Below are 72,089 nucleotides of genomic sequence, written 5' to 3' on the forward strand. Positions count from 1 at the left end.
AACTGCTCATCAACTGAGTAAGTTTTCACGATTTAAAGCAAACGGGAGACTCGGGTTTTGGGAGTTGGTTTCATTAGGAAATTTATTCAACTAGTTGTGGCCATTGCATAAAAAAAACGAGTTATACATAAAATATCACTAACAATATAATAATAATCCTATTAAAATTTATAAAAGTAAAACCTGATGATGATGATGATGATGATGATGATGATGATGATGATGATGATGATGATGATGATAATAAATTTATAGCTATATGAAAAAAATTATATAACACTTATATTATAGCTTAAACTTAGGATCGGGTTGTTACAAACTCCCCTCCTTATAAAAATTCCATCCTCGGAATTTGCTAATACCTCAAGCAACTTACATACTTGAACATTGCATTCTTTTCATGTTTCTATTTTAGATCTTTGATCATTTAGTTGAGCCTAACATTTCAAAATTTTTAAACCTCATTTATTCATTCCTAAATCTTGCATATTCCCTTAATCCTTTTACACGTGCACTTACTATCAATGAACACACGCTTTAGAAATACAATACAAGCCTAAAGTGTATACCTTGACAACAAAATTAATCAAAAACCTACTAATAATATCACTCAAACTAGTAACTTTCTCCAATAATAGTGAGCAACTATCTCCGCATAAAATAATAAATAAACTCTTCGCATAAAAGGATAACTAAATCTCCTCATATATTAATAATCTCAGATAAATAACAACTCTCCAAGCTCAGAGTCTCTAAATATCTCGATTCTAAAAATTCTTAAAAATGAAATATCACAATAATCATGTGCCTATGGTTATGGGCCTACATCTCCAATTATAAGCATAACAACATCAATTAAACTTCCAGATCACCTCAACATCTCGTCACATTCTCTAATAATACCGACCTAATCATTAAAACTTTAATGTGCATGTCTAAGGCATACTTATACTTGAATCATCTTCTACTCGTAAACCTTAAATTCTCATACTTAAAAAATATTGACTTCACGATTTATTTCAATAGTTTATTGCTAAATATTTCCACGATACGACATTTTTCGAAGATTTTGATCACCATTCATGCTGGGCAAGATAATCACATTACATAAGAACATTGTATACTTTCCATCAATAGTCATGAAATACCAATCACCATATGCAAATTTTCGCCATAACTCCAAAACCAACTAATTACATTTCCTAATTTCCTTAAATAAGACTCCATCACATATAAGTCATCTTCGTCCATTCTCCTAAGCTAGATATACTATCAATCTTAAAAGTAAAAGTTTCCCAACTTCACATAACCCACAGTACACGTAGTATCTATAAAATCCTAAGTATCTTTGCTATAGAAATTTTTTGGTGCTAAGTGTCATATTCTAAGTTAACCCATAACGAGTGTTTTGAAAAATTAAAAACAATAATAATAATAATAATAATAATAATAACTATGAGATAATAATAATAATAATAATAATAATAAATTCTAGATATCCATGCGACATAAAATTTCTAGAGTCGTGCCGTAATCTAAAGTAACCATTACTTAATATTTCGATACTGACATAAATAATAACTACAACGATGGTTCTAACTAGTAAAAACTATAAAGTCTTCAACCCTAAATAAAAACAAACCTTGCTTACTCATGAGCAGGCTAGGAGCATCTTAGGTAACTTAACCTTTCTCTAAAAATTTATAAAAAAGTTTTTTTTTTTTTAAAAAAAAAAAAGGTCTACAGAATCTCTCAACCTGGCTCTGATACCAAATTGTAACACCCCATTCCCTTAAGCAATGAGTGTCACGTACTTTTCAAAAAAATAAATCGGGCAAGAGATCTCAAATTTCATAAATAAAATTAGAAATTTATTTTGTAAAAAATGTCTAATAAAATATCTTCTAAAAATATTAATAATAATAATAATAATAATAAATATAATAAATTTATAGCCATATGAAAAAATTACATAACACTTATATTATAGCTTAAACTTAGGATCAGGTTGTTACATAAGTAAAGCAAAACAAGTTGGGAAGATGTGTGGGGTGGCTGTAGTAAGGGAAAATCACTCATCTACTATTTGCAGATGATTGTGTGATTTTTAATAAAGCCAACAGTGAAGACTGGAAGAGAATTCATGACATACTGAAGCTCTATGAAGAATTGTCAGGTCAAGCACTTAATAGACAAAAAATATTTATATTGTTCAACTCTAATACCAGTGGCCTAATGCAAAATCTTACAAGAAGCTGAAGCTATCACATGTGGGGATTATGGCAAGTATCTTGGTCTACCAACTATGATTGGAAGATCGAAGTACTGGACATTTAAAGGAGTCAAAGATAGGATGTGAAAGAAAATCAATGGCTGAAAAAATACATCTTTATTCACAACTGGGAAGGAGGTTCTTATCAAGGCTATGTTAGAATGAATTCCTACACATACGATGAAAGTATTTATGCTGCCAAGAAGATGGTGCAGTGAGATTAATTCTCTATTATCAAAGTTTTGGTGGAACAGTAAGAAAGAGGGAAGAGGGCTTCACTGGAAGAAGTGAGGTAGAATGGGTGAAAACAAAAGAACTGGTGGATTGGGATTTCATGATATTGAAGTCTAATAGGGTCATGTTAGCTAAGCAAGGATGGATGCTACATCAGAATCCTAATAGTTTGGCAACAAGAGTGTTTAAGAAAAAAGACTATAGCAACTCTCAATTTATTGATGTAGAATTAGGCTACAAACCATCCTTTATGTGGAGGAGTATGTTGGCAACTCAGGAATTATTAAAAGAATGAATAGTGTGAAGAGTTGGCAATGGTAGAAATATTTCTATTTGGAAGTGGAAGTGGCTCCCTCATTCTACAAGTTTCAAGGTGAGATCCCCAATGAACATCTTGGATGTTGATTCAAAAGTAAATGTTTTTGTGTTAGAAAACAATCACAAATGGAATGAGGAGCTAGTTTTCAACATTTTTAGCAAAGAGGAAGCCATCTAAATATGCAGTATACCTCTGAGCAGAAACGGGATTGAAGACAAGGTCATTTGGGGTTATACAAAGGATGGGAAGTTCTCATTTCGAAGTGCATATCATTTAGGGATAAGTAAAGAAAAAGAAATTTATGGTGAGAGCTCCAATAGACAGTCACAAAAACATGTTTGGGAAGGAATTTGGAGATTGAATATACCTAACACAGCAAGGTAATTTATGTGGAAAGTATTAAACTCTATTTTATCTATAAAAAAAAATTTGTATCAGAAGAAGATAGTGAAAGATTCTATGTCCAATATGCTGTAGGGAAGGGGAGACAATAGAACATATGTTATGGTATGGTCATGCCCAACAGCAAGTGATGTGTGGGTAGAAAAGCAAAGTTGTGTACAAAAGTGGAGCAGGGTAGAAATCGAATTTTTCCTACTATGGGAAAGAATGCAGCAATGCTTTCAGCAGACTCAATTAGAAGAATTAGCTGTCATTTTCAAATGATTATGGATTAGAAGGAGTAAAACTATATTTGAGAATAAATTTGATTATCCAAGCAAAGTAATACAAGTTGCTTTATCTAACCTTGAAGTTTTCCAAAAAATAGATAAGGCAGAAGAGGAGCAAAAGAATATGGAAAGTTTAAGGAGAATGGATACTAAATGGCAACCACTAGTTGAAGATTTCACTAAAGTTAATTTTGATATTGCTACTGATAAGGCAAATAACAGAATGGGTATGGGTATTGTTGCAAGGAATCATAAAGGTGAACTCCTAATTTCATTATGTGCCTCAATGCAATTTATAGGAAGCCCTGAACTGGTTAAAGCTACTAGAGCATGGAGGGGCCTTGGAGTTAGTCTTAGAACTGAATATCAGAAATGTAAATTTTGAAGTAGATGATGAAAAGATGATTAAATAGATCAATAAAAAAAGCTCCTATATGTGCTTGGATGTGGCAGATTGTAGAAGACATCAAAGGCATTTTAACTAAAAAATCAGATTGGGAGTTTGGCTTTATTTTCTTAGAAGGAAATAGCGCAGCTCATGAACTTTCTAAGAGAGCTTTACATACAGAGGGAGAAAGTTGCTAGATAGAAGAGGGACCTGCTGAGATTAATTCTATTGTAATAAGAAAGATGTCTTGTAATGAATAAATATCAGTTATGAATTAATGAGCAATATTTGTTGATTAAAAAAATAAAATAATATGTGCAAAGACTTCAAAAAAAAAAAAATAAACGTTACTTATGATCCTGAATTTTGTCATTATTGGTCATGTGAGACATTAAATACCTTTATAAATCTATTATTCAAGTGAAAAATTATATAAAATATGACATGTCATTGATGTCAACTAGTATTCTATAAAGTTATTATTTGTAAAGGATAAATAGTAGATTGATAAAAGTAATGAATGTGACAGTGATAATTGAAAATTTGAATTCATTTTCTACGTAAAAATATTTTACTCATCATCTCTACATACTATATATCATATATAATTTTTTATTTTTTATTATTTTATCATAATTTAAGATAAATTAAATAAATAAAAATAAATATAATATGTGATATATAAAAATGATGAGTAATTTTATTCATCTCTCTCTTAAATCTCCAACTCCATGCACCGATGATGTGGCAGTTTGATCGCACTCTGCACGCCCTTCACGTTGCAGTGACGTGGATTAAGTTTAAAATAAATAAAAAATAAAATAGAAAGCACAAAATCCATCGCAAAGACAACGAAATCAAAAACCCAAAACTTGGATCTCGAATTCATACTGCCACCAAACTCGTATCCGGTCTTCTTCAATCTTGTTTTCCTTTTGTTTATTTTTTTGCTACTCCGGCCAAATAGAATTTTGCTAAAAAGGTGAAGAAGGGTCTTCAGATTGGGGTCATCAGCGGTGGATTGTTTCGGTACTGTATCGCTAACTTCTTGTGACGATGGATTTGCATTTCAAAGGGTTTTTTGCTCATCAGATTCTGGCATAAAATGTTTTCAGCATAGGTAATAGATTTTCCATGGAAGACTTCTGAGTTTTGTTTGCAGATAATCTACTCAGACGGATTGTGACAGCAACAATTTTGCACAATGGCTCTATAAAATGTTTGGGATAAGAGTATGTTCTATTCCTGGATTAAAAATATTTTCGTCTACAAAGATTCTTACTAGTGTGTTGAAGTCAGAAAATTTTCGTATGCAAAAATATTAAAAATATGGTAGCTGAACATGAGTTTCTTTAAAGTCAAAAAATTAAGAAAAACCCACAAACTAGATCTAAAAAAAGATTTAGGTCCAATTTGTATTCACAATCCATCTTAATTTATCTCAACTCATCTCACTATTATTCAGTAATTTTAACTCATAAATTTCATTACTATTCACAACTCATCTCAACTCATCTTCGAATCTAAACGATATCTAGAAGCTTAGTCAGTGCCACAGCCTGGAGAACCAAAGAATGGGAATCATGTTGGTGATGATTTGAGTGAATCTGCTCATGCCGATTTGGTAGCCTGAGAAGGTGAAGTAGGCGAAGGAGATGGAGAGATAAGGGGTCTGCGTGAAGGAGAAGAAAATAAGTGAGTTGTGGACAAAAATGACAACTTACTTTCTCAGACCGCCATTTTTTTATAAGCCTGGACTACCACGTACGAGGGTGTGCAGTGCGAAGGAATAAACTGGCTTATGAATAGATTTCTCCGGCATGAAAACTCCATTAACGCACGATCTGTCCATCCATTTTGGAACTTTTGTGTCTCATGGCCTCATAGGCATTGGGCACACTCTGGTTGTCTCCGTCAGACCGGAAACTCTAAGGTATCGTTTGTTTTTAAGAAACATCTTATCTCATCTCATCTCATCTCACTTCATCATTACAATTTTTTTAAATTTCTATACAAAATAAAATAAATAATTTAACTTTTTTAAATTTCAAAACAAAAAAATATTAAAAAATATATTCTAACAATATTTTATTTAATTTTTTAATTTTAATCTCATCTCATCTCATATTATCTCTGAAAACAGACGAGCCTTAAGTTTGGTTATATTAAGGAGAGAAATCACATCCCTCTTTCTCTAATACCTATAATTTGGAGTGACGTAATTATACATCTTTTATAAAAAAAAATCTATCTCTTGCATCCCGAAGTACGTACTCCTCCCCATTATCTTTCTTGTAAATGATTAGAGAAACTTTATTTATAAGTTGGCGTACATAATACATAAATAAAAATTAGTAGTACAATTTACAATCAACAAAATCTTTTTTTTCATTTTTCTAAATGAAAATAACTTTATATACGACTTTCCATTTAAAAATTGGAATCAAAATTAAAAATATCATTAATAATTAATAAATATCATTGTCAAATAGATGTACTCACCATTGATATAGATATGCGAGTATATATCTTCATGTGGTCTTTAAGGATGGATCTACACCCACTGGTGGAGCCCCTAGCTAGGACATTTCAAGTTTTTTTATTTATTTATTTATATCATTTTTAATAATTTTAAATATTTAAAAAAATCATAATATTATTAAATAATACTTTATTAATTATTAAACAAAAAATAAAATAAAGTCAAAGGGAGCAATAGCTTTCAACGGATACTTAACTTTTTTCTTTCTTTAATAAAGAGAAATAAATTGTGCGCCTAAAAATTATCATAACAAATCACATGGGATTGTACCAGTCTAGAGTCAGTGGAGGGGCATTTTTTAGCATTTTTGGGGGACGTACTCTCTATCCGTCTAATAAATATTCTTTATTTCGAAGGACCACCTCCAAGAAAATCAGTAGCTATTCAACCAAATTTAATACATGGATCCATGCATTTAATAGAGATTTATGTGGAACCTCTGACTCCGAGACTTTTAAGTTTGATCGCCGACTTTTCTCTTAGATTAAACAGTTTTCTGCACGAGTCATTACCTACTCATTGTGTACTGTTCATTTATTTTTATTTTTTCTATTTCTTTCGTGTTTCCGTTTCAGTATTTTGTAATTGTTTTATTTTTCTATTTTGTTATTTTTTGTTGACCCGAGTGAGGTTTGGGCCTTTGGATCAGACGTAATCCGGGATAAGAGTCTTTCGAGAATGGTGGGCGATGCTACAGCTGGGTTGTTATGGTCCGTGCGTGAGCTGGGTGCTCGTTCCATCAGGGCTCAAGATGACAATATTTGCGGTAGGCGTGACGTCCGGGATCTCATTAGTGCTTGTGGTCTTGTAGTTGTTAATGTGTTTATTTGTAGTTGTGTGTTAGTTTAGTTTTTAATAAAATAGGAATAGGCTATTAGATTTGATGTTCATGTGTTAGTTTAGTTTTTAATAAAATAGGAATAGGCTATTGGATTTGATGTTCATACCAGTGTCTCGTACTCATCTTCACTGAGAAGATAGAGAGGGCCTTTAAGTTCTGTTTTACAGAGCGCTTTCTATGTTATGAGAGAGTTTGTTTAGAAGTTAAGATAATATCCGTCACAAAAGAATTTGTGTGTGGGGAAGCTCCAGATCTAATGCGTAGTTTGGCTTATAGACTGAATTTTTCATGTATTGGATTTTTTTTGTATTGATAAGTCACATTTGTAACTTCGGTTCATTAATGAAATGAGTATGTTTCCATAAAAAAAAAATACAAATTAAATGAAGTATATTTTCATAAGCCGGTGTAGATTTTTGGAGGTATGTTTTTTTTTTTTTTTTTTATGTATGTATGCATATTTTTATATTTTGATGCAAAAATTACAGACTTTAAGAAAATATAGAAACTGTTTTTTCATACTTTTAAAAAAAAAACTCAATAATTTCAGATGAGGTTAGAAGAGAATTTTCATATTTTTGAAACTTTTCAAGAAGTTTTTAAATTTTTTGGGGAATTATTTTTTAACAAGTTTTCTTTAATATGAGATCATAAGCTGTGTGGCAATGATAGATTAACGATAATATTTTCCGAAAAAAGAGTATAATGAGTAATGCAGCGATTAATGATAAGAGTAATGTGTAGTCAGAAGTATCCATAAATGGTGCTGTAATTATAGGTTTGGTAATTCAAGTCTCAACCACCTCCCTTAAATGCTTCTGATATTGTCAAATGCCTGGCAATAACAGATATTTCTTTTGGGTCGCGTTTATTTTTCATAATTTTTTTTAATTCATCTTATATTATTTCATCTAATTAATATAATTTTTTCAAATTTTTACATAAAATAAAATAAACAATTCAAATTTTTTAAATTTTAAAATAAAAATAATATTAAAAAATATATTTTAATAATATTTTATTCAATTTTTAATTTTAATCTCAGCTCATCTTATCTACGAAAATAAGCGATGCCTTAGATTACTTTTAGATTTTAGATTTTTCTTTTAGAAGTATTCATATAACTTTTAGATTTTTATTTAATATCCAATAATAATAATTATAATTTAATATTTTACATAATAAAATGAAAATAAAATAAGAGTGTGGTTTACCGCTTTACTTTTCATATAAAAAATTATTTTAGTTGCTTTCTATTTTTGGGTTTTAACTTCCAAGAATATTCTTCAAGCATCTTTACTTTTTTTTTTTTTTTTTGAAATCAGCATCTTTACTAAATAGAGAGTTTATAAAGATCTTATAAAAAAAAAGAGATTCTATAGAAATTTTTACTCATTTGAAATGATGCAACAATTGATAATAGAATTGGTACGAGGTCAAGATTTGACATTAAAAATTTAAAAAATAAATAAATAAATAACAACAACAACAAAAAATCAATAGTACTTTTAATTGAGAAACAGGATATGGTATTATGATTGTCCATGCGAGTTTGATCTTATCTTTTTTTTTTTTTTTTCCTCGACAAGTTAAGTATTTATAAATAAACAAACGGATATAAGATACAAATTCGGTGGAGGTGGGAGTCTCTTATAATCTTCCTAAAGCCAACACACATTACAACACGAAAATAACAAAACAAAGTGGGTGATCGAAGCTAAAAGATTGACTCTCACCCAAATCTCATGAGGGGAGACCTCTTGGTGACGGTTTTTAAATAGTCTGATAAACAGACTATAAAACTGTAGCTAGAAGCCGCAGTACATAGGGGTGTGTTGCAACGTGTTGGTCTGAATTGACTGGAAGGAACTATCACATCTACTTTTACTTGATCCTTGATTAGGAAAAGCGAGAATATAGTGTAACAACCAAAAACTCTGTCAAATCGCCAGCGAGGGGGTGTTACTGGCGGTGGCGGCCCGTGTAGGCCACGCGCCACAGTTGGAGTGAAAAGAACAGTCGAATCTGGAAGATCCGAAGTTGAAGATCTCGAAACTGCCGTGCATGATGGCAGAGTGTTCTCCAAGGCACGACGATGCGTGAGTTTGATCTTATATGTTTATACTTTATCCTCTCTCTCATTTTAAGTTGTTGAATTTTGATATATTATACGCAAAAACTAATATTTTTTGGGTATAGGGCGTGGATTTATCTCATGGTATTGTTACTTTTTTATTCTGAATTTTATTATTTCAATTGTACAATATGATATGTCATACTTTAAATTATTATTTTTGTTTAAATAATTAATTTATTAAATTACTTAAAATGTGTATCATAGTTGATGTGACTGAAGAATTGCTTTATCAAAATTAACATTAAAATGATTATATATACGTGTATATGTATATGTGTGTAAGGACTTATATGAATGGATAATCTTAAGTAGTCTGACTATTTTTTTTATTTGAGATATATTATTTTCAAGTTGATATGTAGAATGTACTATTTACATCACTTAAATGGTAAGATTTAATTTATAATATTTAAATTTTAAAATTTATATTTCAAATTAAATTATTTTATGTAAACATTTTATTAAATATACTTAAAAATAAAATTTTTAAAATTTTATAATTGAAATTCAGCAGTTTGTCCGAGTACCAACACCCTTAACTGTTCCTAAATGCATTTAAAAAAAAAAAAAAAAAAAAACTGTTCCTAAATGCGTGGTAAGGCTGGGTAGCAATGAGCCTTAAAAACCACATTAATATTTCCAACTGTCACCACACTCCCCACCAATGCAGATCAAGACTGATAGACCCTAATTAATTCTCTCTGTCGTGTGTTTTTTGTCGGACTGCATTCACAAATCGGCTCAAAATAAGACACAAAAGTCAGTTTACTGAACCAAATAATCAGACAAGAAATTACAAAAAAAAAAAAAAAAAAAGGAGTTTCCAAATTGATATCAATATTATCATGCAAAAAAAAAGATATCAATATTAAGATTGTATTTGGATATTAAATTAAGTTAAATTTTATATGAATAATAATAAGTTAAGATGATAGAGTAAGTTTTATGGTATCCATCTAATATGAATTTAAATATATTTTGATATTAAAATAAATTTAGATATATTTATGAAAAATTGAAAAAAATTATAAGTTTCACATGTAAAAAGATTTTAAATTAAGATGAGTTTAATAATTTGAGAATTGAATATTTAGATATTAAAATTAATTTAAAATTAGATAAAATTGAGTTAAACTCGTATGAATTTAACAACCAAACGAGATCTAAAAAAAGAAAAATCACCACTTTCTCTCTACTGGGAAATTCACAACTTAGCAGGTAAATGAAGTCCCACAATAGCCTGTTCGGATTTTAGAGTTAAATAATCCCATCTCATCTATTTTATTTAATTTTAACTAAAAATTTTAATATTATTTACAAATTATGTCAACTAATCCAAACGGGCTTAAAGCGTACTTCATGCGTCTAAACAAAGCCAAATCCTCGGTTAGATTCTTCCCAACCCTGTTCATTTTCTGGATTTACCACTCCATCCAGCAGTGTGTAATTACCCACACAAAAATAATAATAATTATTAGATAATTTCAAGTATGGGTACGTAATATTTCTATGTTTTGTACGAATGATTTTAATAATATTCCATTTTGAGAATCATAGCAGGTTGTTATTAGTTTGGAGTTTATAATTTTTTTCTTCTCGCAATAATTATATTAAAATAAAAAGAATTAGAATTTTCTGGACTATTCCCTTTGCTTATTTATAGGTAAGCTCAGTGCCATCTCGACAGTATTGAGAGAATGGCAAAATCGCCAGAAGAAGAACACCCACAAAAGGTTTTTGGTTGGGCTGCCAGAGATTCTTCTGGGGTTCTTTCTCCTTTTCATTTCTCCAGAAGGTTAAAGGCTTTCTTCTTCTTCTTCTTCTTCTTCTTCTTCGTTATTATTTCATTTTTCATTTCTCGTTCGTTTACCAATGAAGCGTAAAAGAAAAGGAAAAACAAGTGGATATTTCATCTTCGGCCATAAGATATTCTAGCTTTCCTGGAACTCTAACCATTTGCCATTCATGACATGTTCATGCGTGTCTACGTACGTATTTGGATTTGGGTATATATTATTTTGCGGGAAATGCCCTTTGCATGCCTTTGATTTGTCATAAAAAAAAATATTAATAGAATAAGGTGATATATCTGCCTCACCATCAAAAGAATGGGTTACACAGTATTATATTATTGATTTGCTAAAGTGTATGACCTTTTGCTGATTCTGTGCTATTGTTGGCGGATAACTTAGTTTTTGGCATATTTATCTTTCGATCTGGTCCCAAACATGAATTAGGTAGGAGCTGTATTGTAATTTGTGGTCCAACGGCTTCGAAGAAATAAATAAATAAAGTACAGAGCGAATAAAACAAATGAAAAAATTTAATTACGTGAATAACCCTTGTTTTTTTGAAAAATGACAAGCTCCTCTCTGAATAATCGATGTTCTTGGGAATAGTGAGATTTTTTTTTTTTTTTTTTTTTCCTATGATCTTACAAACGGATCAGGATTCTGGGCTTCTACCCGAAAATCGTGGTAACAAAATCTCTCTACTAACGCTTCTTAGTAGTTTTGTGATGGATAAGATCAGATGGACTGAGTGGTAATGCTTGTATTACTATTTACTTAAGCTGTTGCTTATTATACTTTGGCAGGGAAAATGGTGAAGAGGATGTCACGATAAAGATACTTTACTGCGGGGTTTGCCACTCTGACTTGCATACTGTGAAGAATGATTGGGGGTTCACAAGGTTTCCTGTTGTTCCCGGGTATGATTCTTATCTCACGAAAAGCTGTGAATTTTGTAAAGATATTTGCGAATTAACAATGCGGGGGACGCGGTGTATGTTACTTTCCAGTATGCTTGACCATGGTAGAAAAGAGTTATGCTATATACAGTCATTATTGATGTGACTGTTATGGTATGTGTGACAAAATTTTCAGGATAAATATACTTTCAAATCTCAAATTATAAGAAATTTGTACTTTGCACAAATACTAGCACTACTGACACATTGTGAGAGCACATTGGCTTAGCCAAATGCCAGTGCATCCAAATTTATGGTTTTTTTATCTCTTAAATTTGCTGCTTTGGAGTAGTCATAACTTACTAGCTCGACATTTGAGCTACAGTATATGTAAACGCATCTCCATCTTTGAAGTAATACTATTCATAGCTATTCCAATAATTTAGGTTGAGGAAAAATAATAGTTAGGAAACAATAATTTAAGTAAAAATTTAATTATTAATTAACATATGGTTAGTGGAGTTACAAAAAATGAAAAAAAATAAAAAAATTATTATTAAAAAAATAATATTTTATTGATATTATGACTAATCTAATATGGAGTTATGGCTTGAATGGTATTGGATTTATGGAAAACATGTACTTTTAGCTAAATTTTAGAGATGACTTTGATGAAACCAATGCTATTGCTCTCCGAATTACCAAAACCAATTCTGACCGTCAAAATTGTGTCACTGTCACATATTTTTCTCTCATCACAATGGCCTTAATTCAATTAGGGTGCAAGGTACCATTTCTTCTTTTTTATAGTTTAAAGGTGCAATGTCTCTGTTTTGGTTATTTGGTGTGTAAAGTGTACAACTCCTAATAGTTTGAATGTTTCCAAATTTTTAGTACCACCAATATGTCTTAGAAAAGGGTAAATCAGCTAGTACCATAAAGATGTTCAAGTCCTCTTGTTGTAATGCTCCAACAGAGGCCCTTGCTACAATTGAGACATACTCTGAAAGGATTAGCAAATGGTACAATTGGAGTCCCTTGGATTCATTATAAAGAATAAGAATTTCTCCCTCCCAGGCAATGTGGAATCTCATTCACCACATATACTCACTCATCATGGGCATCACGCATGTAATAGTAAATTTCCCTTCGGTATAGGTTGGTATCCTTTTTTTTTATAGGTAGAAGGTAACAAAGAGTGTTGGCGTCTGGAAACAACCTTGTCTATGTGCTTGTACTTTTTCTTTGTCTAGGCTTCCTTCCCCCCACTCAAAAAAAAAAAAAAAAAAAAAAAAGAGTATGTTGCATTCAGTTGCAACTCTTTTAATCATGTAATAATGCCACTTCCCATATTGGGATGCTAGGCAGAACACCTGGCATTACTCCAGGCGTTATGCCTGAAGTTATGACCGTAACGTAGGCTGGCCTTTAAGGCCAGCCAACGGTTTCCATTCCTGCCATAGCTATCCTTGAATCTTTTGAGTCTCTCCATATTGTTCTGTTAGTAAAACTCTTACGCCGTGGGCATCTTGAGTGTGTCTCTAGATTTATCTACGTAGCACACACACCGGGTGAAGGTGAACTCTGAGGTTTTAACACTAGATTCACTTGTGGAACAACTACACAAATTATCCTTGAGGTATTTCTTCTGCTGTGTTTATTTACATAAAATCTAACAAATCCAAAAAATTCTTGTGTTACAATCCAACCTATTGTCTATTAGCAGAATAATAGATGTGTACTAATCAATAGTTGCTTAGATTCAATGCTAATATCGTAAAGTTTTAAAACCCCCTCCCAGAAATGTCTACATGGTTTCTGTTAAGGAAATTTGTTGGAAGTTACATTTTCAAATCGTGATTAGCCAACCTATCTATCATTTTCTTGTAAGCCACTTGTAAATCGCTTGATTAGAGTTCTTATTGTTGTCAAGGCCTCCTTCAAACAGAGCATAAGAGACTTTTGATATCTCACAAGAGTAAAACCCAGAACCTTATTCTTTTGCTGAAATGAAATGTTCCTGGAAAGTAGCACTAGGCTAATGCCCATTTTATGCAGAACGCAATGTGATTCTTGCCATCAACTTCCACTATCATGCATCAACCAATCCAGAAAAGCAAAACTTTAAGTTATTTCTCTTGGATTGCCTGCTGAAACCCTTTCTTCAGTTGTCTAACTGTGTCTTGGTCTGTTTAGTTCCTTATGATTTGCTGGAATATATATGCTTCACTGCTTGGAAGTATATCTTTGAGGTCTGTATGTATAACCCTGAGCTGGTTTGAAGGTAGAAAACACATTTAAAAAACCGTTTTGACCGTATATCAAATTGCCTAAGCCCCTTTTGTGCACTAGTAGCACTATTGCTTGTGGATATTTAAGTTCTTAATGCTCTAGACTTGAGACTCTGGTACTTGATAGAACTGCTGTAAGGTCTATATAGGTGTCTGCAGACTCTTGTTTTGAATAAGCTAGTGGTACTGCTTGCATGTGTTGCTCTATGCATCTGGAAATTTTTTCATTTGGAAAATTATTGGAACATGTTCTCTGCTACTTGAGAAATCCTGTAGACGCTTTGGAGGTTAGAGTGCTAAGGTTTGAGGTTGGATATTTGTCAACCTGTGTATTTGACAATTTGATTCAAAGCTTGACAACTGACAGCATTTGAGAGGTAGTTCTTTTTGCTCAAGGATTTCGTGTGGAGGATATTCCCTGATCATCAATATATATATATATATATATATATATCTGTGTATAAATGTATGTATGTCAATAGTTGTCTGTGATTAAATGTTACCATTGGCTACTTAGGTTATATTTACTGTGATTTGTTACAGTTTTGCACCCGAGTTATTTCAGTTTTACCTTCAGTTTCTTTTTTAGTTGTCAATCCCTTGCATGAAACCGTCTTCAGTATCACTATTTTTCATTTCCTTTATCTCCAAATAACTGGAACCCATCAGGTATCATATACCAGACGATGTTTTCCCCTGATTTTTGTACTAAGCCAACTATAACTGAGGGAATGTTCTATGTATATGCATAGATAAAAAATGGAAAAGATTCTTTTTCGACCCTATTGTTTGATGGACATGTATGATCTATTGTTCTTCCCAAATAGTTAATTTAAACTAGGAATGGATCACATACTTTCCCATTATTTCAGTCAAAATATCATTTGGATGCCATATGTCCTACTCAATTCAACCCAAAAAAGCTATTACTCTACTTAATTGGATTTGGCATATTTATCCAGTACCCATTATATGGCTCTCTTGAATGCGAAGTCTTGAAAGTGAATCAGTTGCTTTTGCTCCATGGTGTTGCTGTTTTTTTTAGAGTTGGCTAAGCTATCTGATTGAACATTTGTATCTTTGGAATTATGTTTTGTTTGCTATTGAGAGCCATCTTGATGGAGTTAATAGAAGAAACATGTTGGAACTTATATAGATGATGTAGGTGATTGTTATTTTGCAGGCATGAAATTGTTGGTGTTGTGACCAAAACTGGGAAGAATGTGAAGAAATTCAAAGTGGGTGACCGAGTTGGAGTTGGGGTCCTAGTGGGCTCCTGCAAGAAATGTGACAGTTGCCAACAGGACTTGGAAAATTACTGTCCTCAAGTGATATTTACCTATAACTCCCTTTATCATGATGGGACAAGAACTTATGGTGGTTATTCTGATGCTGTGGTTGTTGAGGAACGCTATGTGCTCCGCTTTCCTGATAATTTACCCCCTGATGCTGGTGCTCCACTTCTGTGTGCTGGGATCACAGTATACAGCCCTATGAAATATTATGGAATGACTGAGCCTGGCAAGCATTTGGGTGTTGCAGGACTTGGTGGGCTTGGTCATGTTGCGGTGAAATTTGGTAAGGCCTTTGGGTTGAGAGTTACTGTCATTAGTACTTCCCCAAAAAAAGAGGATGAAGCAATCAACAGACTTGGGGCTGATGCTTTTCTTGTTTCTACTGACCCTGCAAAACTGAAGGTACATGTAGCTTGAAGACAGTTATGGAAATGAAAATATATCTAGGTTCTTTTAAATTTGGATCAAGAGGAACGGCTACCCCCTTGATTGAGAGTAACGGCTACACAAGGGGGTAGCCCAACATTGATGGAGGTGGTGAATGATCCCAGTTTTCACGTATTTAGATCAAGTGTTGCTATAACTTAGGGCGGCTTTTAAAATTAGTCTGCAAATTGATGTGAACATGATAATCTCATTGTTCCACAATAATCGGCGTATCAGAAACAAGTTTCATGGAAATCAGTTAGTCTAAGACTCTAAATACCCTGATATTTTGTGCTTCCACTTTGCAGGCGGCTATGGGTACTATGGATTACATCATTGACACTGTGTCTGCAGTTCACCCTCTGGCTCCGCTTCTTGGTCTACTGAAGGTGAATGGGAAGCTAGTCACTCTCGGTTTGCCTGAGAAGCCCCTAGAGCTGCCTATCTTTCCTTTAGTTTTGGGTAAGCCACAATAAGCCTTCTTTGCAGAGCACTAATGGGTCTAAAAAAAAAACAATGAGAATCCAAATGCGCACTGGGTCCTGGTTTTAGATTAAAAAAAAAAAAAACCATTTTTAGATGCTATCTAGTAAAGAGAAAATAAAAGTGACGTTGGATTTCTAGATCTACACATATATACCTGTGTCATTTGATTTTGATTTAGTCCTTACTATTTCAATTCCTCTTAATTTAATGAATTAGAGTCTTTTTTTAAGATATGATTGATCATAGATAGTGCATGTAGTCATTCAAGGGGAAGCCTTTTGTAGGAGTTTGGTGGGTCCTCTTCACCAATGACGACTTCAAAATGGATCATTCCTTATTTTGGATTAACCCTACCTTAGTTCAATACAATTTCTAACTATGTTATACTTACAGGGCGTAAACTTGTTGGAGGAAGTGATGTAGGGGGGATGAAAGAGACACAAGAGATGCTAGATTTCTGTGCAGAGCATGGTATTGCTTCAGACATTGAGCTGATCAGAATGGAAGATGTCAACAAGGCGATGGAAAGGCTTGCCAAATCTGATGTGAGGTACCGATTTGTTATTGATGTGGCAAACTCCTTGTCGCAGTAGATTAGTCGGTGTGCCTTGGCTGCTAGACACCCTTGAACTGAGGTGTGAATATCAGAATAAGTTTCGGATCTGTGATCTAATGGTACTTTGAGGGCAAAACATATAGAATACTATTGAGTTGGACATGTAGCATCCGCCGTTGAACTTTTTCTATGCTATATGGCATCTATTCCCCTTTCCGCATTAACATTCTATGTTTTGCTGTTAATCTACAACGTTTACCATAACTGCTAGTGGCCTGCTTTGATCTTTCATATTTTATAGCCACTGTCTAACAGCTGAGTGTTGTTAACCACCGTTCCATACTCAAAACATCTGATGCCATTAATTTAATGCACTGGCTTTTGATCATCGCATATCCTGATGATTGGTAACCAAGGTGGCAAAAGCGTAGTGGTTGTAGGAGGGAATGACGCTGATGGTAGATACTCTTGACTGCTAATATTCTCGATTGTAGCTGGGGGGGGAAAGGGAGGGGACATGCTTTCATAAATGCTTGAAGTGAAAATTCGAAACATCTCGATCCTGGAAAACCTTGTATCTCCAACCTCAATTTTCCTCTGGATTGTAAGAGTCGGGTATTGGGAAAATTTATAGTGCTTTCCGGCCAGATAATACTTCTATTTTGTTGGATGACAAGCAGTACTCGTGGTTGCATATATTTTCATGTCTGATGGTACGACTGTAAATTTGTAACACGCCCCATTTCCGTAAGAGAACTAATGCAAGCGATGGACAATTAGGTTGTTTTGGTTTCTAAACTTTAGTTCAGTCTAATTTTAAATTGAATTTAATATAAAAATATCTAATTCTTAAATTATTAAATTCATCTTAATTCAAAATATTTTTACGCATGAGATCTGTAATTCTTTTCAACTTAAAATATTTTTATACGTGAAATTTATAATTTTTTTTTTTCAATTTTTTATAAAAGTATTAAATTCATTTTAAAATTTAAACACATTTTAAATTTAGTTTAGATGAGTTTTACATAACTTTTTCTATTACTCAACTTAATATTATTCATAAAGAACTGAGCTCAATTATGTGAGATTATTTAAACTAAATTTAAAATGTGTTTTAATGTTAAGATGAGTTTAGTACTTTTTATGAAAATTTAAAAAAAAGTTGTGAGTCTTACATATAAAGATGTGTTAAGTTGAAAAAAGTTATGAATCTTACGTGTAATGAGGTTTTGAGTTAAAATGAGTTTATTAATTTGAGAATTAGATATTTAGATGTTAGACTCAACTTAAAATTAGATTGAATTCAGTTGAGCTTAGCTAAGCTCAACAATCAAACGAAGTCTTAGGCTTTGACTACTAGAAGATGTCGAGGCATTATCAATTTTGAAGATTAGGTCTTTTGGTTATGCAATTCAAATAAGATAAGATAAGATGTTTTATTGAAAGTTAAATAAAATATTATTATAATATTATTTTTATTTTTTAATTTAAAAAAAATTAAATTATTTATTATATTTTACGTGAAAGTTTAAAAAAATTATAATAATTATATAAAATGTGATAAGATAATTTAATTTTACGTAATTAAACCTGTACTAATTTTCTCATTTAGCTTAACGAGCACTTCTTCCCAGTCGCAAAGGGAGCCGGACTAGCACTTTTAAGATTTTAGAATAATTTCTAAGAAACAGTCAATATATATATATATATATATATATATACACATACTAGTAAAGGGTAAACACGTGCATTGCACCCGTGCCCTGTAGTAAAAATATGAAAAATATTTTTAAAAATAAGAATTTGCTATAAAAATATGTAATAATAAAAAATAGATTAATATATATAATTATGAAATGTAATAGTTTTGTCTATATTTTAAGATTTTCTCATTTATCATATAAATATCATATATATTATCTGTACAATATCCATAACTATAACATAAGAATTCTTTTAAACACATTTACAGCTATACAATTTTTTACTACAGATCCAAAAGTGACTATTGGAATTGATGTGCAATCGTCATACGTTTCTAAATAAACTTGATATCTAAAAATAGTAAATAAATTATTATTTATTGATATTAGCAATTAATATATTCTAATTATAATGTAAAAAATTTTAACTCTAGAATATGAGAAAAAATATTTACTTTGATTGTGAAGTCTATTTTTTTGCAATTATAACATAAAACGTTCTCTTTTTTTTCATATTTAGTTGTTTTGTTGCAATCTTTATGACATGTAATAAAATGGTTGATGTAATAAAATTTAAGTATATGCACAGTCTAAAATCTAAAACACAAATACGGGATTTATCAAAATATTGTTCGAAAGTAAGTACGACAAAATATCTTAAGTTTTGAGCTTTAGGGGCTGTTTGAATTCAAAGCCCACATCAACTCATCTCAACTCATATCATCTTCATCATCACAACTTTTTCAAATTCTCACACAAATATAATAAATAATTCAACTTTTTCAAATCTCAAAACAACTTTCTCAAATTTTCACACAAAATATAATAAATAATTCAATTTTTTCAAATTCAAAAACAATAATAATATTAAAAAATAATATTCTAAAAATATTTTATTCTACTATTCACAAATCATATCAACTCATCTCTGAATCCAAACCACTCCTTACACTTTTCTCTAGATTCCAATTTTTATTTCAATTGTGACAACGCTTGAAATTCTCTATATTGTCGAGAATCTCTTTGATAGCTTGGTTAATTGTCTCAAGGCGTTCCAAGATGGAGGGCTTGGGCGAGTTTAAAACCATTTTAGACACAATTCTTTCTAGAGAAGTTACTGTCATTTTGTATTTTTCCATTGAAATTTTCTAATCCTGTTATAACTTTTACCATTCCGGATGAGGAATGGTAGTGAAAACTATCACATTGAGATTTCGAGAAATTTTAATAAGTAAAAAAATAATATACCACAAATATCATATAGTCATATAAAAGTAAACACAAATAAATGTATGGACACATGCATGACATAAAACTTTGAGTGTATGCACTATGGACTTTTCTTATAAAAATAATATTTCTCATCTTCTTTTTAAACCACTTTTTTTGCAACTATAAATGGGTAGATTTATGTCTATATTTTTAGAATTTTTTTTATTGTTTACAATACATATTATACACATGATGTGCATAATATTTATAACTATAATACAACGACTTACAAGAACCAAATGACAACTTTAAGATGTATGCGATCGACTTTTATAATTTTTTAGTATCATAACCTCGATATCAAAGTAGCTATATATATATATATATATAAAGTAGGAAAAGAAATCAATTAATTCCAAATAAGAATTTCATATAGATTATATTCAATGAACCAAATGAGATATTACACTTTAGAATAGAACAAACTTATTAAAAGAAATTAAAACGATGAGAGAAGAAGATATTCATACAACAAATATATAATGTTAACAATTTATTTTAGTTATAGTTGTATTTATATAAATACAAAAAAAATTGAATAATATTTTCTCAGATGATATAAAAGAGAACATACTAGAAAGTAAAAGACAAGTAAAAGAGCAATGGAAATTGAGGAGATTGACAAGAACCAGCTTGAAGAACAGTAAATGAAGAACAAAAGTAGCAAATGTGTAAAAAAAAAAAAATAGAAAAATAAACAAGAAAAATGTATGGTTATAATTCTTAAATAGAACATATGTTATTATTATTAATAGTCATGCTGTTTTGTTTTATTATTGTCATGCTCGATGTGGATTCCATTTTATTTTATTTAAACCTTTGTGGTGTAGTGGATTGTGTGCAGTGGATTGAGAAGAAGAAGAGATGAAGAAAATGTAAAATGTATTAATAATTCTGAATAGCTTTCCATTACCAAGTAGTGGGTGCCACGCTACTTGGATGTGCTAACAGAACAACCGAAATAATAAGTAAATGAAGATGAAATGAAATGTAAAGTAAATGCAATTACAATGAAATGAAATGTGTCTTCCAGAGGACCAGAAGCTTTAGCACTTTAAAGTGTTGGCGTGATCGTGTCCTTTGATTTCATCAACGGTGTATGACTTCTTTTGACTTGTTCCTTCTCACTTGTCGCCCTTTAGGTTTCTGTGTTCATTCATTTGTCTCAATCTTTCCTCTCTTCTAACATTTTCTTCTGGACTCTTCTTCTCCACCCTCTCTTTTTCTTGTTCTCTCTTCTCCATCGTAGCACTACAGAGCTCTAATTCATCCTCTCAGGCAGATCAACAGCAAGAAAACCTCACCATTTTGCCTATCATCAGTTCATTTCTTTCATCTCTCTCTTTCTACCTCTCTAGAACAGAAGATATTTATTTCGTCTTCATGTCTTTATCTTTACTTTTTCGTTAGTCTATAGGGTTTTCTTTTTGAAATTGTTTTATTTTTCTGCTTTTTGTACATTGTTGGTGTTTTGTACATACGGATAGCAATCGATGTAAAATTTTTTTGAAGTTGGTCCATCTCTGATTTCTTTTTTTCTATAGTTCTGAATAGATCTTTATATATTTGAAGACTTGGTATTCAGATCTGGGTGGGTTTTTTTTCCCCCTTACAGATCTTCAGATCCAACTCAATGCTCATTTTTTTTCCTCTTAATTTTTTTTTCTTCATACAGATCCCAGTTGGTGTAACTTTTTAATGAAGTCCATTAAATATTCTTTTCCTTTTATAAATCTGAACAAGTCTTCATATACTTGAAGTCATCGTGTTCAGATCTGAGTGATGTCAATTTTTTTTTCACTTATTCCTTCATCTAGGAATTTTTTTCTTCCATCGTGTATTTGTAGGTAAATCAATGCGAAAGTGATTTTTTTTTCTCTGATTGTCGAAGTTTTTATATTTAAGTTTAACTCGGAGCCCCTTTTTTTCTTTGTTTTCTTTGTTGTATGTTTTTCTGTAAGTGAAGTTTTTTTTTTCAAGTGGGTTTATTTCTGTGATTTATGTTTTGTGTTTTCTGGTTCTCTGTCTCTTTAATCTCTGTTTCTCTCCGAACAGATGCTCACAAATTTGAAGAGATCATTTTCAGATCTATTTTTTATTTATTTTTTCCAGAAGGCAGTGGAAAACAGAAGAAAAACAAAAAATAAAGATAGAATGGGAAAAAAAATATAAGAACAGGGGCAATTCTGGTAAAAAAATATTGGATGACCGAAATTGAAAGATAGAATGGAAAAATAAATATAAAAACAGGGGCAATCCTGAAAAAGAAAAGTATTTGACGATTGAAATTGAAAGACAGAAATGGAAAATGAATAGAAAAGTAAAGGTAAAATTGGAACAAATAGTGGACAACAGCTGCTTATTGACACTTATTATATATAAGATATATTTCTTATTGCATGTAAGAAATTGTTAATAATTTTAATACATGAATTTTGCATGACTTGAAAGAGTCTAACCGGCCGGAGCGCCAACTTAGTCAATGTCAACACTTTCATCGTATTTGAGATTATTTTTACTACCACTTATCAATCGTCATTCAAAAAACAGGTTTCAGATTTTTCCTTTTTTTTTTTTTTTTTAAAATGAGCGTACGAGATTTATACATTTTAAATCTATATATAATTTTCTAATTAAATGTGTATACATTCTTTTGCATTTAAGAATAGTTTAGATTCAGAGATAAATTAAGATGAATTAAGATGGTTTGTTAATAGTAGAATAAAAGTTAAATTATTTATTATATTTTATATGAAAATTTGAAAAAGTTATTTTAAGATTTGAAAAAATTGAATTATTTATTATATTTTATGTGAAAATTTAAAAAAAATTATAATGATGAGATGAAATAAATTAAAATGAGTTGAGGTGAATTTCTAATACAAACGAAATCTTATTTTATAATTTTGGAAGGAGGAAAACAAGCAACTTTTGAGTTTATACGCGGATATGATCGTGGTGTGTGGCCTGCAATTAATGACTAATTAAGCAGATGCCCCAGCCTCACACAAGTGTGAGAATGACAGGCACAGAGAGAAACAATGCAACTCTCCTTTACAAATTCATTGCTCCATGGTTTGAGGGACACGTACGACCGGATCATATATATATATATATATATATATATATATATTAGTGGTGTTTGTTCTTCTTTAAATACGAACTTCTTTGCAGGATATTCCAGCTTAAAGCTGGCTAGTGCACATGCTTCAAAAAATTTATATATACATCCCATAACAACACATCCCTATACTCACCTGCTCCCGTCTCTTTATTTCCTTTGATCTTCTTCGCTCGAAAGAATGACTTCTTCCTTCCAATGTCTAGCCTATCTCTACTTGAGCTTTCTTTCCTTCATTCTTATACCCAAAACCTTTGCTTGGGATTGGGGACCTGTGGATACCACGGAAGGCTTCGTTTCTCTCCCTCTAGATCAATCTCACTATCACATTCAGAGACCCTATGATGTGCCTGAAGACCAGCGTTATAGCTTCATCAATGGAATTCACAAGTGTTGGGTTTACTCTACAGACAAGCCTCACACTCGTACGAGTCAAACCAAACCCCGAACAGAGATTGCCATACACGTAAGTACTCATGATCATACCAAATCCTATCTTTAATGAGTAATGATACCCAGGCCACTCTCTCTTTTACTATCATCTTGATTCTATCATCCCATCATATTGTTGTGATGATGAATTATTCATCTATAACATCAATTTACATTAAAAAAAATATATATATATTGGTATTTGAACTCTTAATTTGATGAATATAATGGGTTCCACAATAAGTAATAAGTACTTACAAATCAAGTTTATAAATATATAGCATGTATAGCTCCTAATATTATGCAAACTATTTTCTCAGGACTACGGTTATTCATCAGGAGTTTGGCAGTTTGAAGGATATGGATATGTGCCAAACGGGACATCAGGCGTGTGCATCATGCAAGTATTTGGAGCAAGTCCCCCTCACGCCACGACGCTAATGATTAGAGTGTATAATGGTTCGCTCATGTACTATAAGGGTCCAGTCCTTGTACCAAACATTTATGATAGGTGGTTTCGACTGAATGTCATCCACAATGTTGATGCCGCAAAAGTGAAAGTTTATGTTGATGGGCATCTCAAATTGGTGGCAGAAGGCCGTGGAGGAAACTCTCATGCCTTCAAATGTGGTGTCTACGCGCAAAATGACGACTCCCTTTGTATGGAGTCTCGTTGGAAAGGCATCAAAGTATTAAGAAAATGTGACTGATCATGAGTTTGGTGTACGTGAGACTCTTGTATTTGAACCGATTATTAATGAGTTGTCTTAAGGAGCAAGACTAAATTATTAACTCATTAAATATTAGGTCCTTGCTGCCAATACATATAATTTCATGCCCCTACTCTCTCTCTCTCTCTCTCTCTCTCTCACATTTACAAGCATATAATGTTAACGACTCAACCATTGATCCAAAAACTCTAAAACTATTGGATACTAATTTGGTTAAACATTTAACCAACCTCATGATCATAATATTCCACCACGCTTCCGAATCCGACGTCCATGACGACCCACTCTATCGATACTAATCTGGAGATAACTCTTTTCTTTTTGGTGATTTCACTTATCTATTAGTATTTAATGACTTAACACCATACATATACATAGCACCAAGACATTTTAATCCAACTTATAGGTTGCCCCCTCCGTGACTTGAACTTGTGACGTGGTCCCTGCTCTGATACCAATTGTTAAATACTCAATCATTGATCCAAAAGTCCTAAGACTATTGGATACTAATTTGATTAAACGTTTAACCCTCAGGATCATAATATATAATATACTATATATATATATATATATATATATATATGTATGGCGTTGCAAATTAGCCTTCTAGAACTTGATGTCGTTCCCGTGATGCATGTAACCTATTCGTGTGAAAATTAGATTATCGCATTAATTAAGAGATGAGGTTGTCGAATTATCAATCACAAGTGTAAGGGGATTTTCCCCCCTCTATCCCAGCAGGCCTAAGAATGGCAATTAAGGAAACTAGTTGCAAAAGCCAAACCTAGAACAAGCAGAGTCTCCCACCCAGCCCATGGGTAGGCTCCTCTAAACGCAATCTACATGAAGGAACGTGCTGCAAGGGATGGGACTCACCGACCTGGAGACCTCTCGAATAGTGTCCAGCTTTTGAGTGATTGTCCTTGTAATGGGCGTAATGTACGAGAGGACCCTCAATCCTCTGACAGGAAGGGGGCATCAATGGACCACCAAGGACGCTAGCAGGGTGGGAAAAATTGGAGAACCACGCTGCATAATGGCATCACTACCCGAACTACACGCCACATTAATGACGCTATCGCAAAGTCACGCCGCATTAAATGACTCTGAGGAACAATACAAAAGACACGGACTCTATGGGAGCAGACATGATCTGTCCCCCCAGACTTATGATATAAATAGCAAGTCTCAGATACGAAAAAATTCTCTGATTCCTAGATTCTCTCACTTATTTACAAACTTTCAAGATAATTTACTGACTTTAGTATCGGAAACTTTTTGGCCCCAAGGCTGCCCTCTCTCAGTTGCCTTCTTTCCTATCTTTTGCAAACCCAAGTTATGAAAACCTGGATTGTCGAAAAATGACCTAAAGACATGCGAAATGCGACGCTAACAAGAAATATGCCAATAGATTAATTAATACTAGAATATAGATTTGGTCACGATAAATTAGGACGAGGCTCCGTGACCATAATTGATCCAAGAACCTACGTACATTAAGAAATGCGAAAACACATCTAATATTATAGTGTACCCAAAAAATGGATGATGACAAAATAGTTGTTAGGTGGTTATAAATATATAGATAATGCTGGTCGGCGAATTGCTAGTGTAAAATTTTTTTATTTTTTATTTTAAATTTTTTTAACATCTTCAATTATTAAAATATATATACACATCATTTTCTTAACTATTAAGAAATATAAAATAATAAAATAAAACATTCATTGTCATTTTCATATATATATAATTATTTTCTTGTCGTTTAATGCCACTTGGTATGAGAAAGTACACCAACCTTTTCTTTTATTCATTTGATTATTTTTATTTTATAATTTCTCATTTAAGTGTGATTTAGATAATGAATTAAAATGAGATGAGTTGATATAAAAATTAAATAAAATGTTATTATAATATTATTTTTTAATATTATTATTATTTAAAAATTTAAAAATATTGAATTATTTATTATATTTTATATAAACATTTAAAAATATTATAATGATGATATAAAACTCTATCACTATTATTACTATTAGCTGTTAATTACTTTATTAACCTGACGTACGAGCATGACTGTATGGACGAAGTATGAGGAATTGATTTTTTTCAGATAAAAAAATCTACATTCTAGCTCTAGGCCGGCCCAGAGTAGTTTAGACAAACAAAAGGTAAAAAGAAATGGCCCATGCAGGTCTCGAACCTGCGACCTTCGCGTTATTAGCACGACGCTCTAACCAGCTGAGCTAATAGGCCCGTTGACAACAAGCTGCTTAAAATAAATTTTAATCATAAATTTGGCGGAATGGCAGCCATCAATGAGATTTGGAAGTTCGAGACGGCAGTCAATACATTGTGCGCGTGTGTCCTATATATACAGCATTGTCGTTGAAAATATAAGATGAGTAATACTATTGCAACTATAGATCATACCGTGTATAGGAAAACTTGAACATACGAGAGGGAAAACATCATATTCATGGCATGCAGACCTACGAACGGTGGATAAGCTTATAAGTTCATCATGCTTCCCAAACACTTCCCATGCAAGTAATACGTACGTATAAGTTTATCATGCTTTATTTGACTTATGCACATGAGTCCATGACTTCTGCAATGGTGGCAAATTAAAGTTGTCTCAGACGGTAGTGTCATATTTGAGTTTTAGGAAGTTGATGGGTGGTAGGCTCCATGTTTCATTGCTTAGGATTTTTTGGGTTTGAGATCAAGCTTGTGCATGTTCTTGTGTTGTTCGGGTGATTTGGGTGGCTAGTCCTATATAATGATGATGAGATTGTTTGGTTCTTGTTGGCTTAATTACAAAATACTCACATGCATGCAGTGTCAATGGTTACGATTGTAAAGATTTAGAATGAGTATATTTAGTTTCGAGAGAGAAAAAGAAGAGAGAACTCTTACCGTTGTAACTTGAAATAAAAGTATAAAATAAAAAAACATATGATTGAGCTACAGTAACAGATCATATATAAATTATAATCTAAGGAGGCGAAGCACTGTAACTCAAAGTTAAATTTATTTAGACTTACCTAATCTTTTTTTTGACTTTGAGCTAGGATGCGTAATCCAATGCTCTAGTGGGTTAGAAGAAAACGAAAACGACACCGTCGTTTGCTTGCTCCAGAAATCAGGGAACTCGGGCCCCGAAGTCCAAATAGCTTCAACGATATGGTATAGGATTCCCCGCGGCGCACGATAGCAGAGTCAGAAAAGGAAGAATGAGCGCGATTGATGTTCTGCCAGGGAAGGAGGCAAACGTGCTGAGGGGGCACGAGGGTGCAGTTTTAGCGGCCAGGTTCAACAGCGACGGCAACTACTGCCTCAGTTGCGGCAAAGATCGCACCATTCGCCTCTGGAACCCCCACCGTGGGATCCACATCAAGACCTACAAATCCCACGGTCGTGAAGTCCGCGACGTCCATGTCACCCCGTACCATTTTCCTCTCTCTCTCTATTTCTCTCTTTGTATTAGAGATTATTGCTTGCTTTCGCACTTGTGCTTGCAATTTTATTTCATTTCGAGGAATTGGGGGTTTTAGTGATGTTTCTTAGACTTTACTTTTGATACTAGGGAAGAGTACCTTGATTATTTCATCACTGCCTTTGCTACCAGCCTTTTACCCTTTAATTTGTCTTTAAGTTTGATACAAACACGAACTTTTGAAACTCCAAGTCCCATTTCTGTCTCTGTAATAAACCAGCTTTACCTCACATGCTCCTTGATTAAAACATTCTTTGGTCATGAGATTCACTTGTGCTTTTTTTTATGTTATGTGAAAAAAAAGTACTTGGTGTTTTAGTTCTATTTTTCAACTTAATATAAGGTGATAACATGGTATAGAAGAAGTTTCAAGTTCTCCCTTGATACAAGGAATATCTTGTAAGGTAAAGTTTTCAAATTTTTATCTACTGTCGAACAAAAATCATAATTAGCTTGTATATTTGTATACGTCCTGTACCATAAGAATCTTTGATCTGATGAACATCCAACTTATAATGCTGCACGCAGATAGTTATTTGGAACTTTAATTGAAAAGACTAACTCTGGTAAAAAAATTAGGTGAATTGGGATCAGTTAGGTAATTTTTGACTTGTGACTCTTTTTACCTATCCAAGAAAAAAAAATTTTGACTTGTGATCCTTAAGTCATTGCAAACTGGGAACTGAGTTAAATCTAGGAAAAGAATATACCGGGTGGGCTAAAAACCAAAGACTATCATTTGAAACATAAGCCTTGGTAGCTGTGTCTTTATGGCATTTCTTTTCCTTCTCGGAACAGTTAGTTTGAGGGCCTGATAGCTTTCACCTCATTTGGCTAATAATGGGTTATTATATTAGGGACAATTCGAAGCTTTGTTCTTGTGGTGGTGACCGACAAATCTTTTATTGGGATGTATCAACAGGCCGTGTAATTCGAAAATTCCGTGGCCATGATGGAGAGGTATGGTTTCTTTACAGATGGAAATTTCATTTCTTATCATTGTCTGTTTATGAATTGAATTCTTAATTCTTAGGTGAGGTTATGGATCTTGTCAAACCAACATTGTTATCTAGACCTGGCAATGACATATACATTGACAATATCTCATGTGAAGATGCTGGAAGATGTTTTTTCTTTGTTCAAATGTCTTCCTTTGTTTCCTATTTTTGTCGTCCTTGCAAATCATATAATTTTTTGGAATTTATTTAACTATCTGTCCTTTCTTTTTCTTTTTTTCTTTTGTCAGGTCAATGCTGTAAAGTTCAATGAGTATTCTTCTGTCGTAGTCTCAGCAGGGTATGATCGATCATTGCGTGCTTGGGACTGTAGATCGCACAGCAACGAGCCAATTCAGGTTTACTCTATTTTTTGTTAATCAAGTACATCTCTGTGGGTACCCTTTTATCAGTTTATAATAGCTTATCTTTTCAAAAATGCTGTTTTGTTTGCAGATTATTGACACATTTTTAGACAGCGTAATGTCTGTTTGTTTAACAAAAACTGAAATTATTGGAGGAAGTGTTGATGGGACTGTTCGAACATTTGACATGCGCATTGGTAGGTATGTAGTACTCTAGTGGAAAGCTTGTAAAATCCACATGTCGATGTTATAGAAATATCTTAGACATTCAAGAGATTGTTCGTATTTCTTACCTTTTTTCTGTGAACAAATTGAGTTATACCTTTTGTTTTACCCTTTTGTGACCTTTTGTGCTACATTGAATTCTCTCTTTTTTTCTCTAACTTTCCTAAAGGTTGGTACGCATTACTTGCTGGAAAGTATCCCATTTTAGATCATCCACTTCTTCTAATGATGATGTTCTTTTTCTGCCTTATAATATAGAGAATTATCAGACAACTTGGGTCAACCAGTCAACTGTATTGCAATGTCAAATGATGGTAACTGCATATTAGCCAGTTGCTTAGATTCTACATTCCGTCTTCTGGACAGGTAAATTCTTCTACTTTTATTGATATTTACTATAGTTCTCTGCCCTTACTAGCTTTCTTATGGCAGATCTACTGGTGAACTCTTGCAAGAATATAAAGGCCATACTTGTAAGGTTAGCCTGTAGATTCTTTGTTCTTGTGTTTTCTACGTAGTGTCTCTCTGAAATTATATAATTCAGAAATGTAGTCATCTTTATAAGATTACTGTTATCAATGATGGTTACATACAAGTTATATATTATTTGCTTACTTTTATGTGCGCCAACAAGAAACAAGTCTATTTAATTCTCACACATGTTGAAGCATCTTCTACCTATGTTTGAAATCTGTAACAAGCTTTGCAAGTCTATATTTTTCATTCTCATATCAGTCCTACAAACTGGACTGCTGCCTCACCAACAATGATGCCCATATAACTGGTGGATCTGAGGATGGCTTCATTTATTTCTGGGATCTGGTGGATGCATCAGTGGTTTCAAGTTTCCAAGCGCATTCGTCAGTGGTAAACTCCTCCTGGATGTGTACTTGGGCTATGCCTTCTCTTCTTATGAATAAAACGTCTTGATTACCTATCAAAGAAAAAAGATCCTCCTGGATGTGCTTATAGTATATAGATGTGCTTATAGTATATATTGTTATGTCTGTGATGTTTAATGTGTTGAAGTATTAGTCTAATGTTAAACATGATTCAAAAATTTAAATCTTGTATGGTAGCATAAAAAACTCACAATAATGAACGAATCTTTTGTAAATCATGTCAGATAAGACACCAAAATGTGTCATAATCACTAGTTTCCACAATGTTGAATTTTTTGCTTTGAGTATTGTTGTCTTTAGTCATGTTTGCAGTTGGCTTAAATATCATTGAGACTCTTATCCATAGGCATTTTCCCAAAAGGAGTACCCAGCTCCCTGGATAGCTTGTCAATTCTTTGCTTATATCAAAATTGAGAAATCAGATGCAGTTTTTTGGAATACCAGGACCAAGTATAATCACTGGTGTATGCGAAAAACAAATGATGTGCTCATCTCTATTTCCCATTTGTTGTAGCAATTTTTTTTTTCTGGAGTTCTTAGGTGCATCCTTTGACTGGAACTAAAAACACACTAATGTTGTCTAGGAAGACACTTTCACAAAAACAAAATGAATCTCATAAATATAGGGAGATTTGCTTCAAGTATCTCCTGTTTTGTAGTTCTCAATGGCTCATATCGTTTTTTCGCCTGAATTTGGTTGTGTTATTGTTGATAAACTAGATTTTAGTTTGACAACACCTTAGGAAAACCTCCTTCAAAACTGTTAGCTGTATTGTGCTTTATGATTGGTTCTATGTCAACCTCCATGGGAACAAAATGATGCAGGGTGCAATTATGTTTTATTAGCCAATAGTCATGCAGAAGGTCAACACTAGATTTGTTTGATTTGTGGGTCGAAAGCAGTTTGTCGTGTATGATATCTCCCTTGAATAATATACTTTTTGGGGATTATATTGGCAACTTAATGCATATGGATTTCACTATGCAGGTGACAAGTGTGAGTTACCATCCAAAGGACAACTGTATGATAACTGCCTCTGTTGACGGCACCATTCGTGTTTGGAAGACATGAGAACGAAAGCGATTAAACTCCCTCCATCCTCAGCTTGCGCCAGCCATTTGAGTTTGACAACTTTCACCTGCAAATTAGTTTTCCAGAAAAAAGTCTCCATATCAGAGTGATTTGTTGAAGTTCCATTACAGGCTCCCAACATTCCGAAATCCCCTGGCTACAAGTCATCAATTAATGATAAATTTTAATTCTTATGGCCGGAATGAATTCTCTGCTTTGCGTTTTATGTCGTGTGCTGTGTGAAATCTTAGTAAATCCATTGATGTAAGCAGAGATGGCAGGTTTTTTTTTAGAGAATTTTTATTTATAAACGTTGTAATTTAATTAACACCTACAATTCATATATATATTTATTTTATAACTCATTTTACATTCAACTAATATAATTGAGCTGCTTCATTAAAATTAATTTCAACAGGTATTAATTGAATTTGCCCGATCGATCTGCAAATAATAATAACTTAATAGACTGATTTTACATACAGTTCCGGGAGATATTTTGTTCTCCCCAATAAATGGGTAAGAGCACTGGCATTGGCTTGAACTTTGAGCTACAGTAATTTCATCTGGTTTTTATATTTTGCAAATATATTTCATATATTTTAATAATATTTGATAAAAAAATATTAACACATCAACTTTACTCAGGCTGTTATGCTGCATTGGCACAAATTAGACGTTTTTCTTTCTCTGATGCCAATAACTAGGGGTGAGCACCGACTGACCCGATTAGTGTTTAGGACTGTCCCGACCCATCACCAAGAACAAATAAGATGGCCTGACCCAATCCGACTCGAGTTTGATGAGTAATAACACATTTATTCTCAAGAGATCGAGATACAAACGAAATTGATATGAGATCGAGTTTGAAAGAGATACAAGGACACAAACGTAGAGAGAGCGAAAGTGAGAGGAACTAATAGAGGAAGTCGAAACGAAACAGTAACCTCAACCGTAACAGAGTGGGAGAGCTCGCCATGGTTGTAGCTGCATTCAACGACATCGCTGTGTGGATCCTACTGGCTATAGTTGTGGCACTCGCGGGTGACGGTGATAGTGGTGGCCACAAGAGCCCCTAATATCAATTTGGGTTCTCCACTCAGGTGCTGCGTTTGTTGCTTTCATGTTGGTTTTCATCAGACCCGCAATGAAATAGGCATTTTTTGCAAAGCATCCGATATGGGTTTTATGGGGATTCCTAGATGGTGCTTGGACCGAGCTCCTCACGGTTGATGCAAGCAAGCTCTGCTTTTCTTCTTCAATTTAATCATTGGTTTGTTCATGTAGTTTATAAGGTTTGGTTTTTTCTGTGATGAGATGCTCTATTTTGTTCTTTTTGCTTTTTCAAATTGGCATAAGACTAAGGATTTTCCTTGTGGTTGAACAATGGATCAAGTATAACATGCTCCAACTCGTGCTTTAAATCGACTGCAAGTGGTTATGACGACAAAGAGAAATGGAGAGGGATTGCAGCTAGGGTTTGAGATCAATTGTGAAAACGTGTAGTTAGTTTCAGCGGGTTTGACCCGCAATCTATTTCAAACCGCTATTTTGGGTCGGGTCGGGTCGGGTCGGGTCTTACATACGGGCGGACGGACGAACGAACGAACCGAGTTACGTACTTTTTTGCACAGCCCTACCAATAACCCTTCACTACATTGGCATAAACATAATATATGTTGTTTACTCACGTTTTTCACTACATCTCCTTCACTCCATGTTTTTCATTAATGTTCAAGAACTTGTGCAAAAAGAGCACTTCATGTTTAATTTATTTTGAAAAAAAAAAAAACCGCATCTCCTTCACTCCAAATTCACTTCATGTTTAATGCTCAAGAACTGAATTCATATAAAGGAATTCACAAGATTCTAGCACATTCAAGTCCAAATTCACAAGACATGGCAACAACAGTCCATATAAATACCTCTTTATATATCAAAAGAGTCAAAAAAGTTACCAAAACAGTCCACAAATTACCAACACAAATTATCAAAACAGTCCAAAATAGTCCATATAAATACCAAAAGAGAATTTACAATACAGTTTCTAGTACAAAAGATAATATCCAATTCACAAATTACCAAAATAGTCAACAATCCACACATTTAGTTGCTACCCAGCCACATATTTATCCAGCCCACTTATGGCTGGGCAGCCACTAAATTCTCAAAAAATTTAATACTACCAACATTAGAAGTTAGACACCTCCATAAGGTGTCAAAGGAGATATAGATGTACCTCCGGAATGGGATTTCGATTCCTCAAAAATTGCTAGTTGAATATTACGGAAATATTCTTGCAGCATAGCATTCATGCCACGTAGATCTAGCATCATCATCTTTGCCTCGAACTTCTTCTTCTTTAGTTTAAATACTGCATTGCTTTTTTGGTCTACCTTTAATGCAGCATTTCTCCGTTTTCCCATGATCGTCGCTCTATCATCAATCATTTTAGCTAACGCAATCTTGATCTCTACCTCTTTGTCTTCCATCAACTTTTGCTTCCTCTCTCTTTCTTTCTCAGATTTTTAGCTTGGATGTCTCTCAGCAAGAACTTCTAGGTCCTCCTCGGCTATATCACCATCAACTTCACCGCACACATTTTCTTGTGGTATTCTCTTCTTACCAAAAGTGGATATGTGTTGCTGCCATTTTGGTTGGAGTGCTCCATTGTGAAATTAGACACTACCATCTCTTTCTACAACATATTTGTCTTCTCAATCTACAAAGGTGAATAAATATTTGTTAATTCATAAATAAGTCCAACATAATTGCATAATTAAAGGAGAATGGTACATACCTTATCTTACTCTGTTGTATCACTCGAGTGAAATGACTCTACCTATGCTATATATGCACAAAACTTATTTGTCCATTTTTTTAATCGTAGACTACCGATTCATCAAAGAGTCATCAGAACAGTTGGCAATGTTTGATTTTTTATATTCATGATAAAATATGGTAATTCTTTCTCACATTTGAGTAGACTTTTTATCAGTACCCCTTATCGAATCGATGCTAATGTTGAGCCAAGCTGAGACGAGGAGGTTATCTTCCTCTACAATGAAAGATGCACCTCTTTGAACTTTTTTTTAATGATGTCTCTTTTCACTATCATTTGGGGTTACTTAGACCACAACATAAGAATATTGCATTAGAGTGCTATTACAGCCTCCTCCTCCGCTTTGTAAGAGAGTGGTGAAGAATGGGTCATCATCAAAATGTGTGTCCATACTTGAAAAATGTTAAATTTTCAAGGAATCAGAAAAGTTATCCAATATTGAATTCCAAATTCACAAGATTCCAGCACATTTTGGAGATTTCAGCACATTCACAAGATTCCAGCTTCATTTGCCTTGATTTTTAAAAGTAATTTATTTTTAAAAATAAAGTGAGAGGACAAATGCAAAGCAAATACAAGTGCATACCAGTTGCCTAATTGCCTTACAAACCAAAACACTCTACTGTTATATTCTGACACCAACAAAATCATGATATTTGCATGCAATAATAACACAAAAAAAAATATTACTGGTAAAAAAAAGAAAGAAAAAGGCAACCAAGAAGTCAAGAATGTAGATGTAAATGGTTTATCTAATTATTTGCTTTTTATAGGGTCGAAAATCTGTGAATGCTAGTGATGTTTTGATGGTGTAAGAATGGTTATGTTGATCTCGCATTGAAATTAGATATTTGTTACCTGCCAAACCTTTCATTCCAGGGAAGGCAATGTAACTAACACAGAGCCTGTAAGATCAACAGAACCATCCTCCCAAACCTCTCATTACAGGCTCTGTGTTAGTGAATTGGAACTGTAAGTTGTATTTTTTGTGGTCTTTTTTACTGTAATTCTCAAATTTCACATTAACGAGCATTTGTACATGCCAACAAAGAAGGCGAGTATTGACAAATAAGAATATGAATGAAGAAAGAAATAATTAAAAACTAGAAATTCAAAGAAGTGTCCACATCATGATTCACAATGGTTTACACATTGACCTTCATCTTATAAATTCAAGTTATTTCAAAATTTTACATTTTACTAATATCATTAAACCAAGAAAAAAGGAAATATGCCAGCAAACTTGCATAGAAGTATCATTACAAGTAGAAACTTAGGCATGGAATAGCCCCTGGCGTGGACTAGAGAGGAGGCTTGAAGTTCCATTTAGATTTTCAAATGGGATAAGCCTTACATAGTTCCTTTTTAACTCCCAGATCCTAAAGTACCAGAGGGTTTAAAAGAAGGTAGAAGACGACTACATCTATCCAGTGTCTAATGTGTATCAAGTAAATCAAAATAGTCGAAAGAAAATATTATATTTTTTGCCCAATTTCTCCTAAAATTAGAGTACATGCACTGCGTCTAGAAAAGTATAATATGCTATTGTCAATGGGGGAATCGAATAATGTAAAGCCATGATATGTAACAGACCAAAATATCCAAATCGCAAATCAGTTTTTCAAGAAACTAAGAAAATCTAAACGCAAAAAACTAAGAAAATCTAAATCCAAAAAACTAAGAAAATCTAAGCAAATCACAGAGAAAAAAAGGGAATGCTTCTTGATAACACACTACGCATGACCACAAAGAAATATCCAAATCGCAAACCAAAATACCAAAATCGCAAACAGTTACATGGAAATACCCAAATCGTGATTTTTTTGGGATAGATTTGTGGAGAAAATGTACACTTTCTGGACGACGATTCACCGGCAAGGCAACCTTGTGACAGACTGGTCCTTGCAAAGCATAACACACAGTGATTCAATCACTTGATGAAGAGGAAATGAGAGAAAATAGAAAGAGAAGAGGGACAAGAAAGCCTACACAGAGAAGAGCGAGAGAGGAGTGAGGAAGAGACATTACCGTTTAGGCTGGAAGACGATGGCAGCTTGGACTCACGACAGAGCGAAGGGTTGTAAAAGCCCGCTAGAAATTCACTGGTGGAGTTTCTATTGATTTTAGGAATCTTATGAAAACCTCATAAGCTTTTAAGAATCGACCAATCACACAGGTTTTAGTCTGTCAACATAATCAATGTTGGCACTCACTATAGTGCTAGAAATATGAGTTTAATTATTTGAGATAGTTAGAAGTTTCAAAATGCGTTATGGTCTACGCCATTATACTCAGTTAATTATTTAGGATGTAATGGCGCAATAATCCATTTTCATAATGTCTGTTCAAAATTGTGAAATTATTTTTAAAGGTACTTTAGGGTTAAATTTAGCAAACGATTTTTACTATAGGTTAATATGATTATTTAGGATTTTTCAATACTCAGTTTATTATGCATTTTTCAGAGTGAATAGTAATATCGATAAGCGTACCCAGTGCAGTGTTTTCAAAATCACAGTGTGGAATGTCCAAATTAGATTAGAGTAGTTTTATTTAGACATTTAGCAAGACTTTAGCCACACATAGTGAATAGTATTAGACACTTGACACCATGAGGAACCATTGGATAGATTTGTGAAGTAAGTCAAGTTGTGAGATCATGTCATTTAAGCAAAACTTTGTTCCATTTGCTCAATCAAATTGTGTCAGACCAAAGAGGGTTTCAATCCTAGCGAAACCCTAGATGGTTCGGATCCAATTGAAATCCCAAAATGTTGGTTGAAACCGAAACCCTAAACGGTTTCCCAAACTCTAAAGTTGGCCTCCAAACCCTTTTTAATCTTATTTCTAGTATTGTGTTTAATCACTTAATTAAACCACTTTCACATACTATTAATTAATCAAATCCTTGTTATGACATCATTATGCAACTTTTTAAACTTTGAAAATTTTATTCGACCAAAAAAAATTGGATTTAGGCTTGTTAGCATTCCAAACCCAAACCAAATCCTATTTAAACCCCAAATTGAAACTCACTTGGTAGAGGTCCACCAAGGCCCAAGAATTTAGCCACTTTGGCAAAATTTCTTGAAGAAGTTTCCTCCTCCACATGACAAACCATTCATTGTCATTGGCTGCACTCAATAGTGCATTGATATGAAGGAGCAATCCACCCCATCAACCTCCATATCTCACAGCTGTTGCAAGCAGTCCTTGCCCCTCACTATTCTCCAATTTATGTCACATAGCCAACTCTAATAAAGAGTTATTCAAGCCCATAACTTCCCCCTCCAGGAGTCTAAAGTCGTGCAAGACACATTTCACTCCCTTTTATCACTTCTTCATCACGTTCTTAGAGAGATTCAAAAGAGCTCTTCCGAGAATATTTCTGAGAATTTTTGCATGGAGATTTTCAACCCATTGCAAGTATTTTCGCATGATAACTCCTACATAAAAGTTGTTCATATATAAGTATAGTTTCCGTGGATATCTTATTAGTCTCATTTCATACTCATTTGATTGGTCAAAAGTATTTTTAACCATAAAAATGTCATTCTAGGAGTGAAACTAGAAAATATGTTATGTTTTGGAATTTTTGACCAAGCTAATAGACATATCTTGGTCCAAAAATTTTATGCAATGTTGTTAGCATGTGTTTACGAAAGTTTTGTGGTTTTTTTGCATGAATAAAGCTTTTGATGATAGATTTCTTTAGACCTAGAAACTTGAAAACTGGAAGTAGAAAAACGTTTTCTATTTTGTGAAAGTTTGAATATCTCGTAGTTTAATCTTATTCCAAAGGCTTTGATATTTGTATTTGATGATCCTAAGTCTCTTATATACATGTTAGGATATTATTTTGAAGATATTTAATATTATTTTTAAAGATATGATTTTGATATGCACAAGGATTTCGGTTAGACCTAAGATTTGATATTTTTGGGTTAGATCCATGTTTTATTGAGTTTTGGCCATGTGATTTTAAGATTGATGGTTGGATATTCTTTAGCATACATATTTAAACCATGTGATGTTTTAGTTTGAAGATCACATGTCTTTAAGTCATGGATCAAGAGATTGATCAAAATTAGTTGAGAGAAAAGTTTTTGTTTTTGGACTAAGTGTAAAACCAAAAATTTCAAGTGCTGTTTTGTGATTTTTGGTGACTTTTCTAAAACATGATTGATCTTAGGATGATATGAATATGTTAGAAGTAAGATTTAATTTTTTAGAATTCTTGGAGATGTTTTTATTAAGGCCAAACTTGTAATTTAAGAGTTTACTTTTTGTTAAAAAGTTTGAGTCTTCTTACAAAAAGTTTAATGTTGATGATTAACTTTTTCTTAATGGATATTTTAAGTGCATTTAACTTAGGATACGAAGATCTTTGTTACAAAATTTTGATTTAATCATGAGTTTCGAATATGGAAGAAATTGTAACCAAAATCAAGATAAATGGCCTATGAATGTTTCGGCCATAGTGAGTTTTTCTTAGTTGTGAATGGTTTTAAATTTTTCTGAATTGATATTTGAGTTTAGGACAAAATTTACATGAGAAATATAAACTTTGGTAATTTTTAGAGTTAGGATGTAAAATCTTTAAGTTATGGGTAAAATGATTATTTTTTCACATATAAAAGGTAAAATGATAATTTTACTCTAAGTTGTCTCTTTTCACATTTTTAATTATTAGTAATTAAATTTCTAATTTTTGGAATACCATATTACAGTTTTTCGTATTTCACATGTTATGTTCGTATGTTGTTATATATGACATGTCATGCCATGTCATCACATGTTTATCTATTACATAAATTATTCTGTCATGAAAAACTTATTTGTTACATAATATATTATGTCTCATGTTACTATATGTTGCAAGTTTGCCACATTACGTAGGTCATCTGTTACATGTATTTCATGTCACTTAATATTCACTGTCAAATGTTACAAAATATTGTTTGTTATATGGTATGTCATGTTAGAAAATATTGTTTGTTACATATATGTTATGTTATGAAATATTATCTATTACATTTATGTCTCAAAGTATGTCATGTCTGTTATCTTACGTTCATGTCATGTTACGCTATGTCAGGACTTTTGTCTTTTCGTATTCATGTCATCTCGTTTTAAATACAGTTTGTGTATCTCGAGAACAGTCTTATTAACTTATTCATGTTAATCACAACCCTAAGCGCTAGGATGAGATAGTATCCTAGTGAAACTCTTTTGTTTACACTGGAGCATCTAAATAGATATGAAATTCCTTAGGATGACGAAGTACAGTCAACAGGTTGCAAATGAGGCCTAATTAGTTGGTCACCAGAGAGCACTAGACACTAACGCCGATTGAGCCACACTTTATTTTACGTGTGTCCACAGCAAATGTGGCACAACCAATTCATGGGGCCACAACAACTGTGTAGCATACACTATGTGAGACACAACGATTGTGACACGTAGAATACGTGAAGCCATAGTAACTGTGGAGTATGTATTAACGCACTCACAGCTGATATAGATACATGTGTTGTGATGAAATAATCGGCAATGACACATGGCTCAAAGGGGCTTGTATATCACCCGATGGTCACTGTTATTAATTAAGTTTATTGAATAAGATTCTAAATTCATGTATTTCACATTCAAGTCATGTTTCACGTTATGTTATGTTCAAGTTCACGTTCATGTTAAATCTTTGGATAGTATTCTGGCATCGTTAGTCAAGTTACGTGAGTTACTCAATGAACTAACCCAATGGTATATTTTGGTAATGTAATTATGGGGCCAGGTCTCTATTGTTTTGAGATTATAGTCTTCTGAGACCGTGCTATAATTATGGATGTTTATTTCGTTAAGTATGCATGAGTTATGTTTTAACTATTTGAGATATTATAAATTTGGTGCTTAGTATTGCTAAAAAAAAAAAAATTATCCGCTGTGAATATTGCATAATGCTAGATGCATGTTAGGAACATTACATCTTATATGTCATGAATGGAGGCAGGTAACATCATAATGTATATCCTGACGTTTCGAATGTCTATTCGACCCCAAGCAGAATTTGGGGGTCTCACAAGGGTACTTGCGGTTGAAGAAGACGCAGGACTCACGATAGAAAGAACGGTTTGTTTGAACGTTTTGGGATGAAAAAAGGGAAAGTGAGATAAATGAGATGAAGAAAGAGAAAAGAACAAGGGAAAGAGAGAGGGAAGGTAGATGAAATAATAAAATATACATTTCAAGGGTGAATAGTAGCTCGCTATGTTTGGAGAGGAGCCCAAATTTACTGTAACTCAAGTCTTGAGCTTTTGGACTTTTGGCTAGTCCAATGTAGATGTTTTTTTCTCACATATAGTCAAATTATGAACTTACCTTGGTATTTGGCTAGACCGTTGCCAATGCTCTAGTAGAGTTTTCCACAACTATATTTTTGTATTCTTGAAAGGGTAGGTGTTGATGCATTTTTCGGTTCAAGCCTGGAAGGAAAAAGAGTTAATGTTGCAATTGACGGCTTATGATAGTGGTTTAAGCAGGACCAAACATTATTTTATTGTGTAAAATTGGTTCCAACATACATAGCTCGGCTGATAATGAAAATTGTTGACTTTGGGATGTTGATATTGAAATGTTGCTGATTAAAATTCTTTCATTATAAATTGTTTTTTAATGAAAGTCATTTCATTATAAATTATTTTTTAATTAATCCGATTTTTCAAACTAATGTCAATTTAAGATATATTAATGTTGGGAAACAATAATTTTATTTATTACTTAATATATAGAGTGTATTTGTAAAATATTAAAAAAACAAAATAATTTATTATTTCAATATATAATATTATATTTTTATTTGACTTTGAGATGAGTGGCACTATCTCTATTGGTTTGGACTTTAGCTAAAAGTTCTAGTTTTAATCAAAATTTGAACTTGACAATGACAATGCTCTAAGATGAGAGAGTTTGAGCATTGGCATTGAATTGATCATTTTAATTTTTAAAATTTGAAGAATATGTAACTTTTTAATTTTTAGCTAATCTAAGACACTTAAAATCTACATTAGATTAGTCATCACATTCTCTATAATGATAAGATATTATTATTTTCTATTATTTATATTTCTTTAATTATTTTTTATTTTTTAATTATTTTTTTATTTTATTTTCATAATATTCAATAATCTCTAACAATCATATTCATTTTCATTTTCACAATCTAAAAATCTATAATATAATAATTTCACATGTACATATTTGTGCATTATCTCATATGTAAACAAAAATCTCATATGTACAATCTATAAAAATCCTATATCTATAATATAATAATATCAAAATATAACAAAATAACATATGAAAAAATCACATGAAAAGAATGTGGATGATAGAACTGCTACAATACATATTTCAAAAGAATGAAAAGAATGTGGATGATAATCTCAAAATATAATTAAAAAAATACATTAAAACTTGCTACAGTAAATTTTCATATTTGAAAAGAATTATAAAATTATTGTAGCTCATATTTTAGATGAAATCAGTTTGATTAATTTAATGTGGGCTAAATGTAGATGATATTAACTAAATTTGAAAATGAAAAAATATTTGGCTAAACCAATACCCTTAGGACCCGTTTGAGAACACAATTATTTTTAAGTATTTCAATTATTTTCCAATTCAATATTTTTTTTTAATTTTAAAAATTTAATAAAATATTTTAATTTAAATTATTTTACTATTATTTATAAATATTTTTAATATCCAAACGAGAGCTATCTTAGAAGATGTCGCTGCTCTCAATCTGGGTGTAATCCCAGCCCGGTCCTTAATTGAAAATTTCTAAAGGGAGTTCAAAACAGGCCCATCGAGGGAGTAATGGAATATATGTATCTAATTTGGACATGATTATAATAATATTTTTCTAGTTGAGAATTAGACATAAAGGAGATTAGACAAGAGAAAGTCGTACAAACTCTTTCTAATCGAATTTGATTCATTACTTAGACCATTAATACTAATATATAAAGTAAATTAATATTGGACTTCGAATCCAAGATTTTAGCATCTACTAAATTTTTTGTTAGTAATATAAAGACCATTAACGACAAATGAAATTCCGACATAACTAATGTGTTATTAATTTTCATATTACAATAGAAATATTAGAAATAAATTCGATTTTTTTTTTTTAAATTCACTTATACTTGTTTGTGAAAAATTCTCATAGTAGATGTTTGAAAATAATTTTTATCTTTTTCTATCTTATCTTATTTTAAAATATTATTTAAATACAAATATTTTTAAATTAATCATTACAATTTTTTCAAATTTTTAAATTTTTAAATACTTCAAAATTTTTAATTTTCGGAATAAAAAGAACATATATTATAATAATATTTTAACTTTATAATATTTTTTATTTAATATTTTATCTCTCATTTTTTAAAATTTAATAAATATTAAATTTAAATTATCTCATTATTTTTTTTTATAAATTATCTTATTATTATTGATAAAATTCTCAGGAGAGGAATTATTTTTCATCTGACCTGATCTCAGCCCGCCATAAACCCTTGGAGGGACAGGACGAAAGACAATAAAAAAACAAAAATGAAAAAAAAAAAAAATGAAAAAGGACGATTTATAAGTTTGGAAGCCAACTCAGAGCAAACTGTCTACTGTGCAAAAGACTTTTAAGGCGTCCGTACAAAGCAACACAGATTTCATTGCGTGAACTGGCGCTAGCTAGGTTGTAACTTGAAAGCGTACAGCACCTGTCCACCTTCCCAGGTACCTGTCCCTCTTCAATTTTTTTTTTATTATTTTTTCTTGTGGTTTCCAGTTCACTTTCCATCGAAGCAAACGAAGGGCGCCAGCTGTGTCCTGTCTGAGCTCTGTCGTATGGGTTTATCTTCAAAACAATCATCAAACAAAAGTTGTGCTCCAATGAAATCTGGACCCATACGGATTGAAACTCGCTCGATGGTATCTGGACCCCACTTCACATGGTTTACCAAGCTGCTTGTCTTTTGGATTTGGGAGTCTTCCTTAAGTAATAATTAGCTCCTAGTTTGGTGATAATCATCCACATTATTACTGGATCATATCACCCAAATTATTATAAATAAATAAATTAGAAAATAATTCCCATCATGAGAGTCCTATATATCCAGGTTGTACCTGGTTCCGAGTCAAACTTTGACCCATTAATTAGACGTACTTGTTTACCAATCTATTTATTGACCCATTAAATACAAAAATACATTAACACCATATTAATTACTATAAACATATTTATATTTAAAGTTATTTTTATGATTCTTTTAATTTCACAAGGTTTTTATAAAATATTAAAATCATTCGTCTCACCGCTAATGTAAAATTCTTCTACGTTAAAAAATTATTTGTGTTTTGAATATTATACATTAGATATTATTCACTTTCATATTTTATATTTATAATTTTTTTATAAAATAGATGGATATTTTTTTATAAAATATAAGATATAAAATAATAAATAGTGACTGATAAAAATAATTTTTTATAAAATATTTACGAGGATTGACATGAATGTCTTTATATATATATATATTATAAATATGCTTTTTCATTTATAAAATCTTAAAACTTGGAGGTGGGTACACCAGAAAGTGTGTTGTGAAATGCAATTCACATGCATTATGGCTGTCTAGTTAAGAGTTCACCTTGTGGAAAAGCAGAGAGAGTGACATGAAAGAGTCGTCAAATTAAAGAATGTGGTAGAAAACCTATAACACTTGAACACGTATCTGAGTCGATAATCATTGATTGCCAGGTTTAAAAGTTAACAAAAGTTTATTATATATGATCGATTTGGCGATTTGTATTCAATATTGTAATCGTGCAAGTTAACCAACCCCAAGCCAAAATTCAAAAGGTCAGCTTTTCATCAACTTTTGCTACTCACGAGAAAGGAGAAAGAAAATTCTATTTTATAGTAACCACTCATTTGATCCACCGACAAGTGATCTACATGTGGAAGAGTTTAATTACTTTTAAAAAAATAACATCTAAAAAAAATTAAAAATGAATAAAATTAAATACAGTATGTTGTGTATAAAGATGATAAGTAATAAAATTCTAAAAAAATTAATGTTAGATATGAGATGAGTAAGTTTTGTATATTCTTTTATAAAAAACAGTGTCTATTTTTAAAAATTTTTCGTGAATTTCATATTTATTTATTTTATTTTTTAATATTATATAAATTATTTCCCTTAAGAAAAAAAAAATATTTGCTCAACGATTTTGTTTTATTTTATCCAAGAAAAACATCATTTCTACATACATTCTTAAAATAAATAAACAATATATTTATACTCATGGAAACGTACCTCGGGGGTTCTTAAATGGGAGAATGGAGAACACGTAGGATTTGGGTAAGGGTATTTAAAAAGAGTAATTTTAGATATAATTATAAAATGTGTAAATGTTGTATAATCATTTTGAAAAGAAAAAATTAATTTTTTCTTTTATATAAATCTCATATTTTATTCACTATTTTTAAAATAATTACGTGACGATTATATAATTTATAATTATAGATGTTTTTTCTCATTTAAAAACATATTCAATTTCACGCTGCATGGTTAGACCTTTCATGCTAAGAGTCGTTTATATGAAATGGTCGAGTGGGGTTTAAGAATTAAGATACTTGAATGTTTTTTCCGGTACAGACTGTACAGTACCCTGATTTGAAGAATCGGGCGTGGTTTGCGGACATGTTTTATATAACTCCCAATCGTGAAATTATGAAATTTGGATTGAGTTAGACTTTTGAAGAGTCATTATTATAATTTTTTTTAAATTTTTATATAAAATATAATAAATAATTTAATTTTTTTAAATTTTAAAATAATAATAATATAAAAAAATAATATTATAACAATATTTATTTTTTTTTACTTTTATCTTTTATTTAAAACTATTTTATCTCATTTCTAAATCTAAACTAGACCTTAAAAGATAATGTATTCTAATTTATTATCCCTTTATAAATGACTGCACTATATTTATATATTTGAAATTGTTATAAAATATTATTTTAATTAAAAATTAAATATGCAGAGAAAAAATAAATAAAAAATAAAAGTCGAATCCGAGATACTAGAATACTATGGGTGCATTGATGAACCACATTCTCATTAATGTAATAATTATGCTGCGTGTTATTCTCAATATCTTAAAGATCACAATTACAAAATAATAATAATAATAATAATAAAAAAATTAATTGTTTGGTGACCAAAGAATAAGAAGGTTAGTTAATTTGTCGATAAATTTTATTTCAATTTATTTCATCTTATTTTATTTATAAAAATAAACGAAATTTAAGTAGTATAAATAATCGTTAAAACACTTGGCTTTTCTATCATTGGCAATTTTATTTTTTATTTTTTTGAAAACATCATTGGCAATTAAGTTTATGTTAAATGAATAATATTGATTGATAATCTATTGTCTCGAAACAAAGATGAACGCAATGGCATGATATATCCATTTTTGGTGAAAATAGAAACAAACGATTTAAAAATCTGAAACTCATCGCGGGATATCATAATCTATGATTAATATCTTTACATTCCAAATTAATAAAAATAAATTTTTTTTACAGATATTAGACTAGAGTGAGATATTAAAATCCACAGCTATGAAACGGACAAAGACCAGTCATCACGCTAAATAGTAAATACCAGTCAACACTTTATTAAAGTCAACAAATACGAACAAATTCCACACAGAGAGAAAGAGTTTGTGTGCGCGCGCACGGTAAAAAGGAAGAAAACGCGTTCGAAGTAACAAGGAAAGAGCAGAAGTAGAGCTTAAAAACAAGAAAGACAGCGATAAAAGACACCAACTATGCAGCGTGCGTGAGCAGTGCAGACTCTTGCAGAGATCCTACTTCTTAGGTTTCTCTCTCTACACTCTCTCTCTCTCTCGTACACACTTTTTTCCTTTGCACCAAAACCGTGAGGGAAAAGGGACATAAAAAAAAGTTGCCTACAGGGAACCACCAAAAATCCTTACTCCGAAAACAACCTCATTTAAGAAGACGACACAGATCACCATTTACAAAATCTAAAACACATGCTGTGTATTATCAATTAACAATTTTTCTTTTTTTCATTTTGCTTATATTCTATATATACAAAGTTACAAACTGGGCACAACCCAGAGCCACCACCACCATCTGGGTCCTACTTTTCATTATCGATCCCCTTTTCATTTTTCTTTTTCTTCGTTACACATTTTCTCGATCACTCCCTTCTCTCTTACGCGTCTGCTTTTCCAGACATACACACTCTACTCTCTCTCTCTCCTCCCTAGGACTTCCCCTCTCTATAAACCCTTCATTGAGTTCCAAGATTCAAGACCAGCCGGGTACAGAGCAGACTTGGCTTGTCGAGGAATCAAGATCAAAGACTTTTTTTTTCCCCCTTCAAATTAGAAGAAACAACCTTTATTATTCTTGGCAATTCCCTCCTTTTTCCCCTGCCCTTTTCTTTTGACCATTCTGTATGCGAGGTTTGCTTTTCCCGTGGTGGGTGCTCACCGGAGTCGTGTGGAGCGCAAAGTTGGATCTTTTGGGCGAGTTAGAGCGACAGAAACGGTGCCAGATCGGTTTCCCCGTTGAGGTTTGGGATATGATAAGCTGTGCTTTGTGGGTTTGAAGTGTTTCAGATTTGCTTGGCCTTGTTGTGTGCATGATGGACACGAGGGGTCGGCTCATTGCTGGTTCTCATAATCGAAATGAGTTCATTCTGATCAATGCAGATGAGAATGAAAGGGTAAGATTATAAGAGTACTCCTTATTTTGATTTTTCTTTTGATTTGGGGGATACCATTCTTTCAATTTTTTTATTCAATTTGGGGATTGTTGGAAATGGGAAAAAAGGCGGGGTATTTTGATGCAATTTGGATATCTTTGCTTCTGACTTGCTTGATGTGCTTGTTAATGGATAATTGATTTTGTGCCTTTTGCTTTTCTTGCTCACATTTTGATATGATTTAGGTATGCTCAGTCCAGTGTATGTCTCTGTCTAACGTGGACTCAGCTTCACTTATAATAAATAATATAGACTCGACTCCTACAAGAATTTTATCTTTAGATGAGATTCTTGGCCTATGATGTTGATTTACTGTTTGTATCCAAAAGGGAGTCCCTAGTCTTGAGTAATAACAACTTTCTGTTGTTAAATCAGTTAGTTTCTTGACATGGGCCAGGATAAATCTGTGAACTTTAAGGTTCCTGTCCTTCAAGTTAATTATTTGAATTTGGTGGGGTTTTTTTTGGTGTTTCACCCTTCCCGACTGTCAAGTTTTATTGGTATCTCTAAAATCTTTGCAACTGTTGGATAAGTCGTGTACTATCGATTGTGAAATAATTGGGAATGCCGTGGGAAATACTGATTTACATATTTCAAATAAGATACGTTGAGTCATTTGTTATTCCGGATTCATAACATACTGATCAAAAGTCAAGGATAAAAATGATAATCTTATAAAAACTAGGAAAGGAGGCTGGCGTTCTTGGTCTAATTGGACTTATGAATCTTATTTGGGAAGCATTTAGTCTAATTCAGGAACATGTTAATTTAATAAGATTCAGCAAAGTGAACTCTCTCTTTTGTATTTTGTTATTTGATTTGGTAAGCGACAAGTTAAACTTCCAGTACCTTTAATTATCTACGTTATCCTGCCGAAGCTGCACCCTCCTGTAATCAGGTGCCTGTCACACTGATTTTTTGGTTTCTGGGTCATTGCAGATAAGGTCTGTGAAAGAATTTAGTGGACAAATATGTCAGATTTGTGGGGATGAGGTGGAGATTACTGTAGAAGGAGAGCTCTTTGTTGCCTGCAACGAGTGTGCATTCCCTGTGTGCAGGCCTTGCTATGAATATGAGAGAAGAGAGGGCAATCAGGCTTGTCCTCAGTGTAAAACTAGGTACAAGCGCATCAAAGGTGAGATTATTTCTGCATTTTTTTGTTTAGTTATCTATTGAACACTTAATGTTTAGAATTTCTCTAATTAGTGATGTGAATTGCAGGTAGTGCTAGGGTTGAAGGCGACGAGGAAGAAGATGGCATTGATGATTTGGACAATGAGTTTGATTATGGAAACCTCAACGGTCTTGGTTCACAAGAAGTTTCAGAGGCAATGCTCTCTGCACGCCTTAACACTGGCCGTGGCTATCACTCTAATGCATCTAGAATACCTACACACTCAGAACATGAGACCTCTCCCCTTAGTTCTGATATCCCTCTACTGACCTATGGCGAAGAGGTAAATCAGTATGAATTCAAATCTTATTCCTCGCCCTTGTGTCAGTAAATGTTTATTTTCATGTATACGTGGGTGCAGATATGCGTGATGTGATGAGCGCCTTGTAATGATGCTTTTTTCTGTTTTAGGATTCTGAGATTTCTGCTGATCAGCATGCACTTATTGTACCCCCATTCATGGGTCATGGAAACAGAATCCATTCAGTGCCTTATACTGAACCATATGTACCATGTAATTTTCACTGAAGTAGTTGCATCCTTTTTTCCATTTTTTTTTTCCTATTGGTTTAGATTTCAGTTTTACTTAGATGGTGAGCTTAGAGCTTTTTAACGTCTGTGTCACAGTGCAACCCAGACCAATGGTTCCTAAAAAAGATCTTGCAGTATATGGGTATGGGAGTGTGGCTTGGAAGGACCGAATGGAGGACTGGAAGAAAAGGCAGAATGATAAGCTTCAGGTGGTAGAGCACCAAGGAGTCAATGATGGTGGAAATTTTGGTGGAAATGAACTAGATGATGATCCTGACTTGCCCATGTAAGTGACTCCTCACTTTGTCCCCCTTTCATGGCATGTTTTTATCCTTTGACCAAAAACCAAAAATGCTGTCTCAATTATGAGTACTTTTCCTCTTCTTGATTACCTATCAAAAAAAAAAAAAAAAAAAATTTACGAGTACTTTTCCTCAAGAATAAAGTTGATTCACGTTATGAGAAGGAGCATTCTTTTATCTGAAATTCCCATAAACATGTACATGGTAAGAAAGGATCTTGCTACGACTTCCTTCACACATGAGAGCCCATGAAATGCATTCTGTTTACTGTAGATCTCGATTGTTGATATATTTGGGTGAATTCAGACCTTTCGTAGTCCTTCCATTCCTTTTCAAACAGAGAATGGAAATAAAGGGGAGATAAAAAGTATTTCTGTTAACTAAGTTGCTTGCTTTTAATTATACCTTTTTTTTTTTTATAAGTAAAAATTTTATTCATCAAAATGTAATAGGCGAAACCCATGTATACAGAAAGTATACAAAAGAAACACCTAGTTACATTCTAAAACTAAAAAAGCAACGACAAAAACTCATTGACAGCCCCTCCATTGAGTACAATAGTAGAAAACCAACTAAGAACTTATAAAAAATTTTCAGAGTTCATCTGCATTGCGTTCCCTATTATTAAAACACCTCTCATTTCTTTCCAACCAAATGCACCCATAATACACATAGGAATCATCTTCCATGAGGCTGCCACTTGGGAGCAAGTATGAAGACTGGTCCAGCATCCTAGTAAATCGACCACTGCTTTAATTATACCTAGTATTGTTTTTCATAAGTAGCATTTATTTGTACCTAGTTGAGTGCTAGAATGCCTTGGCGGCAGCTGATTGTCTTAAATTAATTGCATTCTGTACATTCTCCTCACAAAAATGCTCCCATTGACCCGTGATATACTTACCTAGGTGCCCAGGTGTGTGCTATTAGAACTACCTTGGTGCATATATGGGTTTTCTTGTGATAAGCTTTGACACTCTACATGCCTCGGCTTTGGGGCTGGATCTGTGGTTATCAGTGAGAAATATAACATTTGTTATGGAATCCTATGTACTTGCATGAGTTGTGATCACTCTCCATCCACACTCTTTATATATCTACATTTCTAGGTTAATATAAACATCTTGGGTTGTTACTGTGCATGAATTTTCTATCTGATATGTAGTACTCAGTGCATATGCATTTCGTGGAAGTGTTAATATACTATATTATGGTGGTATGAAATTAGCTTGAAAGTGTTATTTTTTCCAACTTCTGTACTGTGCCTTTCTTGGCTTATTGATTTACTTTTTGGACTATTTACTAACTTTCTTGATATATGTGTATATAAAAATCAGGATGGATGAAGGCAGGCAGCCCCTTTCGAGGAAATTACCCATCCCTTCAAGCAAGATAAATCCGTACAGAATGATTATAATACTACGCCTTGTAATCCTTGGCTTATTTTTTCATTATAGACTTCTTCATCCAGTTAACGATGCATATGGCTTGTGGCTGACATCAGTTATCTGTGAAATATGGTTTGCTGTATCATGGATTCTGGATCAGTTCCCAAAGTGGTACCCAATAGAACGAGAAACATACCTTGACAGGCTATCATTGAGGTAAATAGGACTTGTTTAAAAATTTATCTAGTGCCTTGTTTCATATGCCCTAATCATCATCAGTCTTGTGGTTTCAACTTTTCATATCGAGTTTTACAATTGAACATTACTTTTTCTCTCAGGTATGAAAAAGAAGGGAAGCCATCTGAGTTGGCCAGTGTAGATGTCTTTGTGAGTACAGTTGATCCTATGAAAGAGCCTCCTTTAATTACTGCAAACACGGTTCTTTCCATTCTTGCGGTTGATTATCCAGTAGATAAGGTTGCTTGCTATGTCTCGGATGATGGTGCTGCAATGCTTACTTTTGAAGCGCTTTCTGAGACATCTGAATTTGCAAGGAAATGGGTTCCTTTCTGTAAAAAATTTAATATTGAGCCAAGAGCCCCCGAGTGGTATTTTTCACAGAAGATGGACTATCTGAAGAATAAAGTTCATCCAGCATTTGTTAGAGAAAGGCGGGCAATGAAGGTATTGGCTTCTCTACCTGTAGTTTCTTATATTGAAAACCTTTTAGTTCAAAATAATATTGAGATTACCAAATCATTTTAAGACCTTATATAATTTTTTAAATAATTTTCTTGTCTTAATTTCATGGTTTAAAGGTTAGATATGATTAGCGTCTGATGAATGATGTTATTTGACTTTTCCATTTTGTTGGTACAGAGAGAATATGAAGAGTTTAAAGTTAAAATAAATGCGTTGGTAGCCACAGCACAAAAGGCTCCTGAGGATGGCTGGACAATGCAGGATGGGACTCCATGGCCTGGAAACAATGTACGGGACCATCCTGGCATGATTCAGGTGAGGCTTCTACAAAAATTGTTGGCTATATTGTAAAGTATCTATGTTAAACATAAATGGGCCCTTGATGAAATGTCCTTACCAACATGTTTTCTCTCTGGGGACTTGGTTTGACCATTTTGCTTGAATTATCCAGCTGCTTATAGGTGATTTATAATCTGAATTCTCAAAATTGCCACTTATGGTGATATTATCCCTCTTATGCACATATATTCCCTTTAAAAGAGATTAACACACTTGGAAGATTTATCTGGGGTACTATTAGGTGCTAATTATGTGCATAGATTTTGCATCCAAGATGCATGCTCCTTGTGCCACATTGACAGTGTTCCTTGGGCTTTCATAGACTGGCAAATTGGCAATTGGTTAGTCTAAGGGTAGTTGCAGGCTTCCCAAGTAAAAATACTAATAAGAGGTTACCTTGGGTAACGGGATGGGATGAGGTGTGATTTGGGGTTCTGATGTTTATGTATTCCACTTAATATGAAATCTCATTTCTGCAGGTGTTCCTCGGCCATAGTGATGTTTGTGATGTGGAAGGAAATGAGTTACCTCGTCTGATTTATGTTTCCCGGGAAAAGAGACCTGGGTTTGAACACCACAAGAAGGCTGGGGCCATGAATGCTCTGGTAAGGCTGATGTCTATGATAATGCTTCTAGGTTATTCTTCTTGTTTCTCCTTCATGTACATTCTAATAAATAAATAGTGCATGATCCACAATTTTGACATTAGTTTATTCATGATAATCTTTGAAGGTACGGGTCTCAGCAGTTATCTCAAATGCTCCTTATCTTCTGAACGTTGACTGTGATCATTATATTAACAATAGCAAGGCACTTAGAGAAGCCATGTGTTTCATGATGGACCCCACATTGGGAAAGAAGGTTTGCTATGTGCAGTTTCCTCAAAGATTTGACGGGATTGATCGTCATGATAGATACTCTAACCGGAATGTTGTATTCTTTGATGTATGTGTACTCTTCTTATTTGTGTGTTGTATCCATCCATCATCTATTTGTTTAACTATATATTTTTATGCACTTCTTTGTTATTGCAAAGTCTAACTTCTCCACTGAAAGCAGATCAACATGAAAGGCTTAGATGGTTTACAAGGACCCATATATGTTGGGACTGGATGTGTTTTCAGAAGGCAAGCACTTTATGGATTTGATGCACCTGCCAAGAAGAAGCCCCCTAGCAAAACCTGCAACTGTTTGCCAAAATGGTGCTGCCTATGTTGTGGCTTTAGAAAGAACAAGAATGTGAAGACAAAGGTGAAAAAGAAGAAACCTAAGCACAGGGAAGCATCAAAGCAGATACATGCACTTGAAAATATTGAAGAGGGAATGAATGGTAAGGATTCATTAGGGACTAAGAACTATATGCCAGCTTGAGTCTGAAGGAAAATCTCTGTGACAACTGTTATGTAATAAAGGAAAATCTCAGGAGAGTAAGACTAAACCATGTTTCAATTGCAGAATCAAGCACTGAAAAGTCATCCATTATGTCGCAAATGAAATTGGAGAAGAAGTTTGGGCAGTCTCCAGTTTTCATAGCCTCCACGCTTCTGGAAAATGGTGGAGTTCCTCAGAATGTCAGTCCTGCATCACTCTTGAAAGAAGCCATCCAAGTCATCAGCTGTGGATTTGAGGATAAATCAGAATGGGGAAAGGAGGTAAGAAAAAAGAACTCTAAAGGTCATTCAGGACTTACACTCTAGATTCTCCCTTAATCACCAAATTGCCCTCTAAATTTTTTAACATATAAACTAGGTTGGCTGGATATATGGTTCTGTAACTGAGGATATCCTGACTGGATTTAAGATGCACTGCCATGGCTGGCGGTCTGTGTACTGCATACCCAAGAGGCCAGCATTCAAGGGGTCAGCTCCTATCAACCTCTCAGATCGTTTACACCAGGTTCTTCGGTGGGCCCTTGGATCCGTGGAAATTTTCTTAAGCAGACATTGTCCAATCTGGTATGGCTATGGCGGCGGGTTGAAATGGTTGGAACGATTTTCATATATAAACTCTGTTGTTTATCCTTGGACATCCATTCCCTTGATTGTTTACTGTACTCTACCAGCCATCTGTCTTCTCACTGGGAAATTCATCGTTCCTGAGGTAACGCCCCTCTGCTCATTTTTGTTGCTCTATTTGTCGTAATTTGTAATTCATCTACTGTTAACAGCATGTTGAAAAAACCAGCAATTATGAAATGAGGTGTGGAAGTTGGGTTGGACTTAAATTCTCTACAATTATCTACCCCAAACATTTTCTGCAATTTGATGAGAAAAACACAGCATGCGGACCCACAGTTTTTGGTGTTTCTCATGGGCAGTGCTTGGACCTCAATATTAAATATTGTGGGGTCTACATGTGGTGTTTATCCTAACTGCAGAAAATGTTTTTGACTGAGAATTGTATAGGATCTCGATCCAGTTGGAGAATTGTATAGGATCAATCCAGTTGGGTTACATAAATGCTCAACTTCTTGTTTTTTTTTTTTTTTTTGGGAGGGGAATATTTGTGTTTCCTATGTTCGGTGCTACTGAGATTTACTAATCAATGAAAAGTATTTTATTGATTAACTGAAAATTGCATCTAAAGGGATGAAGCATCGATTTTCTGAAATGCGGCCTTCTATTTTATCTCCTCTCTCCAAGATCTCTCCCTCATTCCTCTACACTGGTACCACCACCTTGCCCTCCTGGTTCTCATCCTTTTGCACCATTACCTCTGTTCCCCCTCTCCTTCATTACTCCTTACTGCCACTGCCACCGCCACCTCCGCTCTCCCCCCTCCACACTCTAAACTGCCACCAGCTCCAACTTGCCCCTTCCCCCCATTTCTCTTCACCTCGACATCACCTCCCTCTCTTCCCTCTCCTTGGTCCTACCCATTGCTACCACCACCATCCCCCCCTGGGTTCCTGTGGTTGTAGTCTCATTAAAATGATTGGAAAGTGTGCTTCTGGTTTGGTTAAGGCTGACTAGATTTGTTTGTCATGTCATTTGAGCCCCCTTGAGTATATACTTTAATCAAACATTAAGTTCTTCACATGGCCTGATTTAACTGCTGGTTTTCTACCCAGTTTTGTGCTAACTGAGGGCCGTTTACTTCAATGTACAGATAAGCAACTATGCAAGCCTAGTATTCATGGCTCTCTTCATATCTATAGCTGCAACTGGAATCCTCGAGATGCAGTGGGGTGGTGTTGGGATAGATGACTGGTGGAGAAATGAGCAGTTCTGGGTTATTGGGGGTGTTTCATCGCATCTTTTTGCCCTCATCCAGGGTCTACTCAAGGTGTTGGCCGGTGTCAGCACAAACTTCACGGTTACCTCAAAAGCAGCAGATGATGGAGAATTTTCAGAACTCTACATCTTCAAGTGGACATCATTGTTAATCCCGCCCACAACTTTGTTGATTATAAATATAGTTGGGGTGGTGGTTGGGATCTCGGATGCCATCAATAACGGGTACGATTCTTGGGGTCCACTTTTTGGTAGGCTATTTTTTGCCTTATGGGTCATTCTCCACCTCTACCCCTTCCTCAAGGGATTACTCGGGAAACAAGATCGGATGCCAACCATTGTTTTGGTCTGGTCTATTCTGCTGGCCTCAATCTTAACTCTTATGTGGGTTCGAATCAATCCATTTGTGTCAAGAGATGGTCCTGTTTTAGAAGTTTGTGGGTTGAATTGTGATTAGGATACGTGAATAAAGCTTTAGTTTCTTCGCAGCTGCTACAATTTTCCAGGATAGTTACGGTGTTGCAGAAGAGATCATTTGTTCTTTGGATAGAGACATTTCATCTAATTGCACGAACTTGTTGGGTCTGTAAGAAAAAAAAGGGGGTTGCTCAGAGGCGGACATTATATGTTTGATAGGGTTTCATCGATTCTTTTATTACATTCATGTGGCTTCTTTGAGGGTTAAATTCTTCAGTATCTGTATTAGAAAAGAGTACTGAATCATAATTTATTCCCTTAAGTGGGAATGTCTCTTATATATATAGGTGTCGTAAAGATTAGTTCAAATGTCTGTATGGTTGTTATCATACTCAGTAAACTGTCATCATGTATGTTCATTTGGAGTTCCCAAGTATAGTGGATTTTGTTCACCTGTTTTCTTCCTTCTATGCCTATAAAGCCAGACTTCTACTTGCTAAATTCATCTCAATGGAGGCATTGAATAAATTAATTCCAATTGTTCACATCAGCAGAAAGTCTCTGTATGTGTGAATGGGATTTTACTTGAGCATAAAACTTGTTCATCATGGATGAACAATTACTTGAACTATCAACCTTTTAAGAGTTAAATTTCAACTAAGGTTGTGTTGGGCTAGTGAGGTGTTCGAGATATTATGTGAATATGTGAATAGTAGTAAAAAAATAATGATAGAATATTGAATAGTAGGGGAAAAGTAATAAAAAATAATAATGAATAGTAGTGAAATATTTTCAAAAGAAAAATGCTGTGGACAATCGGGTTCGTGTCCTTGTCATGGCCTTGCATCCGACGCGGCAAAAAATCAAAACGGCGTCGTCTTTGTTTTGGGTCTTCGAAGGGTTCCCGTCTAATGTTTTGAATACCGTACCAGACGCCGTACCGGTACCGTTTCGGAATAGCGTTTCGAGATAACGTTTCGGAATAGTTGATATATAAATAAATTATATATATAAAAATTATATTCCAAAATAATAGTCTATATATAAATAAATTATATATAAATACATATATATATAAATTATAAATAGTCTAGTCTGAATTGGGGGTTAAAAAATAAGCTTGTAGTTTGAAAAAATGAAAAAAAAAAAAAACACAGGTCGAAATATCGGCCGATACCGGCCGAAATATAGACCGGTACAGGCCGAAAATAAGGCCGGTACGGAACAGGTATAGTACCTATACCGGCCGAAACAAAAAATTTCGATTGTACCGGCCGGTACAGTACGAAATTTAAAACAGTGTTCCCGTCTCCATCCCCATTTCATTTCCCACAAAACACACTTCTCTTCTTCCCCACGCTTCCATCTTCTTCGAATTGCTGTCCTCTTCTTCTCTGAATCCCTATCTTCTTCTCCAAGCCACAAACGGACCTCTCTTCTCTTCTCACCCCGAAACGCACCCCATGATTACAAGTAATCTTCTCCGAATCGCTCTATCTTCTTCTTCTCAATCCCTATATTTCTTCTTCTCCAAGCCGCAAACTGACCTCTCTTCTCTTATTCGAAACGCACCCCACGATTACCTTTCATCTTCTCCGAATTGCTCTGTCTTCTTCTTCTCCAGAAAGTAGATTTCTTCTTCTCCAAGCCGCAAACAGACTTCTCTTCTCTTCTCCGACACAAGCCATGGGGTTAGTGTTTCGGGGCTTTCCTCTCCATCATATTCATCGATCTTTCTCCATGAAGCCACTGAGCCACACCCATGATTCCACGAAGCCACTGGTCTGAAATCCCCTTCCCACAAAGTCCCGAAACCCTAACCCTTTCAAAGTTCAAAACTTTAAATACACTCCATACCTGCACTGCCACCAGCGACACAGTCGTGGGAGAGAACAGAGGAGCTAACACAGTGTTTGGCTCCTAGGTAAGGTTCCATTTTCCAATTTTGATAGCTGCAATTTTATTTTGAAGTTCTGCTATTTTTTTATTTGGGAGTTTCTCAGATTTGGTACTGTATTGTGACTTTTTCAGATTTTGTGAGTCGTGGTTTTCTAATTTATTTGAGGTTTTTGTTTAGCGACAATATTGTTTATATGGTTTCTGAATTTCGTGGGTATGGATATTCTGGAAGTGGTTGCTGGGGATTGATGGTGTTGTTTTTAATTTAATTTTATAATTAAAGGTTGTTGGTGTTATTGTTGTATTGGTTTATAGTTTCATCATCTGTGATATATATTATATTAAGTTTCCATATTAGCTCGACTCAGAAATTAGGTTGATGGTGTTGGTTTATGAATTTTGTGGGTATGGATATTCTGGAAGTGGTTGTTGGAGATTGGTGGTGTTGTTTTTAATTTAATTTTATAAGTAGAGGTTGATGGTGTTATTGATGGTTGTTGGAAATAATCAACAATCTGCTTCCTACGCCGCATGCGTTGAAAGTATTGCTATGTGATACTGTTTTTTAATCTCAGTATTTCTACCACGGCCCGCAATACGTGTCGGCTATTTTGGATGGCTGCAAATTTATGCTCTTCATGTTTAGATTCCAGGATTTTCTTGACCTATTTCCCTTATTCTAGATGGTTGTATCTTTTCGTATACTCCAGTACTTGGGGTAGCAGCCTTTTTGATTATCAAGACAATTATTGACTTATAATAATAAGTGCATGATACTTTGGTGAATCTTTTGTTTTCACAGAGATCTGGATGAAAATTAAATTTTGTGATTGTTTAACATATTCCTGGTTGAAATGCTACTTTGGATTCATTATCATTCTCAATCTGCATGAGTCTTATCGCAAGTTGATAGTTGGGCATATGCTTTGTTCGATGAAACATGCTTACATGTCTCATTTTGTCTTTGTGAAACATGCTTTGTTATTGATGGTGTTATTGTCACTATCATGCGAATTAAAAACAACATTTCTGCATTTCTATGTCACAACCAATCTATGTATGTGCACAAATGTCTGTGTTTCTATTATTTTTGTATATGCACCATGATCAAACCATTAATAGTGATAAGAGTTAAATATAGAAATTGTATATTATATTTAGATGAGAATGTGAGTACTTTGCAGATTTAATTACATGTGACTCTTCTGAGTTATTGTGTCTTTTTCAACCCAAAATGCATACCTATGGCCAGAGTATCTACCCACAAGTTTCAATCTGATGCAGTTCATCAGAATTAGTCATGAACCCAATTTAATCCATGTAGTTTTTTGGATTTCGCGTGTAACAATTTATAAAACATCATGTTAGAATGTCGTTATCATCATCATCAATGTCTTCTTCATCGTTTACAAAAGGTACTTTGGGACAAGCACACTGCTTCTGTAAGGTTGATACCACATTGAGATATTCAAGTACTACAAGAAATCTAGGACGACCCTTCTTAGGGTGTCCAAAGTACAATACAAAGACAACTACATTATTTGTACATCTATCATTTGTAAATTATAATGATGAATATGTTGTACATCTAATATTTTTGTTATATGTATAAAATGATTAGGGATTACCATACTGTACATTTTTCAAGTGGGCAGATAGTAATGAAGAGATTGAGTTCCATCTTCAAGAAAGAAACAATGAACTGTTAAGGAAGGAGAATGAGCTCGAGAAGATGCTGGACGAGGTGGAAAAGACAAAGACTGAGCTCCGTAAAAGAGTGGATGCAATCGAGAAGAGAGAGCTGGTGGTATCCAATAGAGAGAAGGTGCTTCTGGAACAAGAAACTGAAATGAGGCGTCGACGCATACTACTGAAAGTGTCGTGGACTTTTTTATTTGTAGTTGCATGTTACTTGGTAGTATCTAAATAATTGCTCTAGTGTTAGTACCTAAGTATTGGACTTTGTACTTGATGTAAATATATTAAGTTCAACATTGCATACTATGTTATGCTTATTGGTTCGATCATGGGTATGGATATGACAAACTTTTACTTTTGTGTTATTTCTTGGTAAGATAGAGGATGTAATGCTTGACTAATGCATTTGTATGTATTTCCTCCTTACAAATGTTTATGTTTAGCCATAGGGAATAGTGAATAGATATCAATGCTTATTTGTAATGCTTGACTAATGCATTTCACAGTTTGTATTTTACCAATTCAATGAAGAGAAACGCTGCAGTTAATTGCAAGAACTGACATGGAATACAACACACACGTTTGTCACTTAATTGCAAGAATTGACATGTAGTTTTCAGGCTATGTTTTCAATATGGGCATTTGAAAAGTTACAGATCCTTGTGTGCCGTATAATACAAACTAAAAGTGTCCTAGTTTTATAAGCAAAAAGTCCCATGCCTGCGTGATACAATTGTCCTGAAAAGTAAATCCAAGTGTCATATAATACAAACTGTCCACGCAACCATCAAATTCATCCATTCATCCATAAGCTCATCATGTAAACAAACTGTCCACATAACCATCAAATTCATCCATTATAGAATGTCCCAGTAATCAAATGAATGTAAAAATGTCCTAATACCAATAAATGGTGTCATAATGCTCTTTAAGACAAAGTCCAATACAATTATTAAACAAAAGTACATTAAATGCATAAGACAAATATGAACAATACATAATACTAAAAGCTAGACATTTTTGTATATTTAATCATATTATTGCAGCGGTTGTGATCCATCCAAGCCAAAGTCCATCGGCTGTGATCCATCTAACCCAACATGCATCTGTAAACAATAAAAATATATATTAATGTAGAGTCATTATAACCAGGAATGAGTTCTGGTGTAAGATTTACCACTATTTATGAAGACAATAAAAGCCATCACCTCTTATTCTATGAAAAATGGACATAAATTTCTCAAAAATTAAATTTTGTAGTTACTTTTGTTTGGAAGCATACAAACATGTACATATTTGATTAGATATAAAAGACTTTGATATAAGATTTAAAGCAGAAACCTTTTGTTTTTTTTGTTTTTTTGTATATTATCCAAGACAAACATCAAACCCCAACAGACTATACCATGCCTTGAGTGGGAAGATAAGTCTAACAAAGAATATACCTAGTTGAACCATTACCTCATTCATGATAAAGATGAATCTTTGTAAAACTTCTTCCCTACAATCCAAAACTGTTGGTTCCCTACAAAAACTGTTGCTCCTTGTTTTTGTGGTCCAAACTCTGTAACATCATTTGTTAGAATATGAAGTTGAAGTGGCTACTGATAATTCCCCAATTGCTGACCTATTTGCTCCAATAATTAGGTGAATTAATTACAGCATAGATACATATATATATTATATTTTTTTTAATATAATTTTTTCTTTTAGGAGCTTTAGTAATTTTTGTTCTAGATGTGCCAACGTAAGTGCACAAACTACACTAAAGAAAAATAAATGAAAATCTAAAATAAAATTGCTACCTTCAAAGCCAACAACTTTTCTAAGCTTCTTGAATTTGTGAGCAATGTACAATCTCTATGCAAACTGACAGCAAACAAACGTGAGAATTGGAAGAGAAACTCTCCTCTCACTGGAACAAATGAAAATTTCAGTTCAATGTATAGTCATTTGTGAGATTTTAGCAGATATAGCTGCTGAACCTAGCTACTTCAGAGGATAATATACCTGTCGATCAGTCGCTATCTCCCCCATGAGGATGAACGCGACCACTCACTCTCTCACCCACGACGACTACCATGACTCAGAGCCAATTCTCTTTACTTTTTTTTTTTCGATCTTTATTCAATGGCTTCCCCCGATTCTGAATACCAAGAAATGGAATCGAACACCCAAGACGAATCAAATCAAGGCAGACACAAGAGAGAGAGGGAGAAAGGGAGAAACATGAGAAGTTGAAGTATCTATTCGTACAGCAATTCGTACGCTGTGCTGTAGAGCAGCCTCCTCAGGCTAGAAGAATATAGAGCTTAGTACATAAATCGAACAACGGCGATAAAACACCCATATTGATCATATCTATATGGAGAGGAGAAGCTCGGGATGGGGAGAGGCTCAGAAGAAAATGGAGAGGAGACCCATTTCATTTTCATTTCCCGCTTTCTTCGCATGTTTTCGCTTTTTTTTTTAAATTAAAAAAGTTGACGTGGCAGGCAAGGCCGCGACAGGGGTGCAACCCCGCTTGCCCCTAGAAGAACTGTTTTCAAAATAGCTGAGTAACCAAACTTGGCCAATGGAAAGGTACGAACCCAATTTATGGACTCGCATTATTAAATGAAGTTCATGAATAGTGTGGGAAAAAGTAGCCACCCTCTCTCTAAAGTCTCTCTTCACTCCCTAGTGTTCTTCTCTACTTCCTCCCACGTGGTTTTTTCCTTTCAGTTTCCTTCTTCTGATATCAAACTGTTAAACTCACTCCCAAATCCCTCTTAGTAAACCTTCTCCACTACTACTTTCTCTTTTACAACATCAGACAACAACTACCAACATTCTCAATGGACCAGAATAGGCACGAGTTGGACTCTCTGATAACACAAATCGAAGGCATCATCATGGCAAGATCTAAATCTCATACCAGCATTTGAAGCAGCACAGAAAACATCCAACCTTGCCTTGGTTGGTCGTCTAATAGCTGCTCGTCCTTTAAACAAATTTGCAATGCATGTTAGTATCAAAGCAGCATGGAATTTCACCCAAAATTTTCTAATAGACGATCTGGAGCCAAACACCTTCTTGTTTACAGAAAAGTGAAGAAGAACACATCCACAAGCCAAAGCCCATAAAGTCATTCCTAATAAATCTTACAAATTTCCTACTTGTGTCCAAACCAACAACACCTCAAACACTTAACCAACCCACAAAGAGGCAGAATTTCTCATTGTCACTAGAGAACAATAAACCTCTCAAGAAAAAAAAATTCTTTCAACACTTTTCCCAACTGTCGACTGTAGTAAAAATTGCACTTGAAGATGAACCTATGCAAGCTGTTGATCCAAACATGCATCCCTCTGAGGATTCAACACTAGCCAGCCATGCTCCTTGAAATAAAGTTAAGTTCCTCGGGCAAGGTTAAGAAAACAATAGTTCAAAATCGACCAACTCCATACCACAAGGTACCACCTCCAACAACCACCACTAAACAATCCAAAAAAGCTAAAGAGGCGACCTCCACTCAACCTCCACCCTCAATATGAAAGCACTTGTATGGAATTGCAGGAGCTTAGCTCGACCCAAGGCAATTTGTAGTATAAGGGTAAATATTAGGAAATATAGTCCGGATTTAATCTTTTTATCGTAAACCATGGTGCCCAATGAATGCACCATATCTATAGTGAATAGTCTTGGTTTCCACCATTTTGTACATTTGTCAGTCTCTAAGTACAAAGGAGGTCTTCTGTTTTTGTGGCGTCTTGGTGTAGAAGTTGAACATGTAAATATTAATTTCAACTCTATGGCTTTAATGGTTTACTCGGATCCTCCACACCATCCTTGGCTTATTACAATCGTTTATGCTCCTGCTCAATGGCACCAAAAAGAAAATTTTTGGATTCACCTGAATTTAATATATCAAGCATTTTCGGGTCCATGGCTCTACATAGGCTACTTCAACTCCCTCCTAAGTCAATCGGAAAGATTCGAAAGCCGTCCAGTTCTGTCCTCATCTGTAGGAGCGGACTAATTGATATTGGGTTCTTAGGTCCCTCATTCATATGGTCCAACAACAGCAAGAAAGTGCACTCGTTAGAAAAAGACTAGATAGAGGAATAACCAATCACCAATGGAGGATATTATATCCGGATGCAAAGCTGCAGCATCTGGTTTCCTCAACATTTGATCATCACCCGTTGCTTTTAGATACAGTTACTCAACAACAAAAACCATGCTCTTTTAAATTTGAAGAATTATGGACCCAGGAACCACTTAGCAATATCATAATTCAGGAAGCATGGAGTAAGCACTACAGTGGTTCCCTTGCATATATTTTTTGTAGGAAGATCAAAGCTACCAAAGAAGCTCTCAAATATTGGAACAAAATCCACTTTGGAGAAGCTCAAACTAATATCCAAAAAATTGAAAAGGAGCTGTTGGAATTCCAATGTCTCATTCCATCTCCTTAGAATAAAAAAAGAGAAAAAAAAAATCCTTCAAAACTATCTTCAGCAGCAATTTAGAAATGAGGAAGCACTTTAGCGGCAAAATTCAAGGGTCTCCAGGCTTATAAAAGGGGATCTCAAAACAAACTTTTACCATCTCTCAACAACAATACGAAGGCACATGAATGATATAGACACCCTCAAACAGGGACCAGGTAACTGGACTATGGACCAATATATTATTGAATCAGCTTTTATAAATAATTTTCAGTCCATATATACTACAACAAACCCGTCTATTCCTGAAAACCATGAAGATCAGTTTGAGAGACAAATAACTGATGAAGTCAATGACCAACTCTATGTTGTACCAAATGAAGGTGAGATTGTAGAAGCACTAAATAAATTCCATCTCACAAAGCCTAGGTCCGGATGGAATGATTGCTCTTTTTTCAAACATTATTGGAATATCATAAAATAAAGAGGTCATAGCCGCAGTGCATAATTTTTTTCTTCGGGGGAAAACTCTTGATCCCAAAATTTCCAATCCAAGTGCTCCCCATCATTACCACCCAATAAGTCTTAGAAATGTTGCATACAAAATCATATAAAAAATCCTAGCAATTCGTTTGAAATCTACTCTCCACAATATCATCTCCCTGCTTCAAACAATGTTTATTCTAGGGCTCATCATCAAAGAAAACACAATGATTACCTATGAAATTTTTCATCATTTGAAAAAACAAAATAAGGGAAAAAGGACTCATGGTAATCAAAATTGACATGGAAAAGCCTTCAACAACATTGAGTGAGATTTTCTATTTTCGATGATGAAGAATTTGGGCTTCAATAATGTTTGGATGAACTTGGTAAAGGAATGTGTGACCAATGCCTCATTCTCAATTCTTATAAATGGATCACCTCGAGGCTTTTTCACGGCACAGAGAGGACTTAGACAAGGAGACCCCTTGTCACATATTCTCTTCATATTATGCACGGAAGCCTTTTCTAGAATGATAGCATGGGTTGAACTGAGAGGTACCTTTGAAAGGATTCGTCTACATAGAAATGGCCCCCAAATCTCACATTTTTTATTTATAGATGATCTAATTATTTTTGAGAAAGCTAACAAAAGGAATGCAAAAGAAATTTGGGATTGTATAAGAAAGTAACAGGAATGGTCAAGTCAAAAGATTAACCAAAATAAGTCATCTATCTTCATCACTCGAAACACCAATCAGGCGGTAAGAGTGGAATCTCATGGATCATTCCATACAAATCATCATCCTCCATAATGAAGTACCTTGGACTCCCAACATCATTTGGTTGAAGAAAAAAAGATTCATTCAAAGAATTACAAGAAAAAATTTAAAAGAAACTAAAGGGCTGGAAATCAAAGTTACTCTCGCAAGCGGATCGTGGAATGCTAATCAAAATTGTGGTAAGCACCATCCCCTCTTGTCAAATGTCATCCTTTTTTCTACCAAAATCAATTTGCAAGTCTCTAGACACTAGTTTCAAAAATTTAAGGTGGGGGCTTCTCCAAAGACCGAAAGAAAAACTTGACTTTGAGATCCTAGAAATCCATCTATCAACCAAAAAGTTCAGGTGGTATTGGTTTAAGAAGGATGCAAAGTATAAATAAAGCATTATTGGCAAATACTGGTTGGGAATTGAGTCATACAACCAGTAGCATCTGGCACACATTACTCTCCTCAAAATACCTCAACTCCACAAGCTTTTGGACAAGCCAACCAAAAACACAGGATTCTGGGCTATGGAAAGGGATTCTAAAGACTAGAGATTTACTTTAAAAGGTAAATGCTACCAAATCTTTAATGGTTTATTGGTCAATATTTGATCTGATCCTTGGATTTCCACACTGAATAATTTTAAACCAAGACCGACCCAGCAAATGAATGAGACATTCCATTGCCTAAAGGTAGTCGATTTAATCATACAATTACAAAGAAAATGGGATACCCAAAAACTGCAATCCCTGTTTGAACCAAAGAGCATTTCCGAAATTCCAAACTACTCTGAGAAATTCTTTGTTAAAACAAATCATTTAGAAACAAAAAGTTTTTCAACCCCGTTGCAAAACTTTCCAAGCCAAGTATTGAAAAAATGTGGAAGTTAAAAATCCTCAACCGTCACGAATTATTTATCTGGAAAATCATTTGAAAAATCCTTCCAACCAGAGAGAGGATAAGGAATATTCTCTCTAATCTCCAAGATGAAGAAGTGCTCTGCCCTCTTTGTTTGTGAAGAAGAATCTCTGTTTCATCTCTTCAACCAAAGTTCATTTTGAAGGATTTTATGGAGTCGAAGCAGTTGACTTTTGAACTTGGATGCACTGCCAATCAACTTTATTTCTGATTGGATACTAATGATAATTGATCCTATACCAATTTTGAGATTAATAGGTCAAGACATATACAATTTCCAGATGTTTGCAATAGTAATTCTTGATCTTACCTAGAAGCATAGAAATAAAATACTCTATGATCATATAGAACCTTCTTTGTGGACTACTTGTGCCTAATTGGAAAACTCTTATCAGGCCTATAAACAAGTATAGGGACAAAAGCTTCAAGCTCATCTTATCATAGTTTGGACTCCATCACCCCCATACAAATCGAGCATCTCGTTTGATGCAATAGTCAGGGACTCGTTTTCCATATCCTCAGTAGTTTGCTGTAATTCAGAAGGCTTGATAACCAACATATGGATATAAAAAATCTAGACCACAATACCCATAATTGCTAAAGCACAGCTGCACTCTTGGTTGTTGGGGTATATGTGGAGACTGGTTTTGGAGCTAAAAATGTGTTTGCTGAAAGTTGGTTCAACAGCTGGCTAGAGCCAAAGTTCGCTCGACATCGTTTGACAGACCGCTCGAACAAAGACAAGTCAGAGAGAGTTCGCTCGAGTCTCGCTCAACACTTCGCTCGAGAGAGACACAAACCCTAGTGTTTGCTTAACCCTCGCTCGACACTCCGCTCGAGCCAATGTTCATTTGGCTGTTTGCTCGAGGCGCGCTCGACACTCCGCTCGAGCGAAGTATGCAGTTTTTGCCAAAATAGGTTTCCAGCGCCACTCACTATAAATATATCATATTAGAGTTGTGTTGGACGGCCTCAAGCATATTTTGAGAGAGAACAATTATCTAGTGAGTGCATATTATGTGAAAGAGCAAAAAGTCCTTAGAGAGTGTGAGTTGAGATTGAGTGATTGTAATCTCCTCTGATTAATTAGATTTCTACAGCTTCGTGAACGTAGGCAATTTGCCGAACCACGTATATTGTGTGTCGTATTCTTGATTGTGTTATTTTTACTTTATTTGTCATCATTGGTGTGTGTGTGTGTTTGCATAACATTTCACAACATTGGCATCACAACTAGCATCTTCTCTTCAACTAAATTCTTTCACCTTGGAACAAGGTGGACAACATGTTATCTCAGCAATAGAAGATGTGGAATCCTCACCAATATGGCATATAACCCCAATCATAGATGATACTTGTCAGAATCTTCACAAGTGTGAAGATTGGAGCATTGAGAAAAAATCATCGAATACAAATCGATGTGTGCACTCTGTGGCACAATGGGCAGTAAATAATCAAGATATCGGATGCAAACCCTTAGATATAGATTTCCTTTTTCTATAATTTTTTCCCTTATCATTTTTCTTTCTGGCATTTTGGTGCTGCAACATGATTTACGTTAAAGTCAACTACATATATATATGTTGACGAGAGTTGACCCTATCAAGTCAATTCTAATTCTTCTCATCAGACTTAATGTGGATTATGGAGAAGGGGAAAAAAGGAAGGAAGGATCATTCGTTGACTGGTCAATGAATCTTTTAAATTTGAGTTTTGGGCTTTCTGGCTGGCTTGTGGGACTATATATATACATACACATGCTTTGATGCTTCAGTGCAAGAAGAGTACTGGTGCATCCTCGTGCTTATCCACCACGTGAATTCCATAATACTGTTTTCTCTAGGTTTTCGCATCAGTACCTAGCTAGCTTCATGAAAACTAGACGACGTCGGCCAATACGTACCCTCGAATCTGTAATTACACACAAATATATATAAACAAATAAATAAATAATAATCATAAAGTAAGTGCTTGGTAATGTCATAAAAATGTTCTTTTTCGGCTCGTCCGTGTCCACAATTTTCCAATCTTTCCCACTAAGTAAAATAAAGAAGGGAGAAAAGAAGCTGAGGTAGGAATACGATGACACGATTTTCTTGCATTCTTCTGCAGAATATGGATTTGTTTAAAGGGATGAAAACGCCACCCATTCTTTTCAATAATAGTACAAAACGACGGAGGAATATGCATACTCCCAAAAGACCAAAAGGAAAAGCAAGACTTGTTGAAAAAGAGAGGAATGTGTATATATAGAACTGATATCCATGTCAATTAATGAGCTGGGTCAACCCTAATTTTTGTTGACCGGTCGATTTTATAAACCAAAGACACAACAATGAGGAAACATGTGTACGTATCTCTGCAGATCTCAGACCGTACAGATTCGTCGCATCAAGAAAAATTCATATATATCCAACGGCTCAAAATCCAACATATGGATTTGTGGAGCCCTACTTGTCAGGCGCAATTGATGCAGGTGATGGATGTTATCTGATTTAAGAAGGACTATTTCCAAGATTATGGGACCCATCCTTAAGGAGTGGTACGACGGGAAGTACATGCACGATGGACCATAGGATCGTATTCAATGATGGAAATCGAACGGACTATAAGACGTGTGAACAATCTTTTAATGTAGGACTGGAGTCATGGGATTAATTTATGTGCATATGTATGGTACATCTTCCAGCGATCTTCACAGAACCAACGTCGTATTTTCTTCCTTTCTTTCTTCTGTCTCTCTCTTTCTTTCTCAAAACTCAAACAACACGTACCCTCGAAACGCGCATTACACCAAACCCTTTAAAGAAGGATAACCGTCTCAAACCATAAGAGGGAAGCAACAGAGAAGAGAGAACACACAGAGAGAGAGAGAGAGAGAGAGAGATTTGATCCATTCTCTCCCCCTTTCTTGTGCCAATACCTTCAGCATTTTCAATGGCAGAAGTATCATCTTCTAAGCGTAAGAAAAATCCCAAGAAGTTCCTCATGACTGAGTCCGACATGGCCGTGGCTCAGCAGCTCATGCAGCTTAGCGACGAAGATAGCAACAATAACAACAAGAAGAGGGACGCAGATGATGATCAAGAGGTTGATCAGAGCCGAAGCGATATAACTTCGGCAGTGATTGAAGAGATTTTCGGGAAAGAAGAGCTCATGTGCCGGCCGAAGAAGCGGAGGTATCGGACTCTTGATAGTATTTACACGGAGACGAAACCGATGAATGCTAGATACGGGAAGAAGGTGAGATCTTACGGAAACATTAATGGGGTTTTAGTTTAGAAGGCTGATTAATCCAGTAACAAAATTGTGTATAGATGGTTTTTACTAATTTAGTACTTTTTGAAGGAAAAATGGAGACTGTATTTCTTGCTTTGCCTAATAATCAATAACAGACGACGTTGAGGTTTTTTCATTTTATGTTTCACGGTTTGGGATGATGATGATGAAGCTTCGTTTCATCTTTATTTTTTTTTCATTTTCCACCCGATTTTGCCTAGATTTTTTCATTTTATAGTTAATTAGTTTGGTGAACGATTTATTAATACCATCCTGGCCGGAAAGACTGATAGATTTTTCTTTAGCACTCTATCCCATGCAGTTTAATTTGAAGTACTAGAGGATGGCCGGATGGATAGATGTTCTTCCTCAAGGACTACTGAAAAATCTGGATTATTAGTTTTCTTGCTTGCTAATATAACTGTAACAAAGCTGTACGTACTGATGTTCAGAGTACTGAGCTGTGGAATGATAAAGAGTTTCAGTTTGACTAGAAAACCTTAAAAAAGCTTCATATATAGGAATCTCCATTATTAATGTTTTATTATTCAATAATTATCCTTTGAAAACATTGATGATCGATTTAGTATCATGCACCGAAAATCGAGACAGCAGGTTCTGCTGTGTACGTAATGCGTGATCAGAGATCGATTGAGAGCGAGTCTTCCTTCTTTTATTGCGTTGTTTTTGCTTCTCTTCAAATGATATGCAGTTAAAAAGTATTTTCCTTTCGAGCTATAAGATGGAGCTGCAGGCCAGGTTATAAATTCAATGGCGACCATGATATTAATTCTTACTTTCACAGTACTCTCTATCAATGATTCTCCATATTATGTTGTGTGGCTTGCAATTAATTAGGAATTAATTGATGATGATCAGGATTTTCAAAATGGAGTTATTTTCAAACTGCTTTATCTTTTCATGACAGAAAGTATCCATCCAATTAATAACTGTTCTTTCTTTGCCCCCCTCCTCTTTCTCTTAATCAAAAAGTAGCTTGCATTTCGCCTTTTGAAAATTAACAAAAATGAAGACTTAATCCGAGTTGAAGTGATTAGTTTTGACGAAATTTATGCTTCTTTAACAAGGCGGGCGGTGCCATGACGGCCTTTCATTAGATTTATGTAAATGTGGATCTCGCCTTAAATATATATACATAATGAATTTATTTAATGTTTTTTATAAGACTTATTATTTAATTAATGTTTGTTTTTATTAACATAATTATATATTTTAATGAAAAAGAGGAATATATATAATTAAGACGGTGACTTTTTGTATGTTTGGGAAGGAGTTGAGGAAAAGTACTTTTGAGTGTAAAATGATTTTTTCGGATAGAAGAATATTTGGATGACTATATATATATATATATATATATATATATATATATATGCATGTTTTAGCCCGTGTGATCGGATTCTAAGGATGCAATTTGCCATTAAACTTCTAATTCGAATTGCGCGCCATTGATATAAAAGAATAGAGTGAGAGGGTAGTGTTAATGACTTGTTTCGCACGGACCAAATTCTAGCAACTCGGGCCTTGAGTCTTTCACCTACACAATTGAGAAAATACGGAGAGTGAAGGGCCTTGGTGGAGGCTGAGGAGTCTCCGATGCTAAAGTTAGTATATTTCCTTAATGGTTTGTCCGTGAGCTTAGAGGAATCAGATATAGTTCTTTGTACCTGAAAGTCAGCTTTTGTACAGGCTTCTGGGGCGGCCTCATTAATGTGGCGTAGAGTTCAGGGAGTGGCGCCATTAATGCGGCGTGGCTCCCTGACTCACTTTTCCCTGCAGACGCTCCCTCTTAAGCCCCTCATGCCTGCTGTCAGAAGATCAAGAGTTTTCCATATTTTTTGCCCACCTGCTTACGCAGGTTCTTGAGGGTAGGGTGTCATCGGGGTGGTGTTAAGGCAATGAGTCCTATCTGCCCCTGCCGCTAGCTTTCCCTATGCGTAGGCTACTTCGTGAGTGAGTTTTGCTCGTGGGCCGAGTACTTTGCAGAGGCCCACTGACTCCTTTTAGTCGAGGGTCGTTGGGTTTGGTTGGGTTCTCTGACTTACTTCCCCCATGGTCGTGGGCTTGCTATATGGGCCGATAGAAGGGGGCAGGGGAACCCCCTTACAGTTACCTCGCCAATTTTGATCGGACTAGTTTGATAGGAATTTATTCTTGCCTTCATCTTTATGCTATATATTTTCCCGCAGTTGTTGTAGTTGAGGTCATTTTCCCTAGAAATGAGCACTTATTACTCTCTCGACTCTTCTACTTGTCAGGTTCCAAGCTCTAGATTATGCCCGTGTGACTTTTTAATTATTTTAATGACGTTAGGCGAAGGTTTCCCTCCTGACTTTATTGGCACGTTTTTTGACAGTTTGATTTTACACTTGATTGTGCCTTTCCAGTTCCCTTACCATTGTTGGTGTCAAGTGACTCTTTCTCTCAACATCGCATCGTTTAGTACATGCCGCGAGATACATGCACGGCTTGCCAGTTTCGTGGAGCGCGTTCATTCCCAAGACTTTAGGATGCTAATCATCGCTGGGGTCTATTTGGTTTCCCCCTTCGTCGTTGGAGCCCATGTTGCGTCATATCGTGCGTTTTACAGGATTCGGACCCTTTCGCATCCCCCATCTGACACATGGGTATGAAAGGTCAATCTTTATATAAAAATGGTTCTGCCCTCCTTTTTTTCCCTATTTTACCACATCCTCGTCTATTTATGCTCTAATCTTCTCATTCTCTTTGCTTGACTCCTCTTCCTCTCCATCGCTTTTCTCAACTTTAATCTTAATGGCTCCCAAGATGACCGTTCAACCTAAGATTCACCAAGAAACTGGACCAACCCGAGGTTTTCATCACAGAGTAATTCTATATCGGCCACAACTAGCATTCGAACGTTACAGGCTTCCACCTTCCATGTACCGGAGAAGGTGGTTTTGAGGTTCCTAGAACGTGGGAGGGGTTGTTGACGATGAGGGTTATGCCTCGAGGTTGCCCTTTTCCCTAGTATGTTCTCTTATAGGCTGAGGTTGCCCTTCCCTAGTCCTATCCCTGACCTACTAGACCGTCCCTCATTGGCCCCCTCTCAACTCCACCCAAATGTTTGGAGGATTTTGATGTGTTGTTGTGTCCTCATGCGGCGAGTTTTGTTGAAGTTAGAGCCAGAGCAAGTTGACCTTACTGCCGCGAGTTTCTCCTGACCCACAACCTTATAAAATATAAGGGGAACATTTGCGTTTCAGGGCGATGCATGCCCTCGTTTCTTTGGAACCGTGTTATCGCAAGGTTAAAGATTAGACCCCCAAATTTTTCTTCATGTTCAGCCGAGGGTGTGAAGTTTTG

The 72,089-nt window shown here is 34.3% G+C and overlaps 5 protein-coding genes and 1 non-coding gene across 6 annotated transcripts; 5 read left to right on the forward strand and 1 right to left on the reverse strand.

Moving 5' to 3' along the window:
- Positions 1-11,035: 11,035 nt before the first annotated feature.
- LOC121250124 (probable cinnamyl alcohol dehydrogenase 9) lies at positions 11,036-17,369 on the forward strand. Its single transcript, XM_041149067.1, has 5 exons — positions 11,036-11,199; positions 12,001-12,114; positions 15,568-16,081; positions 16,414-16,567; positions 16,985-17,369. The coding sequence occupies exons 1-5, from the start codon at positions 11,102-11,104 to the stop codon at positions 17,182-17,184; spliced, it is 1,080 nt and encodes a 359-aa protein (XP_041005001.1). The 5' UTR covers positions 11,036-11,101; the 3' UTR covers positions 17,185-17,369.
- A 5,889-nt stretch (positions 17,370-23,258) lies between these two features.
- On the forward strand, positions 23,259-24,463 carry LOC121250383 (citrate-binding protein-like). Its single transcript, XM_041149508.1, has 2 exons — positions 23,259-23,712; positions 23,999-24,463. Exons 1-2 carry the CDS (start codon positions 23,428-23,430, stop codon positions 24,386-24,388), a joined length of 675 nt encoding a protein of 224 aa, XP_041005442.1. The 5' UTR covers positions 23,259-23,427; the 3' UTR covers positions 24,389-24,463.
- A 2,128-nt stretch (positions 24,464-26,591) lies between these two features.
- On the reverse strand, positions 26,592-26,665 carry TRNAI-AAU. Its single transcript has one exon. It is a non-coding gene; the product is annotated as a tRNA-Ile (tRNA).
- A 901-nt stretch (positions 26,666-27,566) lies between these two features.
- Positions 27,567-31,832, forward strand: LOC121250940 (WD repeat domain-containing protein 83). The gene is made up of 8 exons (XM_041150204.1): positions 27,567-27,857; positions 28,766-28,868; positions 29,155-29,262; positions 29,360-29,469; positions 29,752-29,859; positions 29,926-29,971; positions 30,229-30,360; positions 31,384-31,832. Exons 1-8 carry the CDS (start codon positions 27,646-27,648, stop codon positions 31,465-31,467), a joined length of 903 nt encoding a protein of 300 aa, XP_041006138.1. The 5' UTR covers positions 27,567-27,645; the 3' UTR covers positions 31,468-31,832.
- A 14,532-nt stretch (positions 31,833-46,364) lies between these two features.
- On the forward strand, positions 46,365-55,716 carry LOC121249072 (cellulose synthase A catalytic subunit 2 [UDP-forming]). The gene is made up of 15 exons (XM_041147730.1): positions 46,365-47,139; positions 48,118-48,313; positions 48,400-48,635; positions 48,764-48,866; positions 48,980-49,169; positions 50,523-50,789; positions 50,912-51,257; positions 51,453-51,590; positions 52,094-52,219; positions 52,347-52,559; positions 52,674-52,944; positions 53,070-53,266; positions 53,364-53,714; positions 54,723-55,401; positions 55,471-55,716. The coding sequence occupies exons 1-14, from the start codon at positions 47,056-47,058 to the stop codon at positions 55,302-55,304; spliced, it is 3,300 nt and encodes a 1,099-aa protein (XP_041003664.1). The 5' UTR covers positions 46,365-47,055; the 3' UTR covers positions 55,305-55,401; positions 55,471-55,716.
- A 12,473-nt stretch (positions 55,717-68,189) lies between these two features.
- LOC121248682 lies at positions 68,190-68,880 on the forward strand. Its single transcript, XM_041147220.1, has one exon. The coding sequence runs from the start codon at positions 68,403-68,405 to the stop codon at positions 68,745-68,747; it is 345 nt and encodes a 114-aa protein (XP_041003154.1). The 5' UTR covers positions 68,190-68,402; the 3' UTR covers positions 68,748-68,880.
- The last annotated feature ends 3,209 nt before the right edge of the window (positions 68,881-72,089 follow it).

Source organism: Juglans microcarpa x Juglans regia, chromosome 2D (assembly GCF_004785595.1).
Source record: "Juglans microcarpa x Juglans regia isolate MS1-56 chromosome 2D, Jm3101_v1.0, whole genome shotgun sequence".
Taxonomy (NCBI): Eukaryota; Viridiplantae; Streptophyta; class Magnoliopsida; order Fagales; family Juglandaceae; genus Juglans; species Juglans microcarpa x Juglans regia.

Bases quoted from the DNA above. Each gene is read 5' to 3' on its own strand.
- LOC121250124 (XM_041149067.1), top strand. From the start codon at position 11,102: ATGGCAAAATCGCCAGAAGAAGAACACCCACAAAAGGTTTTTGGTTGG. The intron at 12,115-15,567 runs GTATGATTCTTA...GTTATTTTGCAG, and splicing joins AGGTTTCCTGTTGTTCCCGG to GCATGAAATTGTTGGTGTTG. The intron at 16,082-16,413 runs GTACATGTAGCT...TCCACTTTGCAG, and splicing joins CTGACCCTGCAAAACTGAAG to GCGGCTATGGGTACTATGGA.
- LOC121250383 (XM_041149508.1), top strand. From the start codon at position 23,428: ATGACTTCTTCCTTCCAATGTCTAGCCTATCTCTACTTGAGCTTTCTT. The intron at 23,713-23,998 runs GTAAGTACTCAT...CTATTTTCTCAG, and splicing joins GAACAGAGATTGCCATACAC to GACTACGGTTATTCATCAGG.
- LOC121250940 (XM_041150204.1), top strand. From the start codon at position 27,646: ATGAGCGCGATTGATGTTCTGCCAGGGAAGGAGGCAAACGTGCTGAGG. The intron at 29,470-29,751 runs GTATGTAGTACT...CTTATAATATAG, and splicing joins TTTGACATGCGCATTGGTAG to AGAATTATCAGACAACTTGG. The intron at 29,860-29,925 runs GTAAATTCTTCT...TTCTTATGGCAG, and splicing joins ACATTCCGTCTTCTGGACAG to ATCTACTGGTGAACTCTTGC.
- LOC121249072 (XM_041147730.1), top strand. From the start codon at position 47,056: ATGATGGACACGAGGGGTCGGCTCATTGCTGGTTCTCATAATCGAAAT. The intron at 51,591-52,093 runs GTGAGGCTTCTA...TCATTTCTGCAG, and splicing joins ACCATCCTGGCATGATTCAG to GTGTTCCTCGGCCATAGTGA. The intron at 53,715-54,722 runs GTAACGCCCCTC...TTCAATGTACAG, and splicing joins GGAAATTCATCGTTCCTGAG to ATAAGCAACTATGCAAGCCT.
- LOC121248682 (XM_041147220.1), top strand. From the start codon at position 68,403: ATGGCAGAAGTATCATCTTCTAAGCGTAAGAAAAATCCCAAGAAGTTC.